At 37.6% G+C, this 72,089-nt stretch overlaps 3 protein-coding genes and 2 long non-coding RNA genes across 5 annotated transcripts; 1 reads left to right on the top strand and 4 right to left on the bottom strand.

Annotated features, from left to right (window-relative positions):
• Positions 1 to 38,481: 38,481 nt before the first annotated feature.
• On the top strand, positions 38,482 to 41,504 carry LOC145821727 (uncharacterized). Its single transcript, XM_082918285.1, has 4 exons — positions 38,482 to 38,715; positions 40,250 to 40,573; positions 40,727 to 41,242; positions 41,328 to 41,504. Exons 1-4 carry the CDS (start codon positions 38,482 to 38,484, stop codon positions 41,502 to 41,504), a joined length of 1,251 nt encoding a protein of 416 aa, XP_082774411.1.
• Positions 41,505 to 48,162: 6,658 nt separating this feature from the next.
• On the bottom strand, positions 48,163 to 50,999 carry LOC145821085 (uncharacterized). Its single transcript, XR_014363129.1, has 3 exons — positions 50,915 to 50,999; positions 50,743 to 50,826; positions 48,163 to 48,476 (listed from the first exon to the last, which is right to left on the bottom strand). It is a non-coding gene; the product is annotated as an uncharacterized LOC145821085 (long non-coding RNA).
• Positions 51,000 to 51,070: 71 nt separating this feature from the next.
• LOC145821084 (uncharacterized) lies at positions 51,071 to 51,576 on the bottom strand. Its single transcript, XR_014363128.1, has 3 exons — positions 51,551 to 51,576; positions 51,369 to 51,455; positions 51,071 to 51,268 (listed from the first exon to the last, which is right to left on the bottom strand). It is a non-coding gene; the product is annotated as an uncharacterized LOC145821084 (long non-coding RNA).
• Positions 51,577 to 51,590: 14 nt separating this feature from the next.
• Positions 51,591 to 52,827, bottom strand: LOC145821726 (uncharacterized). The gene is made up of 4 exons (XM_082918284.1): positions 52,625 to 52,827; positions 52,346 to 52,375; positions 52,007 to 52,247; positions 51,591 to 51,926 (listed from the first exon to the last, which is right to left on the bottom strand). The coding sequence occupies exons 1-4, from the start codon at positions 52,825 to 52,827 to the stop codon at positions 51,708 to 51,710; spliced, it is 693 nt and encodes a 230-aa protein (XP_082774410.1). The 3' UTR covers positions 51,591 to 51,707.
• Positions 52,344 to 53,859, bottom strand: LOC145821083 (uncharacterized). The gene is made up of 3 exons (XM_082917676.1): positions 53,766 to 53,859; positions 52,473 to 53,685; positions 52,344 to 52,375 (listed from the first exon to the last, which is right to left on the bottom strand). Exons 1-2 carry the CDS (start codon positions 53,835 to 53,837, stop codon positions 53,035 to 53,037), a joined length of 723 nt encoding a protein of 240 aa, XP_082773802.1. The 5' UTR covers positions 53,838 to 53,859; the 3' UTR covers positions 52,344 to 52,375; positions 52,473 to 53,034.
• Positions 53,860 to 72,089: the final 18,230 nt, after the last annotated feature.

Raw genomic sequence — 72,089 nt, 5'->3', positions numbered from 1 at the left:
AGCTCAAAAACTAAGGTACGAGAGGGGAAGGTCATTGTAGACACCCCATTTTTGACCGTCCTAAAGACTTGGACGTCATCGTTTGAGTGCTCGATGATTGCACGTGTTCGCACTCGTTTGGAGTCCCCGAGGTTTTCTGCTGCGCACCTTGCCTCTAAGTCTCTGAACTCTCTTGGTTTTGTGCTTGTATTAAGCCAACTCTTGGTCCCCCCCCCCCTTTTGCCTAGAGGGAGAAACAGTGGTGTAGACCACTTTTATCCCTTGTAGACCACTTTTCTTCCCTGCCAGCCACTTTTGGTGGTCGATCAGTTGGGGTTGGTGGTCGACAGCATGCCACCACCTTCTCCTCTCTTGGGAGACCCCTTTTTTGCTCTGTCGACCAGGTGTTTTCCCTGTTGACCAACTGAGGTGGTCGGTCGACTAGGTGGGGTGGTCGGTCGACCACTTTGAGTGCTCAGCGGCCATTTGTCACTTTCTGCAGATATTTTTGGTGTCAGCTGTGCCAGCTATTAGACACAGAATGCATCCTCCCTACACTGTAGGGAGGGATTCAAGCAAGCTTTAGCTTTCATTTCTATATAAGGGGAGGTGTCTCCCCCTTGAGAGGGGTTCAGAATTTTGAAGAGCAAAAACTCTCCCTCTCTCTCTAGAATTCTCTCTCTATATATATATATATTTGTACCTTAAAGTGTTGTTTCTTCATACTTTTGCACACAAACACCTACTCAAACACCTTCATCTTGTTGCTAAGGTACTTGGGAGCCTTATTTGAGTGGTTTTGACCTAATTTTGCCTCAGAAGTGGCTGGTTTTGAAGTTGTGCTTCAAGGGTGAGTAATAGCCTCTTTAAAGCTTTATTTTCTTTGCTTATTTAGCCACCTTTGCATGCTACTCTAGGCTTTGTTTTCAACTACAAAAACCTTTGTTTTAAAGTGTTTAAAAAGGTTGTTTGAGGCTTTGTTTGAGTTAGGGGTGGCTTACCCCCTTTGGTGGCTGGTTTTGCTTTGCTTTTTGCCACCTCTTAAGGCCTTTGGGATCATCTCTTTTTGGTCTTCTCACCACTGAAACTCAGAGGAATTTCAGTGGTGGAAAAGTGGTTTTGAGGTCCCAAATGGGTAGGGGTGGTCCCCCCTCCTCTTCTCTTGTTTGCATATGTTGATGGCCCATCAAAAGAGCATGTGTTTTCACTTCTTAGTGGCTTTGTTTGGGCTCTTTTTTGTGACTTTTCGGACCTTCCATAACTTTATTTTTGGCTGTCTTGGTCACCTCTTGCAAGCTTCTTGTACTTGTAGTGTAATCCTACGTGTAGCCTTGCAAAGTAGCATATCTTTGTGCCCTGAATTGGCTCCATTTCAGCATGTTTTTGGCCATTATTTGCCATGTCATAGCTCTGTTTTGGGTTGGTTTGGTTGCCTCTTGCATGCTCCTTGCACTTGTAGTGCAATTTTGTTCACTAGCCTATTGTATTTGGTGTTTTAACCTATTGATCTAGCATGTGTATGCTCTACTCCAGCACATTTTTGGCTATGTTTTAGCATGCTTTAGGTTTGATTTGAGTGGTTTTGGTCAAGCATGCTTGGCTTTGCATAGCTATAGTGTATTTGGCTTTGCTAGCCTTGCACTTTGAGACCTCTAGCATGTCATATCTGAGCTTTTTGCATGGCATAGCATCATTTGGCATGTTATTTCAGACCATATACTTCTTTCATACTCTCATATTTATCACTCTTTAATTGTGTTTGAGAGTTGAGCCTTATGCCTCGTTTATGAGCCAATGCATGAACATCATTTTCTTACTTTTCATGCTATCTTCTCGGTTCATTTTAGCCACTGTTTTGACATATTATAACTCTGTCGTGGGCTGGTTTGGTTGTTTGTGCATAGTATCACATACATCTAGTGTTGTGTCCTTCGCTAGTCTCGGTGTTGTTGACTCTTAGCATGCATTGCATGAGTTGTTAGCATGTTTTAGCATCATTTGTCATGCCATTTCAGTGTTGAAATGTATACCATTGCATGCCATCTTTCATTTGTTGTATCACTTTGAAAGAAGTCTTAAGCTCGTTGTTGGTTTGAGCACGAAATTGAGGCATTCATGCCCAATGGCATGATGCTTCTTTCATGCTCAAGAAGCTTGTGGCTTGGTCTTTCTTTCCAAATTAGAGGACTTCTCACTTTTGCATTTAACCGGTTAAAGGACTTATCGGTAATCTAAAATGAGTAAACAAAATGAATCAAAGTAAAACATGCCAAGATAACATGTTTGTGTTGCATTGCATGTGTTTGGATCGGACGTTAATCCAAACACGAGAAATGAGAGACGTTTCATACTTGAAGTTATGAAACATGCCTCATTTCTTCATCCCCGTCCCCCTTGATTGTGCATGATAGGGTGGAGGCCTTTCAAGTCTTATGTGTGCATTCATTGAGTTTTGCGCAAGCTTGATCCTTTGGCCACCATGCATTGAAAATGCTTGGTTGTTGGCTTGAGAGTCAAGTGCCATGCTCCTTTTGAGCTTGAGATATGATAAGGAGTGTGGAAGTGCATACATTTCCTTGCAAATACACTGTCTTGCCTCTGTCTGTGCTTTGTTGCAGCAACAGGAGGAATTTTAGCCCTCAAGGTGTTCTTGAGATCAGAAAGAAGCAATTTGGAAATCGCTGTAATTTTCAAAGATTCAAAAGAGTGCAAACAGAGGCGTCTTGAGGCAAGGCGGTGGATTTCTGGGAGGACGCAACCGAGCATGCATATCTCCCTCGCCCGCGAGGCCATTTATCGCTTTTGTTAGCTAGTTGTAGTTAATTACCTGTGCTATAATTAATTTAGCTTAGTGCTTTGTAATATTCTAATTAGCTTAGATTAGCTAGTTATTCAATTTGGTTTGTAATAATTAATTAGCTAGAATAGTTAGTTAATTAGTTGGTTTGTAATAGTTAGCTTAACTAGCGTAGCTAGTTAGCTTTCATTTTATTCGGACCCTCCGTCGAGAGGGAAAATGTTGTAATAAGTGTGCGTGTGTGTGTGAATGTTTTCCAACCCTGCGTCTTTCTCCCTTTTACTTATCCGCTTTTGACGGTTAGTTTTAGGGCATGTTTCAATTAGCATACCTTATGCTTTGCATGTTTGCATCATTCATTTGTCTTGCATGCATCGGGCTCGGCACATCATTCAAACTGCATCGTATATCAATACTTACTTCAATACGTGTTTCAAAGCATGTTATCGATTGTTGCATTCATATGCCATCTTAGATAGCCCAGCCTACTTAGTTGCATTTTGCATGTGTTGCATTAGGCATTGTTAACATAGCTAGGATCATGCATTGATTATTAACTAGCTTCTGTTTTGGGTCAGAGTACACTGTGAGTGTTTATGCTTTAGCATCATTGCATGTGTGTAAGTAATTGCCATGATAGCATGCGTGCCATGAGGCTATGTACTTAAGTGATTAACTACATGAATGCCTGTGGATGAAGGCTTCATTGCTTGAATTGGAATAATTCATCAAAATGTGTGTTTTAAGCCCACTTGGAGTGGCAAAATCATGTTTTAAGCCCACTTGAGGGTGACAAATCTGCATTTTAGCCTACTTGAGGGTAGCAACTTCAAACCATTTTCGACAAACAAACATGAGATGTTTTGTTCCAAATTGAGTGATTGAGTCTATACTTGTGTGATATGCGCATCACATAGAAAGCTAGCTAGTAACCGGAAAAAGAACACGTGTTTATAAAAACAACATATCATGTTAGTAGAGGCCGATCTTTGATCGGGCGAGCGGGGGTGCTCATTTCAGGACCTTCCCCTCTCGTACCCGAGTTCCCGAGCCGAGGCAACTTTGGTGATGACGGGCACGTGGCCTTAGGCACGAGTCAGGGTTTCCTAAATTTCCCAAAATAAAATATTTAGGTGGCGACTCTGAAATCTGGCAAAGCAGTCTGTGTTTGGTGCTTTTTGATTAAAATCGATTTTCCAAAACGATTTTATGGATTTGGACTTTTTGGTGATTTATTAGTCTTACATTGCACTTTGTGAGATTAGATTCAAAACCGTGATAGGAGTCCAAACTGTAGTAGCTAGAACCCAATTCGCGCCCTCGCACGCGGAGCGAGTTCGGGTGGTCTACAGTCATGAATTAAGCAACCCACTCGCCCGATCAAAGATTGGCCTCTACTAATCATGATATGATTCTTATTTACATTATATGATATTGTTCTATTTATTAGACTAACATTTACTATGTGATGCACACAAGTATAGACTACTTTGCAAAAGTTGGAACACTTTGATTTCATGTGTGTTTTGAAAAGTGCTTCAAATACGTACCACTTAAAAAAGTGATCTCATATGCACATTACTCAAATTATCCCAATTTAAGCAATTAACCTTCATCCACTAGCATTCAAACAGATATATCACTTAAACACTTAACCTCATGGTAAATATGCTAGATATGGCCACAATTACACGCATGCGATATGCTAAAGCAGTAAAGCTTACCCCAATTCCCGAGGTCAGTCAAAAGAAACAAACTAGTTAGAAAAATGCATGATCCTAACTAAAAAAATGCATGATCCTAAATAATGCAACACATGCAATATACAATTAATAGGCTCAGCTACTAATATGGCATGGGAATTGATTTGATAGCATGCGGTTTGAGCTCGTTTTCAAAGAAGTATTTAAATAACAATGTGAGTTAGAATGATGCGCCGAGCTTAATGCAAGCAAGACAATGGATGCTTTATACATGGGAAATGCTAAAAGAAATATGATGTTCTAAGCTACCCATTATAAGCAATTAAATAAAAGGGAGAAATAAAGGGGGTTGGAAGACATACACGTTATTACACATTAGCCCTCGCACAACAGGGTTTGAATAAACTAGACCAAATGAAATAAATTAACTACATTAGCTAATTGTTACAAATTGAAATTAACTAATTAATTACACTAACTAAGTAGTTACAAATTGGAATTCACTAGTTATTACACGTGGGATCAACTAATTTAATTAACAAATTAAAAACTAATTGAACTCAAGCGGGGTAGTGAACTGTGCATGCCAACGCGAACATCTTCCCGAAAACACTTATGTTTTGCTGCTAGGACTGTGCTGCTTGAAGAAAAAGTTCCTGTTTTGCCTCTGCTTCTACTCTACCTCGCAAGAAAACAACACTGCCTAATGACACAAAAGTGGCCGGCCGGGCAAACGTAATGGACGGCTGGTTGCAAATAGTTGCCGACCGGCCACTAATGTAAATATGGCCCTACTGCAACAAAAAATGAACATAGCAGAAACAATATGTTCCCAGGGGATATTCATCATCTCTGCCTCTCCCTATTATGAAATTGCTCAAAGGAGGGGTAGAATCGATTCACAAATCATCAACAATTGCAAAGTTGTTACATGTTGATCTATTGCTCGATTGGACAAAAGCTCAATTAGGGAAACCAAATGACCAACAAAACCTCCTCCCTATCATGAGATGGATCAAAGGATGCGATTGACATTTGACTCTCAAACCATTATTATCACTAATAAGTATGAAATGGCCTAAGACTCAATGGGCTCAACTAACGTCCGGTTGAACCCCAAACCATATTATTATCTTATTCCATTTTAGCACCTATTTTATTACTCCATTTTAATTGTCTTTCCATTCAGTTGTAAATTCAATCCAATAATGAAGATTGAGTCCACTAGTGGAGAGAAGTATCAAACAAAGGGTTGTTTTGGGCCTAAGAGAGATGTCATGCCATTGGTAATGAACCTCCATGGAGATTAAACCATTAGGCACAATGATCTCTATCTCAAGCTTAAACAATCAATTGGTTGAAACAATTCTCAAGAAAAAAAAAAAGAACCAAGAAATGAAAGAGGTGCAGAGGTGATTAAAGATGATCACAAGTATGGAAAGTGCTAAATAAATGCTATCAACTCAAATAGGTTGGCGTCTAGTGCCTAAAACACCAAACCTATGAGGACCATTACACTACAAGCATACTATGCAAAGCATAAAGGAAACTAACACCTAAAACCAGTCCTAAATTAGTTCACAATAGTGCTGGAATCAAGGTAAAAACAGCTAAAAAAAGTAAGCTAAAAAAAGAAGAAGCAATTAAGCTAGTAAACAAGAACAAAGAGGGGAGGCCACATCCCTTCACCCCCCTCCCCCCATCCCAAAAAAAAAAAAAAAAAAAATTGGGACTTCAAAATATGATTTTTAGCCTCTAAAAAACTCTAAAATTCAGTGGTAAAAAGTTCAAAAAAAGTTGATGAAAGGAAGGGAAACACAAGGGCAAAAGCCTAGGAAGCAAGCTTCAAAGAAGGGTGGTCCACCCCTCTACCTTTAATGGCTTTAAACCACAAGTTTCAGCCTGAAAAAATATGTGAAAAATAGCCCAAAAACAACAATAAATATAGTAGATAAATAAGGGAAACAAAGCTAGGAATTATACCTCTTGAAGAGGAGTATCCCTTTTGAATTATAAACCACCAATTCACACCCTCAAGAGCTAAGATGCAAGCTTAAACACCTCAGCAAAGAACCCTCCAAATTTTGTTTAGAGAGTGTAGGTCAAGAGTAGGTAAGGTGAGAGAGAGAGAGAGAGAGAGAGAGAGAGAGAGAGAGAAATGTAGGGAGATAAATATTTTTCAAACTTTTGCTCCACAAAATTTTTCTAACCCTATATCATAAGAGAGGGTCATCCATATATAGAAATATATGAAAGACTCTGGAAAATATCCAAACAAATACAGCTGATATAGTGCATGCATCTGTGGAGACAGCTAGCCAAAAAATATCTGGTTTGCATAAGTGGATGGCAGGCCACTAATAGGGCCAACCCTACACCATTAGTGGCCAGCCAGCCACTAGTGGACCTACAGGTCTTGGATGGTTAGGCTTGAAAAGCTACTGTTTTGGACTAACAAAAAAAGGGGTACAAACTTGGCATGTTTCTGAGGCTCAAAGCTAAGGCTTCCTGTTGAAGAATTCGAGCATTTGACAAGCACATCCAAATTTATCATCGGGTGATCACTCGGTGGCACCTAAGTCATAAGGGTAGTAAAAAATGGGGTGTCTACAATAGGCTAGAGGGAAAATGAAACTTGTTTGATTCATTACTTTGTAACAAGATAGAATTAAAAAATTGGATAGGAATTAGAGCCTAATTCATCTTAATTTATTTAAGTTTAGTTTAATTGAGATCATTTTATGATGAGGTTTAATGTAATTTAAGTAAAATTATTAGAGTTTAATTAGCTTAATTAGGAATTAATGTAAGCCCTAGACGAACTAATTAGGGAACTAAATAACATTAGAGGTACCCTCTTCAACACTTGAATAGGATGATGATAAGTGTAATATAGTCGGTCTTTTTGGAACTCTCCTAGTATACACGTAGAGAGAGAGGGAGATTCAAGAGAGAGAGAGAGTGAGAGTTCATCTAGAACACAAGAGGAAGAAGAAAAGTGAAGGAGAAGTAGGAATTCAACTCAATTCTTTAACTCTAGGTAAGAGTTCTTCTCTTGTATCTCACCAATTTGAAGAATCATATTTATACTTATGGAATTCAACATCATTTAAAAAGAATATAAACTTGATTGTAGAATTTGTGGTTAGAAATGGAAATTAATCCATGCACGATATAATTCTTGAACAATCATGATCATACATTCAATTTCTTACATATATTTTCCAATTTGAAGAGAAACTCCATGGGAGTTGACTTTTAGGGACAAAATAATTTGGTCTCAAAATGGTTTATTTTTTGAGACAAAAAATTTGGTCCCAAAATGATAATAATTCATCACTAATGTCCAATTTTCGTTACTAAAAATATAATAACGAGACTTTTCGCAACAAAAATATTTGGCCCCTAAAAAATAATTGTCCCTAAATTTTGGTCTCTAAAACCTTAATTTTTTGTAGTGCTCGTCCATCTCTATTTGTCATCCTTATTCTTTCTCTCTATAAAAATCTCGCTGATGATGATGGTGATGATAAATGGGTCCAACTGCCGTCGATGCGACCATTGAAAACGACTCTACTAAGAACATCGCCGCCATGTATATTGTCCAACTGGCATCAATCTTGCTGGTTGTGTGTTCACTACAAGAAAGAACAGATTCGGCGACTAATTTTGCTGACTAAACTAAATTTAGTCGCCAAAGGTACACACATTAGCTACTAAAAATTTGTTTGTCGTCAATGGTAGACACATTAGCTACCAAACAATATTTGGTAGCCAAAGGTACATGCATTAGCTACTAAACCTTTTTGGTCGATAAAAGTCAAAAAATGACCATTGTTGATGTTGTTAGTATGGAGAATGTAGAGAGTTGGACAGCGTTAACGGTGATTTGTGGTCTTTGGGTTCAAATATAGTGAAGATCAAGAAGATTGTGGAGAGAGAAAGAGAGAGAGAGAGAGAGAGAGAGAAGGAAATTTGAAGGAGAGTTATTTTTTTCTATATAATATATGCTTTATTTTACAATATCAGTTGGGAAAGAAAAAGAACGCTAATTTGTCGTTTCAATTCAAAACTTTTTTAGCAATCTTCGAATTCCATCGAAGAAAGTTGAGCAATCGAATGTATAGAATTAAAAGTGGTTAAAGCATCAAAGTCATCATTAACTATGGTTGCCAAGAGCCTTTGCAGAGTTTGTTCCATAGAATTTGCACAAAATGCGTCAAGGACTTGTTTCCATTAAAGGCTGAGCTCTGCCCAATTAAACAGCTACAAGAAAAAACTAACTCTAATCAAACAGATAAAAAAAGTGAGCAAATATTTCAACAGATAGAGGAAAAAAATTGAACAGATACGGGCAAAATACACATTTCAACAGATAGGTTCGAAAAAATCATACAGATTAAAAAAAATTCAACAGATAAGTTGAAGGATAAACTTGGAAACAAAATATTCTCCAAAATAACTAGATGTACTAGGGCTGAGCACGGTCTGGATTGGGGTAAAACTAGGACAAATCCGTTATCTACAGTTCTTGAAAAATTGGAACCAATCTAATCCGTTTAAATTGTAGAACCAATCCGAACCAATCCATTTCAATACAGATTGGATCAGTTTAGAACCACAGATTCACATAATTGAATAACAAAAAAAATATAGAGCAATTTAATTTTATAAAAACATGAACATAGTATCATATTAGTTTCACAATAGTAACATGTATTTCCATAATAGTAACATATTGTTCTAGAATTTAAACAATCATAAAAAAAATTGGTTCCATCATAAGTATTTAGACCATTACAAATTAAAACTAAAAACCAACCAACAAAAACAATAAAAAAAGATATTATGTTGGTTTAGGTTTGGGTTTAAGTTTTACATGGAATAAGACAAGATACTATGCGGGAGCGCTTATAATATAAATATAGGCTATTTGTATATGGTCGGGATTAATTCCAATCCGAAACCATGAGATTCAATCTAGAACCGATTTGTGGACTACGAATTTTTAATTTTTCAACCTAGAACCAAACCCTGGATTCAAAAAACTAATCCAAACCTATCAGATTGGATTGGATCGGATCGGATTACGGATTTCACGAATTCCTTACTCAGCCCTAAGATGTACTTACCACAATATTTTACAAAGAGCGTACTTCTCACAAAAAAAAAATAAAAAAATAAAAAACTCATAAGATCTAACGCCTTACACCCTCTTTAAAATAGACTTTTCAACAATTTTCCTTAATTAAAAAATAATGAGGCCCACATCTCTCTCTCTTTCTCTCTAAAATTATGTCTCTCATGGAAATAGAAATGTTGGTCATTGAAATTGTAACCATGGAGAAAATATCTGAAGAATAATTTGAGAGAGTGAATTTTGAGATATTTTCTAATTGTTCTTACCGAAAAAGAATGAAAAAGATATAAAAAGTCTTAAAGAAGAATTAAAAGAGAGAAAGATGAGAGAGTGAGAAGAATTTCAATCAATTTGTATTCCACTATATTTTTTTGGGGATCCAACACACAATATCAATAATGTCATGACCCGAACCCACCCCTATGGGTTAAGGACATAACCAGCCAGTAATCACGAGAATACCTACGGCCTCAAACCAAATCAGATATATTTTAACAGAGTTAAGGGGCCAAACGGAAGCAATTTCAAAACTTTTGTCCATAAAGTTGTGCTTACACGGCACATCATAACAATCCATACATATACATGTTAATAACTCACATCAAAATATGTAATGACACAAAGTTCTGTACATACAGGATCATTCAAGTCTAAGTCAGCCAATCAAAACTATATACAACCGTGATCCAAAGTTCTCGCCTACATGACAAAATATAACAAAATAGCAAAAGGGCGAAAACAAGTCTCGTGCGTGAGACGTAAGGGCTGACTCTTCAAAACCTTGACTGTTTCTCACAAACTTCACTGAGGCTGGGTTTGGACCTCCCTTGGCTCACCTACAGACACATGAATGAGCGTGAGCGAACGCCTAGTGAATAATATCAACAAAGAAGATACACGAATGGTATTTAGAACGACATGAATTAGGCGGCCTTGGGCCCAGTTCATATTTCTATCTAGTATATATATATATAAATATAGGTCAAGTGACTACGGTTCCAAACACATCGAGCAGCCTTGGGCCCAATTCATTCATATCCGACGGCCTTTGGCCTAATTGTTCCTGTCCGACGGCCTTTGACCCATTCATTCATGTCAGACGGCCTTTGGCCCATTCATTCATGTCATACGGCCTTTGGCCTATTCATTCATGTCATACGGCCTTTGGCCCATTCATTCATGTCATACGGCCTCTGGCCCATTCATTAGACATAGTAAACATTTGTCCACAATTCAAACTGACAAACTTATAAGACTTATAAGGAAATAAACAATTGGACAAATAACATACTTCGAAATATCTTTATTAACATATTACTCACAGTGTTCTGCCGATGGATTCACCCTTGAGCTCGACCCTACACATTACATAACACATATGGGTCACAAACGATTTAATCCGTTCTTAATTCATACATCCCTCTTAGGCTTCTTTCTTATTCTTTTAATTCATTCATAATGCTCAATGCATGCCTAAGAGTACATAGAAGTGAAAGAGAACGAAAAATGAAACACAGAACACCTTTACAAATTTTCTGAAATAGGGGTCCCAGCTCGAGTGTGGACTTTCCCGCTCGAGCGGACCCATTAGGTCTGCAAAAGTCCTGGTTGCCTCATTTGTACGCTCGAGCATGAATTCGGACGCTCTAGCTGAAAGCCATTCTAGCTAGCTCCCCGCTCGAGCGTGAATTTCCCCGCTCGAGCGGACATCAATGACTGCAAAAATATTCTGGGAGCTCGCATTTCACGCTCGAGCGGTGGTTCACCCGCTCGAGCGAACTTCATGAATTCTGGGTTTTCCAGAACTGTTCTTGAGGCTTAAATTCAACATTCAAAGGCTTTAAAGCTCAAATTAAGGTACCAAAAATAGGGAAACACATTATACATCATGAGTATACAACAATATAAGGCCAATTGCTCAATATCATAATCCAATTCTCAAATAAATCCTCATTTCTTTTGTATGATTAAATCCATGCATTCAAACTTCATCCAAAATTCATATCTCTACCAATTCAACATGCATGTTAGTCTTTGACCCGAATTCCATTTCAAATAGCACTAATGATGCTCACAACCATGAAAATCAACAAAACTATGCTTGCATGTATGCTTCAATGTTCATATTCCCATATTCAACTTAATACATGCTTGATTATGCCAAATCATGGTAATTCTATACATGCATGTGCATATTAACTTCAAATTCATCAATTATAACACAATTCTTATTCTTAATCATCATTCAACTTTGAATTCACAAAGTTACAAACTAAAATCCATGAATTTACTCACCTAGGAGCTTCCAACACCCCAATTCTAGCCAATTCTTGAGTTAATCTTCAAGATTTCCAAGCTTCTTGCTCAAATCTCCAATTGTTTCCCCTCTCTCCCTCTCTAGCCGACCCACTCTCTCTTTCCTTAGAGCAATCTCAACCAAATTGAATAAAAAGAGAGGAATTGAGTGTATAATGGCCCATTTATAGCCCCACTTAATCAAATTCCATTAACACTAATTAATTGAGCACTATTAAATTAATTTAATCTAATTAATCTGATCCGAATCAATTTTCAATTAAATTTCACCGTAGGCTCTAAAAATTAAGCTAATCACAATGGCGTAGTCAATTTCGGTTTCTGCGGCCGATAGGGCCTTCAATTTTCAGTTTATAACAGTAAGTTGAACAGATATTCCTACGGTGAATAAGTAGAAATTCAAAACCACATATTTCATATAAATGGCACTCAAAATCATATCAAACACATAATCACAATCACAATTAAGATTAATTAGCATAATACAGTCCAAGGTTATCACAGTCTTCCCCCCTTTAGGAAGTTTGGTCCTCCAAACTTATTTTACCTTCGTCAGGAAATAAATGTGGATAGCGTAGTTGCATTTCATCCTCTTTTTCCCATGTGGCATCCGTTCCAAAGTGTTCTTTCCATTCCACTTTCACCATTGGGATGGACTTACTTCTCAACTGTTTCACTTGCCGTTCAGTGATTCGTTCCGGCTATTCGGCGTACTCCATATTTTCATCAAGAGCTACCCGGTGATAATCAATCACATGAAACGGATCTCGAAGATTACCCCTCAACATTGATACATGAAACACGTTATGGATTTGTTCGAATCCCGGTGGCAAAGCGACTCGATAAACAACTGGACCAAGCCTTTCCAAGATTTGAAATGGCCCAATGTAACGAGGCGACAACTTACCCTTCTTTCCAAACCTGACTTGGCCTTTCATCGGAGTCACACGGATAAATACATGGTCACCAACCTCATACTCAAGAGGCCTTCTTCGAACATCTGCATAATTCTTTTGTCGGTCCTGAGCTGTTTTGAGCCTTTGCTGAATAGTTAGAATTTTCTCGAAAATGTCTTGCACAATTTCAGGCCCAAGCAAAGCTCTGTCCCCGACATCTGTCCAACAAATTGGTGATCTACACCTTCTACCATACAAAGCCTCGAATGGTGCCATGCCGATGCTGGAGTGGAAGCTGTTGTTGTATGCAAACTCTGTCAGTGGAAAATAATCTTCCCAACTCCCCTGAAAATCCAAGGCACACATCCTTAGCATATCCTCCAAAGCCTGTATTGTCCATTCTGATTGTCCGTCTATCTATGGGTGGAATGCGGTACTAAACCTCAATTTCGTCCCCATAGCCCTTTGCAAACTTTTCCACAATCTAGACACAAATTTTGAATCTTTATCCGAGACAATAGATACCGGAACTCTGTGTAAATGAACAATCTCATCAACATATATAGTAGCCAGTCTATAAGCATCAAATGTAGTTCTAACTGGTAGAAAATGTGCAGATTTAGTCAGTCTATCAACTACAACCCAAATAGAATCCATACCTCGAGGAGTTCGGGGTAGACCAACAACAAAGTCCATAGTCACATGTTCCCACTTCCATTCAGGAATTGGGAGGGGTTGAAGTAGACCGCCTGGTTTCTGATATTTAGCTTTAACTTGCTGACATTAAAGACATTTGGACACGTACTCCGCAATTTCTTTCTTCATTTTAGGCCACCAATAGCTTTGTTTCAAATCCCGATACATTTTGTTATTACCCGGATGCATAGCAAATATCGACTTGTGAGCTTCATCTAGAACTCTTTTCTTCAGTTTCGGAATATCTGGGACACACATTCGGTTCCGAAATCTCAACACTTCGCCTTCAATGCTGAATTCTACTTTCGGACTTGTCTCAAATTCATCAATCACTTTCTTGAAGAATTCATCATCTTTTTGTTTCTGTTTAATCTCATCAATGATCGCCGGTTCGACTGAAATAGCAGCTATCAATCCGTCTTGTTCACACAATACCATTTCAATTTCAAAATTCTCAAAATCTTACAAGATTTCTTTCTGTTCAGTAAGCAAACAGGCCATACTCCCCATTGATTTTCTGCTCAAGGCATCAGCAACTGTATTGGCTTTCCCGGGGTGGTACTGGATTTCAAAATCATAGTCTTGTATCAGTTCATGCCATCTCCTATGTCTCATGTTCAACTCCTTCTGCGTAAAGAAGTATTTCAGACTTTTGTGATCTGTGTAGACTTCACACTTTGCCCCATACAAATAATGCCGCCAGATTTTCAAAGCAAAAACAACAGTGGCCAATTCTAAATCATGTGTTGGATAGTTCTTCTCATGTGGCCTCAACTGCCGGGAGGCATAGGCAATTACCCTTCTATTCTGCATTAATACACAACACAAACCTTTATAAGATGCATCACTGAAAATCACAAAATTTTCCGTACCTGATGGTAGTGTCAAAACTGGTGCAGTGGCCAATCTTGTTTTCAGTTCATAAAAGGAAGTTTCCCTTTCGTCATCCCATTCAAACGGTTACCCCTTACGTGCCAATTGGGTAAGAGGTACAGCTATTTTTGAAAAATCTTTCACAAACCTCCTGTAGTACCAACTAAGCTCATGAAACTATGGACCTGTGTTACATTTGTCGGTGTAGGCCAATTCACAATCGCCTCTATTTTCTGTGGGTCCACTAATATTCCTTCCTTGTTGATCACATGCCCTAAAAAGATCACTTCATCCAACCAAAATTCACATTTCTTTAGTTTAGCAAATAACTTCTTTTCTCTAAGTAGCTGTAACACAGTCCTCAAATGTTGTTCATGTTCAAGTCTATTCTTGGAGTATATCAAAATGTCATCAATAAAAACCACAAAAAACTCATCAAGGTAGGTTTTAAAAATTTGGTTCATTAAGTCCACAAACGCTGCCGGAGCATTAGTTACCCCAAATGGCATAACAAGAAATTCATAATGGCCATACCTTGTTCGAAACGCGGTTTTCTCAACATCTTCTGCTTTCACTTTCAACTGATGATACCCGGATCTCAAATCAATTTTGGAAAATACTTGTGATCCCTACAACTGATCAAACAAGTCATCAATACGAGGTAGGGGATATTTATTCTTTATTGTTACCTTGTTCAATTCTCGGTAGTCGATACACAAACGCAAGGTTCCATCTTTCTTTTTCACAAACAACACTGGTGCACCCCATGGTGAAGTGCTAGGTCGGATAAACCCTTTGTCAAGCAGGTCTTGCAGCTGTTCTTTCAGTTCTTTCATTTCAGTAGCAGCCATTTTGCGCGGCATAATTTCAATCGCAAACTCTATCTCCCTATCCACCATTTCCCCTGGTAATTCATTTGGAAACACATCTGGAAATTCTCTAACAATAGGGATACCGTTCAATTCAACGTTCACAGATTGTTCAGATAGCACACAACACAAATAACCCTGGCACCCTTTCCTAATCAATTTACATGCTTTCATTGCAGATATCAAATAAGGTGGAGGCACTACCCCGTTACCCACAAACACAATTTCTTCATGTTTCGGTGGTTTAAACACAACCCGTTTTGTTACACAATCAATGGTGGCACAATATTTAGTTAACCAATCCATGCCCAGAATTATATCAAAGTGCCTAAAGTTCAAGGGCAACAAATCCACATACAAAATAGCATTCCTAATTCGCATGTCACAAAAACGATATACTGATTCACACAATACAGATTCCCCGGATGGAGCAGATACACATAGTAGATATGGCAATAATTCTAGAGGTCTACTCAATCTATATGCAAATGCACATGTTATGAAAGAGTGTGTTGATCTGGAGTCAATTAACACAAAAGCATCCTGATTACATATAGAAATAGTACCTGAGACAACTGCGTTAGCATTCTGTGTATCGCCCAGAACAAGTGCGAAAACTCTTCCTTGCTTCACGGTATCTCCGGTGGTAGTAGATCTCATAGTATTTCCCGACTTCGGGATTGATGCAGTTGAGCTAGCGGCTAGCTTTCCACTGTTTTGATTACAATCTCTAGCCATATGCCCTTGTTTACCACATTTAAAATAGGCCCCTAACACACGGTAACAAATCCCATGATGCCTTTTACTACAAATATTGCACATAGGAGATGTATCTCGGAAAGAATTCGAAGTACTTAAGGAGCCCGTATTTTGCTTCTTCGAAAAGAAGCCTTGCCTTTTACTACCTTTCCAGTCTGTTATTGATTTAGCATGTCTAGCTATGTTAGCTTCTGATATTATGGCCCGGTCTAGCACCCAAATATAGGTTTCCAGCTTCAAGACATTCACCCTTTCTAAAATGTCGCTTCGAAGCCCACCTTCAAAATACCTCACTTTCTTATAATCAGTATCAATCACATGTGGTGCAAACCTGGCCAATTCAGTGAATTTGGCCTCATACTCAACCACTGTCATGCTGTCTTGTTTAAGTTCCATGAACTCCGATACCTTCCTGTCACAGACACATTGGGGGAAGTACTTATCATAGAAAATTTCTAGGAATTTCGCCCAGTTAACATTTTTATGATTCTCACGCATTAACATCCACCATCTTCTTGCTTCATCTTCTAACACAAAGGTGGCTATGAGTACTTTCTGTGTCTCTGAACAAGGAAACACTTCAAATAGCTTTTCGATGCCGAGGACCCATGCTTCAGCCTTTAACGGGTCTAATCTCCCATGGAACTGTGGTGGCTTCATTTTCTTAAACTCTTTAGTGAGAGCTATTATCCAGTCATCATTCTGATTATCTGGTAGAGGTGGCACTAGAGGAGGAGGCGGAGGGTGTGGTTGTTGCCACTGTTGTTGCCACTGCTGTTGTTGCCTCATTGTCTCTGCCATTTCCTGAATCAATCTTTCCATTCTATCCTCCTCAATGTCTCTGTCATTTCCTGAATCAATCTTTCCATTCTATCAGCTTCAATGTCTCTGCCATTTCCTAAATTAATCTTTCCATTCTATCCATTCTGGCAATAGAAGACTCCTCTATCTCATCACCTCTTGTTCTCACCATCTGATTAGACTTGCATTATACTTTATACAAAAGATTCACAGGCACGCATATACTAAAGAGCATACATATTCACATAATTTGTAATGCAAGCAATTCACAAACATATAGCGTACAAGCATTTATCTCAAAGCATTTAAGCACATTCTTGATGTTTTCCGATTCATACTTATCACATGAATGCATCCTAGGTCTTATCTAGACGCTTATTGCTCTTTTGGACAAGTGTGTGAATTATTAACTCATGCTCTAATACCACTATGTCATGACCCGAACCTGCCCCCATAGGTTAAGAACATAACTGGCCAGTAATCACGAGATTATCTACGACCTTAAACCAAATCAGATATATTTTAACAGAGTTAAGGGGCCAAATGGAAGCAATTTCAAAACTTTTGTCCATAGAGCTATGCTTACATGGCACATCATAACAATCCATACATACACATGTTAATAACTCATATCAAAATATGTAATGACACAAAGTTCTGTACATACAGGATCATTCAAGTCTAAGTCAGCCAATCAAAACTATATACAACCGTGATACAAAGTTCTCGCCTACATGACAAAATATAACAAAATAGCAAAAGGGCGAAAACAAGTCTCGTGTGTGAGACGTAAGGGCTGACTCTTCAAAACCTTGACTGTTTCTCACAAACTTCACTGAGGCAGGGTTTGGACCTCCCTTGGCTCACCTACAGACACATGAATGAGCTTAAGCGAAAGCCCAGTGAATAATATCAACAAAGAAGATACACAAACGGTATTTAGAACGACATGAATCAGACGGCCTTGGGCCCAGTTCATATTTCTATCTAGTATATATATATATATATAAAATATAGGTCAAGTGACTACGGTTCCAAACACATCGAGCGGCCTCAAGCCCAATTCATTCATATCCGACGGCCTTTGGCCCAATCATTCCTGTCCGACGGCCTTTGGCCCATTCATTCATGTCAGACAGCCTTTGGCCCATTCATTCATGTCATACGGCCTTTGGCCCATTCATTCATGTCACACGGCCTTTTGCCCATTCATTCATGTCATGCGGCCTTTGGCCCATTCATTCATGTCACACGGCCTTTGGCCCATTCATTCATGTCATATGGCCTCTGGCCCATTCATTCTTTCATTCATGTCAGGCGGCCTCTGGCCCATTCATTAGGCATAGCAAACATTTTCCACAATTTAAATTGACAAACTTATAAGACTTATAAGGAAATAAACAATTAGACAAATAACATACTTCAAAATATCTTTATTAAGATATTACTCACAGTGTTCTGCCGGTGGATTCACCCTTGAGCTCGACCCTACACATTACATAACACATATGGGTCATAAACGATTCAATCCGTTCTTAATTCATACATCCCTCTTAGGCTTCTTTCTTATTCTTTTAGTTCATTCATAATGCTCAATGCATGCCTAAGAGTACATAGAAGTGAAAGAGAACGGAAAATGAAACACAAAACACCTTTACAAATTTCCTGAAACAGGGGTCCCCGCTCGAGCGTGGACTTTCCTGCTCGAGCGGATTCATTAGGTCTGCAAAAGTCCTGGTTGCCTCATTTTTACACTCGAGTGTGAATTCGGACGCTCGAACTAAAAGCCATTCTATATAGCTGCCCACTCGAGCGTGAATTTCCCCGCTCGAGCAGACATCAATGATTGCAAAAATATTCTGGGAACTCATATTTCACGCTCGAGCGGCGGCTCCCCCGCTCGAGCGGACTTCATGAATTCTGGGTTTTCCAGAACTGTTCTTGAGGCTCAAATTCAACATCCAAAGGCTTTAAAGCTCGAATTAAGGTACCAAAAATAGGGAAACACATTATACATCATGAGTATACAACAATATGAGGCCAATTGCTCAAAATTATAATCTAATTCTCAAATAAATCCTCATTTATTTTGTATGATAAAATCCATGCATTCAAACTTCATCCAAAATTCATATCTCTACCAATTCAACATGCATGTTAGTCTTTGACCCTAATTCCATTTCAAATAGCACTAATGATGCTTACAACCATGAAAATCAACAAAACTATGCTTGCATGTATGCTTCAATGTTCATATTTCCATATTCAACTTAATACATGCTTGATTATGCCAAATCATGGTAATTCTATATTGTAGACACCCCATTTTTGACCGTCCTCAAGACTTAGACGTCACCGTTTGAACACCTGGTAATCATCCATGTTTGTGTTCGTTTGGAGTTCCCGGAGGTCTCGGCTACGCGTCTTGCCTCAAGATCTCCGAACTCGACTGTTTAGTGTCTAGTTTTGCACCAAACACTTGTGTTTTGCTTTGGAGGGGCAGGGAATGCCTTGTGAGGCATCCCCACACATCACCGGCCATGGCCAGAGGCCACCGGCTGGTGTTTTGTTGCCATCGGCAATGTATATTGCCGGTCGGCACTCTTTGTTGCCGGTCGGCAGTCCATTTTGTCAAAATGGCAATTTTGAGCAGTCAACTGCTATTCATCTGCTTTTGTAGATATTTTAATACAGCTGTCTTGCATTTGGCTCCCCTCCATACACGTGTATGGAGGGATCTCTCTCTTTAGAAGCTTGTCTTGTAAGCTTTACAAGACAAAAAAGTTCTATAAGAGGAGCCCTCCTCTCTTGGCTCAAGGGTTAGACATTTTAGACAGCCATTTTAGGGTTTGAGTTCTAGGTTTAGGGTTTCATACATATCCTATCTCTATATCTCTCTCTTGTGTGTGTATAAGTGTGTTTGTGTCTTACTTTTGCACACAAACACATAGTATTACACCTTTTCTTGGTTCTTGAAGGGCCAGAGGTTTGTTCTTGAAGCTTTGGAGCTGTTTTGAACTCAAGGAAGGGGCTGGCCCACCATTTGTGAAGAAGGTCAATAAGGGTAACAATCTTACCCCTTTTTACCCCATTCTTGCATACTATTTTTGCCTATCTTAGAACTGTTTTTGAACTTAGTGTATAATATAAAAAAGTTCTATTTTTGGGCCCTCTAAACAGTTTGTTTAGAGTGTTTTGTTGTTTGAGGTTGTTTGACCCCTCTTAAGCCTTGTAAGGCTCCATTTTGTGCCATTTTGAGTGAGCTCCGAGACCTTGGTGTTTGGGCCTCCTCACCACTGAAATCTTGAGGGATTTTAGAGGTGAGGATGGTGCCTTGAGGTCCCAAGAAGGAGAGGGCCACCCCCTCTCCTTGTTGCCCTTGAAAAGGACCATTTTTGTCTCTTTAATGAGCACCTAGCTAAGCCTCATGTTGATCATGCCTTGGCTGTTATTTATGCTTATTTTGCCATGAAATAACGTTGTTGTATGTTGGTTTTGGTACATCATGCATGCTTAGCATACCTACCTTGTAATGCCATGTTTAGGCCTTAACATGCCTTAGGTTGTAAACCACTGCTCTAGCATGTTTTAGGCCTAGCTTTGTGAAGCTTTTGTGCTTATTTTGCCATGTTTGAGGTCTGTCCATAGTTGTTTTGGCCGGCCATGACATGCATTATATACCCCCTTTGCATTTTTGGTTTGTTGGCCTTAAGTGTGTGAATGTGTAGCATGCATTACTTGCTTTATTTCAGTGGTTTGGCATCATTTGTAGCATCATTTCAGTCCCTTTGACATGCTTGTATGCTTGCCTTGGACACCTCTTTAATGCTTTGAAAGCTTGTGTTGTATGCTCCATGTTTTGGTCATTGTGCATGCTTTTAAATTCAAGCCATTTAGAAGCCATCTAAGTGGTCTTTTGGGCTTTGTTTTATGCGCTAAAACTCTGTTTTTGGCCATTTAAGTCTTGCCATGTGTGGTCATATCAAGTGTAGGTCAATACTCCATTAGCTTGCCTTGAATGCTTGGGCCATTTGTTACATGTTTAGCCTATCTTGTTTGCTTGGTTTGGCACCATGTTCTTGCATGATTTTCAGAGCTTAATGCATGCCCCATGTCCGTGATTATTCCCTTTTAAGTGTGCTTAAAAGATACCCTTTGATGCTTAAGTGTTTAGGCCTTAATGTGTGCATGTGTGTATGTGTGTTTGGTCCCATCTTCTTAAGCTTTGGCCACTGTTTTGGACCTAACTTCGAGCTGTCCAATTAGTGTAAGTCCATCCCTTGCATGCCATTCAAGTGCTATTACATTATCTCATGCTTGCATGCTTTGGTTTCATTGTTGCATGCTTGAAATCATTTGCATTTGGCATGCATTCCCTTGGTCGAATTACTAGCATATTACATGATTAGATTACATCTTGCATGCTCTAAGTAATTTGCATAGTTGTGGCATGCTTGTTTGCCTTGTTGCTTAGGTTGTGTACCTAATGTGCATCTCATGTTTGCATGCTCCCTTTTATACCATGTTGCATGTTAGTTAACATGCTTAGGTTGCATTGAACATGCATGCCTTGTCCCTTGATTTAGTGATAGGGATTGGGCCCTTATGTGTTTGCATGCATTACATTTGAAATCAAAGTGCACACTTGATTCTTTGGGCCATCACGCATTGAAATGTGCGATTGATGGTCCGAGAACCAAGGATCATGGCCCTTTGAGTCATAAACATGATAAGGGGTGTGATTGGTGCATACATTGCTTGAATTGCATTGCCATGTTCTGCCTTGCCCTCTGTTGCTGTCAATTGCAGATTCTGTAGGAACTTTCTGCCGACCGGCAGTGTTTAGTGCCGATCGGCAATCCTTACTGGGCCGATATCTTCACCAACAGCCGATAATCACATACCACTGCCAGTGGCTATTTTACTCAGCCGATGGTGTCTCCCAATGTCCAGAGAAGCAATTTTGAGACTTTGGCAGTCTTCAAAGAGACAGAGCAGCATTAACAGAGGCAGCCTATGCATGGCAGTGCACTTCCGAGCAAGACCCGAGCACGCGCGCATCGGACCCTCTTCCCGAGCCCCTTTTTATTGCTTTCCTTATGCTTAGTTAATTTGTTAATTAATTAGGTAATTTGTAATAATTAATTAGCTAGGATAGTTAATTCATTATTCGAATTGTATTATTCTTTTGGTCCCTTCGAGCGAGGGCGAATTTGTAATAAGTGTGGGTGAGTGTGTGCATGTCTTCCAACCCCCAGTTCTTTCTCCCTTTTACTTACCCGCTTTGATGGTTAGTAATAGGACATGTTTAAATTAGCATACCTTATGCTATGCATGCGTGCATTCATACATTTGTCTTGCATGCACCAGGCTCGGTACATCATGCTAACTGCACTCGTATTTCAATTCCAAGTTGAGTATTTGTTAGTTGCGGCATTTCACATGCCATGTTTAGGATAGCCAAGCCTGTTTAGATTGCATCTTTGCATGCGTTGCATTAGCCATTTCAAATATGAACTAGGATCATGCATGTGATTACTAACTGGTTTCTGTTTTGGCTTGGAGTACTAGGTGAGCTTTTATGCTTTAGCATGCCGCATGCGTGTGAGTGTTGCCATAATTGCATGATTACCATGAGTCTAGCTGCTTATGTGATATAACTGCTTGAATGCCTGTGGATGAATGTCGAATTGCTTAAATTGGGATAATTCTTTAAAACTGCGAGTTTTAAGCCCACTCGATAGTGGCAAAACCATTTTTCCTAAAAGTCCACTTGAGGGTGGCAAAACCTGCATTTTAGCCTGCTTGCGAGTAGCAAACCATTTTCAAAACAAACATGTTATGTTTTGTTCCTATTTAGGTGATTTGGTCTATACTTGTTTGCTGTGCGCATAACATAGTAATTCTAGGCTAATAACCGGAATAAGAACACATAACGTTTTCAAAATCGGAAATCATGGTTAGTAGAGGCCGATCTTCGGATCGGGCGAGAGGGGGTGCTCATAGCTGACCTTCCCCAATCGTACCCAAGTTCCCGAGCCGAGGCAACTTTGGTGATGACGGACACGTAGCCTTTGGCACCGAGTTAGGGTTTCCTAAATTCCCCCATAAAAAATATTTAGGTACCGACTCTGTATCTGGCAAAGCAGTCCATGTTTGGCACTTCTTTTCAAAAATCTGTTTCTCAAAACGATTTGCCGGATTTGGACTCTTTGGTTCAGATTAAGAACCGTGATACACAAATTGAGTCCGAACTGTAGCGAGGGCCCCACGCGGGCGCGTCTACATATACATGCATGTGCATATTAACTTCAAATTCATCAATTATAACACAATTCTTGTTCTTAATCATCATTCAACTTTGAATTCACAAAGTTACAAACTAAATCCATGAATTTACTCACCTAGGAGCTTCCAACACTAAAATTCTAGCCAATTCTTGAGTTAATCTTCAAGATTTCCAAGCTTCTTGCTCAAATCTCCAATTGTTTCCCCTCTCTCCTTCTCTAGTCAACCCACTCTCTCTTTCCTTAGAGTCATCTCAGCCAAATTGAATGAAAAGAGAGGAATTGAGTGTATAATGGCCCTTTTATAGCCCCACTTAATCAAATTCCATTAACACTAATTAATTGAGCACTATTAAATTAATTTAATCTAATTAATCTAATCTGAATTAATCTAATTAATCTTAATGTAGAAAAAAACTTATTAGCACTCTCTAGAGATACATGTACTCGCCGTAAACAACCTTTGGACTCCCGTATTGAACACATAGTAGTAACTCGACACTTCTCATTCTTCACATACACAAACTCAAACCCAATCTCAATGGCATATTTACATAATGCAGTTCGGAAATCCTTTGCACCTCCAATAAATCTTTGACCTACATGAGTAATTCCATTCACCCATCCAGAAGATAACAAAGTCCTTTCTTCATGTTGACAAAACATAGGGAGTAAATCCATTTCATCATCAGTAACGTTGGATCGACTAGCCTCACCCAATTCTCTAACTCCATGTTTTTCATTTGAAATATCCATTTTAGTAATAGTCACATAAACCCAGTCGACACCATGGGGATAAACAACCGACAACATATTATGAAAATCAGAATCATCATCAATCATGCATTGCGAATGTCTAGGTAAACAGTACGATAACAGTATGCAACCACTACTGTTAAACTTCTTCCATTTACAACTTAAGAAATCAGTTAAATCCTTGAACATGCAGTTTGACACAACCTTGAACACAATGATACAATCACCATACTTGCATAATAACATAAGAGGTGGAATCATTTTTCAAATCTGCAATCAATTGATAGTAAAAATTTACGGTTAATCAAAACAAAATTTTACTATCACAAGAAGTCCAAAAACAAATAACAGAAATACACAATACCAAAGTAAAATTTTATTGTCATTGTATCAAAAAATAAAAAAATAAAAACAGAATAGATGATACCAGAGTATATTTTTACTTTCATTTTATCAAACAAAAACAGAGTACATACTAGAGTAAAATTTTACTCTCATTTTATCAAACAAATACATAACACATACCAAAGTAAAATTTTACCCTCATTCTATCAAACAAAAACATAGCACATAGTACCAAAGTAAAATTTTACTCATTTTGTCAAACAAAATCATATTATACACAATAAAAATAAATTAAAAAAAATTAATCAACAAATCAACATACCTGATTGAACTCGAACAATAATCAAATACGTGATTGAAGCAAACCTCTAAAACTTGATCAACACTCCCAAATCTTGATGAAACTCTCAAAATCTTATACATATTTGCACAGATTTGAAACGTAATCTCTCGTTTAATTGAGAGTGTTGATCGTCGACGGCGAGATCGTGTATTGTTGACCAAGAGCGAGATCTTTAAATTTCGAGATCATCTTCATGGATTTCACAGATCATTTTCACAGATTTCACAGATCGTTCTCACTTATTCAAATATACAAGATCCATGTATGCAATATGGTCCCAAAAAAAAAAAGACAAATTATAGAATGCCTTTATTGAGCCACGCGTCTCCTACTCAAAGGCTTTTTAAAGGAAAATTCATTAAGTTGTCCTTTACCCTAAAAAAAAGCCCAAAAATGTGGGTTTCACAAAAAATCCCATAATTTGATGATCCCTACTCACAACATTCAAATTTTTGAAGGTCTAAGTGGAATTGAGGCATATTCAAATTTGACATATCCAAAAATAAGCATTTCTTGAGCCACCCCCCCCCCCAAAAAAAAAAAAAAAAAAAAGCACACTTGATCACCAAAATATCAAATTTATTATTTATTATTTTTTTACTTTAATCCTTTTTTTTTTTTTTTACATGTCAAAAAGTGGGTTCCATTAAATAAACAAATCAAAAATATATATATATATGCATATATGTATATATATTTGAAGACTAATAAACTGCATGTCAAATTTGAAAGGAAGAAAATATGTCAAATGTCAAATGGAATCTGGACAATTTTTATGAGAGCATTTTTTTTTTTTGTTTGATCGGCAAAAAAGACTTTATTGATGGAAAAAATTTACATCAGTAAAGAGGAACTTGGAGCTATAACAAGCTCCAACCTCCTAATTGGTGAGAAACCAACGCGCAAAGCAAAGGCAAAAACCAGAAAAATTAAATCAGACAGATCAGTCAGCCCTTCCAGGCACCAAACAGATACCAGCAAAACAGAACCTTTCATGCCAGTAATGGACCATTCCTCACAGCAGTAATGCACCAGCAATGAACCTTGCATGACAATAACTTCCATCAACCTCACTGAACCTTTCATGCCAGTTAAATTACATCCACTCCAGCTACTGGTGCAGGCCACTGAGCAAGGCAGACCAGCAGATCAACCATCGAGTGACCGCAGAAATGAGACAAAACACCCAACCCATACTGCAGAAAACCAGTAGTAGATAGCAGCTGCCAAGACTATGTGACCTCAAACACAAGCAGTATGCCTCAACAACCCCATCACAGTAAGCACGGCCAGACCAGACCAGCAGTACACATCACAGGTCAGCTACCATTCCTGAGGCAGAATAAAACCTGTTGTAGATTTATGAGAGCATTTAACATCTTTAAATCTGATCGTATCATTTGTCATCTAATGTTTGAAATTTGGAGATGCTATAAGAACGCACATTAACAAATATATATACTAACTTCACCAAAATATGAAAGTCCGTGCAGAATAAGAGATACCCATGCGTGGCATTAATTAAACACTCTAATCCGCTAAATAAATTATGGCCCGTAAAGTGACACCCAACAAATACACTAACCAAAAACAAATGTCAAACAAACGTCATAAAAATGAAACCTTTTATACATCATTGTGAGCTAATACCATGCACAAAAGAATTACAATGAAGTCTTAACACAACCCTAGTTTCACCAGTACAATCACCTAATACAACTAACTAGAGTCCATGGAGACCATAACAAAAATACAAGAAGAAAAAAATGTCATTTAACACTCCAAAAGATACGCCAAAATGGATGTCAAGAGCTGACTCAATGTAATTCTTGACACTGACACAAGTATTGACACACTGTTGTGTTTCTTGACACTGCTTGACACTCGTCTCGATAAATTGTCATCAAAATGGATACAAATATACCTCGACACCCGATCATTCATACCGCATGTAAGCTAAGTCATTGAGATATAACAATTTGATTCAACAAGGAGCTAGTGATGAAATTTTATGGCCCTACAAACTTAATGGCTCTTAGAGTACATTATGTGCGTTGGAGATAGAGAAATTCTACTTGAGTATACAATATTCTTAACCAACCACTTTGCTATCAAATTGTGGAACAATTTTTCCATTCTAGAAAATCATTATCCTGATCATCTCCTTCAATTTTATGAACAACATGACAATGAAGCGTCCATACATCCTGCTGCATTTATAACTTCTTCAAGTCTAAAATCTCAAAAATCATTTGATTATGAAAATTTTAAGTCAGAATTAAAACATAAGTTAAAGAAAAAATATTCCTCTATTTTCAAGAAAGATTTAGATCATGAACATAAAAATGCACTTAAAATGAAGATAACACAATTCGTTAAGACTGAACAAGTTTCCTTAGATGAAGAAGATGACTTGTTGAACCCACTCTCTCAATGTTTATCCAAACACGAGATACCTATGTTCACTAGTCCTCCAGACTCACCACCAAAAATTGTTGGGACATTTTTAATAAAAATAAAATAATATATTGTTTTAATAAATTCAATAAATTGTGAATTAGAAAAGGTTTTATATCTCATTATTTCTTTGTTTAATATAATGTTAAATGGTTGTTTATTATTATCATTGAGTTTTTGTTATATAGATTACTAAGAGTGCTATGTAAATATATGGTTTTTATGAGTTGGAAGATGCTTAAGACACAAGAAGAGATTGAAAAGATGATTTGCGAGATGAAATGTTTTATAAGAGTTCCATATATTTTATATTGTATTTTGGATAACTCTAATTCGTGACATGGTTCAAATCTTCTAGTGGTCGTGAACACTATATGAGTGAGGCTATGAGTAACATGGGTTTTATTTTGAAACTACTTCATTCTGGTTGTACCTTCACGATAGGAGGAAAAGCAATTATAGAACAATGACAACATAACTCCTAAAGTCTCACAACTATGTTTTCTTACTCTTGATTTTGGTTATATATATAATTATTTGTTTATCGTTATTGTTATTATTTAATTGTGCTAAATATTCGGTTAATTTTTTGTTAGACTAACAATCTAAAATTGTTTTTCTTCTAAATTATTTGTTGATCTAGCAAAGTGAATACACATCTCTCAATCCATTGTATGTCATTTCACGTTTCCATGTTATTGAGTTATTTTCTATTCTTAACACTCACATGCTTATTATTTTATTAGACTAATCTTTGTATGTAATTTGTTATTTGTTAGTACGATTTTTTTGAGGAAATTTCAATGATCTAAAGCTCCCAAACTTAAAATAAGTTTTCTGAGAAATAGTTTTGTCCGTTTAATTTTCATATTGGATGTTGTTAATTGGTTTTGAGGGTTTTCAGGTTTTGACATTCGTAACTGGAAAATAAATCATTGAAAATAAAATGTATATGATTAGGTTCTATTTACTTAGACTATTGCAATATATATGTTAGTTCTGTTTGGTAAGTTAAGGTCTTGCATGTCACTATTTACATATTTGGTTTATAAAATTTAGGTTAATTGTTTTGTTTCCTTTTTTTTTTTTATCAGTAAAGAAGAAACTTGTACAACCCAAGTTATTTATAGAATTATTTTTGGGTAGAGTAATAATTAAAATAAATTGTATGGGTAATTTAGTAATCTTAAGAAGTAGGTTTTTAACCCTTAAAAAAAAAGAAAAGAAAAGAAGGAAAAAGGGTTTTATATTATTTTGTTATCACAATTGCGCAGAGGATTCGAGGGAATCGGCGGTAGGAATTGAGGGGAGCATTCTTGATGCTCGTTGATTAAGGTACCTTTCTACACCATTGTTTATTATATGTAAATAGATCAATAGGCAGACTAACGGTGATGGAAAAGAAAACCTGTGGGGACGCCTAATGGATGTATGGTTCAACGTGTATAGTGTTTTGTGTAGGTTGATGATAAAAGTGCAATCTATTGTGTGGGTGTAGTTTTGACAATAGAGTTTGGTACATTAGATAAGGTGTGTTTGACTATTAATTTGGAGAATTGATTTGGTATTTCTTGAGCTTTTCATACATACAGTGAGTTTTGTGGATGTGCAAAAGACACAAAAATATTAATTTATTTGAGATTCTAATTATTAGGTTTGTGTGATTAAAGTGGTGGAGCTGAGTGTTTGGAGTTGGTGTTGGATTATTGTTTTTTAAGCGTTTGAGGTAAGTAACCATCTATCACTGTTGGTTCATTTTTATTCCTATTGAATCGTTTAAAATTATAAATATTTATTTATAGCCTTCATGTTCTCTTAAAATAAAATATGGGTCAAGTATAAAACAACATCAAATATTATTATGAAAATTATTTGAATATTTTGTGAAATTATTCTGAAAATTGTACCAAATGTTTATTCTGAAAATATCGAATATTTTATTTAAAGTTGTGTATTGTTTGAATTTTGAACATCACTCTAGCCTAACTATGATTTGGACCCTAGCCAATGGGGGTTATTTATTGGCACAGAAACTAGTTTCTTTTGGGGCTTTACCACCGGCCTATGTGTGGTTTTGGGCCTTGTCACGGGCTAAGTAACCGTAGTCACCAAGACTTGGATTTTGTAAATCAAATCATTGAATCATTTGAGTATCGAACTATCGATTTGAATAACGAATTTACTTTGAATTATCTTGTTGGCTTTTCAATTAAAATGTATTGTACATTGTTTATTTTTAACTATGAAACCCTCTTACAAATAATTGTTCATTTATTGAATTGTAGCAAAAATTATATTTATTGGTTATCGACTATTTATTTTTTTGTATACTTGATCCAGCTAGCAGTGATGGTTAATTATTTACTAGGATGTCTAGCTTACCCTTATTTTATTTTATTTTTTCAGATTCTAAGGAGTAGAGCTGCGTGGGTTTTTACTTGTGGGAGTGCCAAGAGTAGGACTATGATTTAAGTACTTGGATTATTTTTTTGTTAGTGGATTATATTAGTGGACTTGGTGGACAATTTCATATGATAAGAATTATCTATTTTTATGGATTTTAGCATTATGATAAATAAGGATTTAATTTGAGTATTTTACATTGTTGGTTATGTGTTGGACTCTTAGCCTTGCATGCTCACTTAAATGAGTGTGCGGCGTTGTCACGGAGCTTGGGGCGTGACAATTTTGTGGCATCAAAGCCAGGTTGTAATTTTAAAGGCTGGTATAGAATAGTGGTGAGATTGGGTTGATGTAGGATCGGGAACGCTTATAATTTGGTATAATGTTAATTTTATTTACATGTTATAGGGACTTGAGAATAGAATAAGATGAGGTTTTATTATTGATGCATATAGGTTGCAATAGAACATGAGGAGACATTGCCAAATATGGTTAGGAATACACGTCAGGGTCAAACGAATCGACGGACTGGTAATCACAATCAGTGAGGAAATGTGACTAATAATGATAATGGTTCTCAAGCAGTTAGAGGAAATCAGGGGCAAGAGTTAGGACAACAAGAACAAGTTGCAATCCCCAATCCAGTTGGAATGGTTCAAGTGCTTTAGACTTTGGCCGGGGTGGTGCAACAACAAACCACTATAGGGAATAACTTGACTAGACTTATGGTGCAACAACAACGGATACAGCCAGATGTTGGGCCACAACCGAGGCCACGTTGTAATATTACTGAGTTTAAGAAGATAGCCTTGGCATTTGATGGAGCCACAGACCCTTTGAAGGCTGAAAAATGGTTGACAGAAATGGAAAACTTGTTTCCCGTTTTTTAGTGTACGGATGATCAGAAGGTGACCTATGCTACGTTTATGCTACAAGGGATAGCTAATGATTGGTGGCAGATGGAGAAGCACATACACGAGCATGATGCCAACCCCGATACAAGGGAAAGGTTTAAGAATGCATTCAATGAGAAATACTTCCCTAGGAATGTTCGCCTACAAAAAACAGAGGGAATTTTCGAAGTTGGAGCAAGGGAATAAGACGGTTGCAAAATATGAAGCCGAGTTTACGAAGTTGTCTAAATTTGCATCAGCATTTGAAACAAGCGAGGATAGCAAAGCACGAAAGTTCAAAGGTGGGCTAAGAGTGAACATTATGCAACAGGTAGTTCCTTTCGAGTTACCTACTTTTGGAGCAGTGTTGAATAAGGCATTGTTGGTTAAGAGTGGCCTTACTAGAGCCCAAGAAGAGAAAGAAGAGAATTATAAGAAGAGGCGTAGTTCTTCTAACTTTCAAACTAACAACAGTTCGAAGGGCAATGCTAAGAGACAAAACACTTCTTCGGTTGGGAGTTGGGGAAGTCGAACTGTAGTTGGTAGTGTTGACAAGCAGAACGATCGGGTACAGTGCACTATATATAATGGATTCCATCGGGATAGTGAGTGTCGTTGGAATACTAGGGCTTGTTTCTCTTGCGGGCAACAGGAGCACAGAAAAGCTGATTGCCCTAACCAAAAGGGGCGTGAGACTGAACAGAAAGCATGGACAAATAAAGGAACTTCAACAGACAAAGTGTGTTCAGGAAATCAAGAGAAAAATGGAGGTCATAAGCCAAAGACTCAGGGTCGAGTGTACACACTCACACAACAAGATCTTCAGACTTATAACACGGTGGTGTCAAGTACTATTTTAGTGTCTTCTGTTTATGCACATGTGTTATTTGTTTCTGGAGCTGCAAATTCATTTGCGTCTGTGGGATTTGTTAAGAAACATGGATGGAAATGTGTCTCTAGAGAGATTGACTTATGTGTTGAAACCCTAATAGAAGGTGTTATGGTTGCTGACTTCATTTGAAAATCCCATGTGGTTAGTATAGATGGCAGGAGATTGTTTGTAGACTTGATTGTTTTAGATATGCGGGACTTTGACATAATTCTTGAAATGGATTGGTTGGCAACCAATTATGCTTCTGTTGATTGCCGAGGCAAAAGGGTAGTATTTTAGATTCCTAATCAACCAGAATTTTTTTTTGTGGGTAGTGGAGTTAGCATTCCTCCTTTGGTAATCTCAACTTTGCAAGCTAGACGATTGTTGAGGAATGGTTGCGAGGGTTATTTAGCATCTGTGACATATACCTATGAAACTAAATTGAAGTTAGAGGATATTCTAGTTGTAAAGGAATTTCCCGATGTTTTTCCTGAAGACTTACCGGGGTTGCCACCAGATAGAGAGATTGAGTTTGCCATCGAATTGATACCCGGCACCGGTCCTATCTCTAAGGCTCCGTATCGGATGGCCCCAACAGAGTTGAAGGAACAATTAGAAGAGTTGCTAGATAAGGGCTTTATTAGGCCTAGTGTTTCTCCTTGGGGTGCGCCCGTTTTCTTTGTGAAAAAGAAGGATGGTAGTTTTCACCTTTGCATTGATTATCGAGAGTTGAACAAGGTGACAATTCAAAATAAATATCCTTTGCCTAGCATAAATGACCTATTTGATCAATTGCAAGGAGCACAAGTCATTTCTAAGATTGACCTTCATTTTGGTTATCATCAGTTGAAGGTTAAGGTGAAAGATATACCTAAGACAGCCTTCCGAACTAGGTATGGGCATTATGAATTTTTAGTGGTACCGCTTGGGTTGACCAATGCGCCTGCAGCTTTTATGGATTTAATGAACAGAGTATTTAAACCTTCTTAGACCAGTTTGTGGTAATTTTTATTGATGACATTCTTGTGTACTCGAAGAGTAAAGAGCAGCACGAAGAACATCTGAGAATAGTGTTGCAGATATTAATGGAGAAAAAATTATTTGTTAAATTAAAGAAGTGTGAATTTGGCTGGAGAGTGTATCATTTTTGGGTCATGTGATATCTAAAGATGGGGTGTCTGTTGACCCTAAGAAAGTGGAGGCGGTGGTAGAGTGGAATAGGCCTACTAATGTCACAGAAATTCATAGCTTCTTGAGTTTAGCAGGATATTATAGAAGGTTTGTTGAGGGATTTTCCCGAATTTCTATGCTTTTGACTCATTTAACACAAAAAGGGGTTAAATTTGAGTGGTCTGATGATTGTGAGAAGAGTTTCCAGGATCTAAAGAGTCGATTAGTGTGTGCTCCAGTACTTATAGTTACATCCGGAGATAAAGGTTTTACCATCTATAGCGATGCATCAAAGATGGGCTTGGGTTGTGTCCTGATGCAGAATGATAAGGTAGTGGCATATGCGTCTAGGCAGTTGAAGCCATATGAGCAGAATTATCCTACCCATGATTTGGAGTTGGCTGCCATGGTGTTTGCATTGAAAATCTGGAGGCACTACCTGTATGGGGTGACATGTGAGATATTCACTGATCATAAAAGTTTGAAGTATATTTTCACTCAAAAAGAATTGAATATGAGGCAAAGGCGATGGTTGGAGCTATTAAAGGACTATGATTTGACTATCAATTATCATCCAGGAAAAGCCAATGCAGTGGCGGATGCCTTGAGTAGAAGGACCCAGAGTAATTTGGCTACCTTGATCACTGACCAAAAGAATATCTTGGAGGACTTGCGAAGGCTGAATATTGAGATTAGATGGCACAACCATGGAGTGCAGTTGGTAAACCTTAGAGTTTAACCGACATTGATTGATAGAATTAAATATGCTCAGGGAAGAGATCCTCAGTTGCAAAAACTTAAGGCTAAAATGGAAATAGGGCTACATATGGAATTTTGTATGCATAAAAATGGAACCTTGAGATTTGGAGAGAGGTTGTGTGTGCCTAATGATTTGGAGCTCAAGAGAGAAATCCTGAGAGAAGCTCACAGTTCAGGATATACTGTACATCCAGGGAGCACTAAAATGTATAAAGACTTGAAGAGGAACTTTTGGTGGAATAATATGAAGAGGGAAGTTGCTCAGTATGTCGCTCAATGTTTGGAAGTTAACAAGTGAAAGTTGAACATCAGAGACCTACAGGTAAGTTACAACCTCTTCCTATTCCCGAGTGGAAGTGGGAACATATTACCATGGATTTTGTGACAGGGTTGCCTAGGACCCAAGGTGGTAACAATGCTATTTGGGTTATCGTTGATAGATTGACCAAATCTGCTCACTTTCTAGCTTTTAAGGTAGGGTTCTCCTTAGAGAGGTTTGCAAAATTGTATATCAAGGAGATTGTGAAGTTGCATGGTATTCCGGTGACCATAGTGTCTAATAGAGATAGCAAATTTGTATCTATGTTTTGGAGGAGTTTGCATACAATTTTGGGTACTAGTTTGAATTTTAGCACAGCCTTTCATCCTCAAACTGATAGACAGTCAGAGAGAACTATTCAGATTCTTGAAGACATGTTGAGGGCTTGTGTTATTAATCTCGGAGGTTCTTTGGATGGGCATTTGGCCTTAGTGGAATTCTCTTATAATAAAAATTATCATGCAAGCATTCAAATGGCCCATATGAGGCTTTATATGGACGGAAGTGTAGATCACCTATTTGTTGGGATGATGTAGGCGAAAGGAAATTGTTAGGGTCTGAGATTGTGCAACAAACAGTGGACGAGATCAATCTTATTAGAGAGCAACTTCGCATTGCATAGAGTAGACAGAAAAGTTATGTAGATAATAGGAGACGCGATTTGGTGTTTGGGGTTGGAGACCATGTGTTCCTTAAGGTGTCTCCTATGAAAAGAGTAATGAGGTTTGGTGTTCGTGGTAAATTAAGTCCTAGATTTGTTATAGACCATTTGAGGTTTTAGATCGAATTAGAGAGGTAGCTTACAGACTTGCCCTACCACCTTCACTAGTTAGAGTTCATAATGTCTTCCATGTTTCGATGTTGAGAAAGTATATACCGAATCCCAAGCATGTGATTGATCATGCACCGTTGCAGTTTAAGAAGGATTTCCTATGGGGAACACCTTGTAAGAGTTGTTGATAAGAAGGAGCAGGTTTTGAGGCATCGAGTCATCCATTACGTTAAGGTTCAATGGAGAAAACACTCGGAAAGATAAGCTCCTTAGGAACTCGAGGTTGAAATAAGACAAAAGTATCCACAACTTTTTGAGACTCCAAGTATGTCAAATTTCAAGGACAAAATTTCTTTTAAGGAGGGGAGAATGTAAAACCCAAGATATTTACAGAATTATTTTTTGATAGAGTAATAATTAAAATAAATTGTATGGGTAATTTAGTAATCTTAAGAAGTAGGTTTTTAACCCTTTAAAAAAAAAAAGGAAAAAGGGTTTTATATTATTTTGTTATCACAATTGCGCAAAGGATTCGAGGGAAGCGGCGGTAGGAATTGAGGGGAGCATTCTTGATGCTCATTGATTAAGGTACCTTTCTACACCATTGTTTATTATATGTAAATAGATCAATAGGCAGACTAAAGGTGATGGAAAAGAAAACCTGTGGGGATGCCTAATGGATGTATGGTTCAACGTGTATAGTGTTTTGTGTAGGTTGATGATAAAAGTGCAATCTATTATGTGGGTGTAGTTTTGAAAATAGAGTTTGGTATATTAGATAAGGTGTGTTTGACTATTAATTTGGAGAATTGATTTGGTATTTCTTGAGCTTTTCATACATACAGTGGGTTTTGTGGATGTGGGAAAGACACAAAAATATTAATTTATTTGAGGTTCTAATTATTAGATTTGTGTGATTAAAGTGGTGGAGCTGAGTGTTTGGAGTTAGTGTTGGATTATTGTTTTTTAAGCATTTGAGGTAAGTAACACTCTATCACTGTTGGTTCATTTTTATTCCTACTGAATCGTTTAAAATTATAAATATTTATTTACAGCCTTCATGTTCTCTTAAAATAAAATATGGGTCAAGTATAAAACAATATTGAATATTATTATGAAAATTATTTGAATATTTTGTGAAACTATTCTGAAAATTGTACCAAATGTTTATTCTGAAAATATCGAATATTTTATTTAAAGTTGTGTGTTGTTTGAATTTTGAACATCACTCTAGTCTTACTATGATTTGGACCCTAGCCAATGGGGGTTGTTTATTGGCACAGAAACTAGTTTCTTTTGGGGCTTTACCACCGGCCTATGTGTGGTTCTGGGCCTTGTCACGGACTAAGTGACCGTAGTCACCAAGACTTGGGTTTTGTGAATCAAATCATTCAACCATCTGAGTATCGAACCATCGATTTGAACAACGAATTTACTTTAAATTATCTTGTTGGCTTTTCAATTAAAATGTATTGTACATTGTTTATTTTTAGCCATGAAACCATCGTACAAATAATTGTTCATTTATTGAATTGTAGAAAAAATTATATTTATTGGTTATCGACTATTTTTTTTTTTTTTTTTTTTTTTTTGTATACTTGATCCAGCTAGCAGTGATGTTTAGTTGTTTACTAGGCTGTCTAGCTTACCCTCATTTTATTTTATTTTTCCAGATTCTAAGGAGTAGAGCTGAGCGGGGTTTTTATTTGTGGGAGTGCCGAGAGTAGGACTACGATTTTAAGTACTTGGATTATTATTTTGTTAGTGGATTATATTAGTGGACTTGGTCAACAATTTCATATGATAAGAATTATCTATTTTTATGGATTTTAGCATTATGATAAATAAGGATTTAATTTGAATATTTTACATTGTTAGTTTTGTGTTGGACTCTTAGCCTTGCATGCTCACTTAAATGAGTGTGCGGCGTTGTCGCGGAACTTGGGGCGTGACAAAAATTTATTGATGTAAGGATCAAGTACAAGGTACAAAACATGATACACTAATAGAGAAAAGGGAAATGCAAGAGTTGGTGAGAAACCAACAAAAGAAAAACAAACAGACCAACAAAGCTGAGCAGACCAATCACTAGCAGACCAACATCACAACAGCAGCAAGCATAACTTTCAACTGAGTGTATCATATCAGCAGACCAAAACAGAACCAAAACCAGCAAAAGACTGAACCAAAACGCTGCATTGTTGGTCTGCAGACCAAACAAAGCAGACAGCTAGTATACTGCAGCTAGCATAAGACTCAAAAACCAGCTGGATGATCAAACTGTGCCTCCGATCTGTTTCCACTTAAAGACTAGATCATCCACTGTGTAGGGGAAATCCTTGACTGATGCTTTGAGCCAAAGGGCAGTTCTAATTTTAATGAGTTCAAGCAAACCAAAAAAGTTGGGTAGAGCCTTGGAAAATACACAATCATTCCTATGCTTCCAAAGAAACCAAAGAACAACTAAGGGGATGGCTCTCCAAATTTATTTGTCATACTTCTGAAAATTCCCACCCATCCACCAATGAAGCAGACCAGCTACTGAATTTAGAATGCATCATTGAAACCCCCATTCTTGAATCACTGCAGACTAAATAAACCAAGAGAAAGGGCAATGAAGCAAGACATGAATAGCAGATTCAGATTCAGAATTACAGAATGGACAGAGAGTCGAAGTACTGCTATCAAGTATGCCAATCTTATGCAAGAATTCTGAAGATTTCACTCTGTTTTTCCAGGCCAGCCAGCAAAAAAAGGAGACTTTGAGGGGGCAATACAGTGCTCCCAAACATGCTTGCAGATTCTTAGATTAGGGCCAAGAAGGGAGGTACTATGAGAATATAGACCAGACACAAAGAACTGAGTATGGCCTGCAGCATCATTAGACTATATCAGGCAGTCTACACTTTCATTACACAAAGGAGGAGCTGAGGATAAGACCATAATCAGACTAGCTTCTTCAGCCAATTCCCAACCATACAACTATCTTCTATGAGGAAAGTTCCAAACACTTGAGCTGGTTTTCCTTGCAAAGAATTGGTGGAGAGAGCCTTCTTTATCAGTTGAGAGATTAAAAAGAATTATCTATTATTCACACAAGGCAATAAAATTGTTCATCTTTGCAGTGAAATTTTTAGACAAATATGATGTTCATCTTCTATTTCTATTTAATTTCATATATACATATATGTTATATATCCTTGCATATGATAGATTTAAAATATTGAGTAGTTATCACAAGTGTGCGGTCTAAGGTACATTAGAAAACTAAGGTTTAAAAAATATAATCCCTTTTATTTTGGAGATTAGGTAACAAGGCCTTTATGTATTAGGTATTTGAGACTAGTGTATTTATCCTGATTTCCATTTCGTTCAATCTTTATTTTAATACTAATTGCATAAATAATAAATATACTATTAATTTAATTGGTTGATAGGGCTAATTAATTCTCTTCAGAACAGTTATTTTCCCATCATAAAGAACGTTACATTTTGCATTTATGTTTATTACTATGAGATTGAATAATGTTATATCGCTTGATTGTGTGCCATCTCAATTAATTTAGAGACAAACTTAACTGCCTAAATTCTTATATTGGATGGTTTCATACATAAATTATACTTCCTTAGACTTTTACTTCCATTGAAATATTTATTTAGAGCTGGCACACTCACATGCAAGTTACTTTCTATATATTCTTAAAAGTATGTTAATAGATGTGTGGTGGTTTTGTCATTTTGGATTGTGATGATCAGTATTGTTTTTGTTATATTGGTGGTCTGACTGTAGAATGAGGAAGATGAAAAAGAAGTTATGGAGTGTAATCTCATTTGCTATTTTCTGGTCCATTTGGAAACAGAGGAATGATTGTGTGTTTAATGGGGTGCAGCCTAATTTTGAAGTTTTATGTGAAACCATTAAGGTACGAATTGCCTTGTGGGTTAAGTCCTCAGTATCTTCTCTAGCTTATTCTGTCAATGATCTGGTACATAATCTGCAACAGGTTAGAAGGTGCCTGGGTTAGTAGGAGAAACAGCAGCAACTTTTACCTATCATTGCCTTGGTTTATAATCTGCTTTATCCTGGTGTGCAGCAGCAGCAGTAGTTTTGGTCTAGCCCTGGTTCTTGGTTTTGCTTCCTTTGGTTCATAATCTGTTGTATGAAGTAGTGTATCAGAAATGGAGGTTGAATGCTATGGATTGAGTCCGGTGTCCTGCAATAGATGCTCTGTTTAGTTGTTTTGTTTGGCACCACCAGTTGGCTCTCAGTTTGAATGTTTGGTTGTTTGCTGCTTGGAAGTGTTTGTTGGGTGGAGTTCATGGCAGCAGGGTTACTAGCCACTGGTTTCTTGTGTGATGCTGCAAAGGGCTTAGGCTTTCTGCAGAGGGTCATTGGTCACTGGTTTGTTGCTGATGCAGAATTTTTTGCTACTGCTGCTGATGTGTTCTTGTTTTTCTGTTTTTCTTTGGGTGCTTTTAATTGGTTTCTCATCAATCATGGGTCAAGTGTTAGCATATGACTGTGCTTCCTTTGCGATGCTAACCTAGTTGGGATTGTTGAGGTTAGCTATGATGCTTTTTGCATTTCCCTTCTTTGTTGATGTAAATTTTGCATGTATTGTGCCTCTTTTCATCAATAAAGCTTTCATTTTTTTGCTGATAAAAAAAAATTGTCTTTGTTATATATAATAAAAAGAATTTTTTTTTTAAAAAAAAAAAGAAAAGAAAAGGATTGGAATGTGGTGATAAGTTATTTATAAGTAAAATTAAGTTGTGTGACACTTTTTTAAAGAGGAGGCATATTTGAAATATTTTTCAATTTTTATACAAGTGTGAGTAAGACAATATCTCTTGGGAAAATGATTATTTGTGTATTAGCTTTATAAAGATTTATAATGCAAGGGTGAATGAAGTTTTTGTATAGTTACAAATTATTATTTTGTGAAAGGGAGAACAAAGGTTATTTGGTGGTTTTTCTAAAAAGATTATTCGTGGTTTTTTTTTCTAAAAAGAGGGAATAAGGAGTTTGAGAAGACGGAAAATATTTTATTTAAAACTCCTATTGTAGGCAAAGGAAATGGAAGAGAAATATCGGTGGTTCATAGTATATGAAAGGACTACTGGTTATAATGTGTAGTTCTTAATAGTAGGCTATTAATTACAAAAAATTTATGATTCCTAATAGTATGGCTATTGGCTACTTGGAACAAATATATTTGACAGATTCAATATGTTGTCTCGGTTCGAAAAATATAAGGACCACATTTGCTTAGTGGGTCTATGTTGCCTTGATGAAAAATTGAATATATTTGCATGATGAGTCCGATTAAATGTTTTTACAAAGCGAGTCTCTAAAAGAATTGTGGCGCGCAATGAATAAAAAACTTTATTATGAGATACTCCATGTGATGGAGAAATATACTTTATATGATATTGAAGCTTGAGAAGTTCAGAATATTTATAATTTGTGAAGTCAAATTTGAGGTAAATTCGAATGATTTAACTTGAGGAGTTATTGCCTTTGGTTTAGCGATGCTAGTCCATATTTATATGGGAAAAGTTAGAGATCATAAAAAAAATTTCATGAAAGTGATCATAAAAAATTTATGATCCTTAGATTACCTTAATTAATGTGTGGTGCTTTATTCTAAGTGTAATCCAAGGTCACAAAGCTTTCATGATTACTTTCATGAAAAGTTTTTCATGATACCTAACATTGCTGTATTTATATATCTCAAGGGAGATGGACTAAGCCCTAAGAAAGTCACTAAGGGAGTAACCCAACCTTTGTGATTGGCAATCCCGTGAAAGAACAGGGCTGAGAGTGCATATGCAAAACTTAAAAGACAATTGGGTTCATGTCAAGTCTCATTTCAGGTATCATTTGAGAAAATACATAGTCTGCTTGAGTTGCAACACATTGATATCAAGGCTTCATTTGAGAAAAGTCTAACTATTGTGCAATATCAATTTAAACCTTCTCAATTCAGGGAGGTATGAGGTAATGTGTCTATCTCTGCATTGGAGTATTTTCTTGTCGAGAGTAAGAGAGCCAATTCCATTGGTATTGATGTTGAAGCTTGTGGATGCGTCCTTCGCCACACTCATGGTTTACCTTGCGCCCATGAGATTGCTGACTACATCAGACAAGATCGTCCTATACCACTTGCTACCATACACTCACAGTGGAGGCAACTTCATATCTCCATATGCAAGAAAGAAGAGGACACGGAGGTGACTTGTCATGCAAAAGTAGAGTTGTTTGTGAACAAGTTTAATGAAAGTGATAGAACTATGCGGTTGGAGCTTTTGAAGAAGTTGAAAGATATTGTATATCCGGGAAGCACTTTTCTTGTTGAGCCGGAGGTGAAGCCCAAAACACGTCCTCAGGATCATAAGAAGATCAATGTTTCTACCCGTCGTGACCCGTGTGCATTTGAGTTAGTGCAATTTGGACATGATTCCTTCTCACCTAGGGACACTTAAATCACTACATTAGCTTCTACTCTGCAAACCAAGAAGAAGCGACCTGTTAAGGGAAAGGAGAAGGTGAATCTGAAAGGGAAGGCATACATTACTAGAACAGTGAAACCTGGTGCATATGTTGATGCTTTCCCTGCTGGGTTGAAACCATACATTAAGTTTGTCAAGAATGTAGCTACAGATGGGAATTGTGGTTTCAGGGCTATAGCTGCTTCAATTGGTCATACAGAAGATGATTGGGCTCAGGTTAGGCATGACCTATTGGGTGGGTTGCACATACACAAAGAGGAATACATTACACTTTATGGGTCCTATGAAAGGTTTAAAGAATTGACAAGCATATTGTCATACTTTGAAGACAGTCCTGGATACTTACATTGGATGACTATGCCAGACATGGGGCATCTTGTTGCATCGTGCTACAATCTTGTGTTATACAACTTGTCTTTACAACAATGTCTCACCTTTTTACCTCTTAGAACAGTGTCAGTACCTCAATATGATAGACGTGAGATTGCCATTGGGTTTGTCAACGGAAATCATTTCGTCCAGGTATAACAGAAACTTATCAATTGGGTTTGTGCATGTACAAGAAGTTATGAGGTATGACCACTAAGTCAATTGATATTTGGTGCAGGTTTTGTTGCAGTCAGGCCATCCAGTTCCTCCTATTGCCACTAATTGGAGAAAATACCGTCACCCTTGCGCTGTCGACTGTGATGATGCATATGTGCGTCGCATTCAACATTTCAAGGACATTATTCATGATAATGTAGCTACTCGAGAGACTTTTGATGTTGTTGATGTCGCATGACACATGTATGCATTTGACAATGTTAGAATTATGGAAGAAATTAATGGATGTGTTTTTGATGTTGATGTGTTATGTTTTGCAATGTGGATTGAATGTTATCGACCATTGTTACCATTCCATTGTAATAAGAAAATATCATTTAGAAAATCAACGACCGTTGTTACCATTCCATTATAATAATAAAATGTCATTACAATGTCATTACAATACCATTGTTGCCATTCCATTCTAATAAGAAAATATTAACCACTGTTATCATTACAACAATGTCATCTTACAAAAAACACCAAAAAAATTTCATCAACTAACAAAATAACATGTCACGAATCAGCTGTATGCCTATGCCTAGGCCTACGACTGTATGTCAATGTCGAGCTAGGTCCAGCAGAACTAGGTCCAGCTTCGTCAATGTGCTGACCTTCAAGGACATGCGTCATACTCTCGATAGCCTGGTAAAGTCGATAAGGATGTCGAATCCCTTCCTGATAACCAGCGTCAATAATAGGATGTGAAATCTGCAGTGCATGTGCAATACGCTGCATTTGAAAAGAATATCACATTTTAGGGAACATATCAGAAAAAAAAAAAAAAAGTAAGCTACATATGCATAAGAGAGGATAATAGATTACATCCGCATGTTCGCTAAAATCCTGATGGTCATGGACACGTGGTTCATCAGTGTGCTTGACATATAGGTGCGTGATATTCTTATACCAATCCATGTAACCTTGTACACATTGCCAAGGCTGACGAACTGGTGTGCTCCTCTGTTGCTCAGATAACACGTAGTTATCCCAAGCTTCCCAGATCCTATCCAAGTATCTGTACATGACTGTATATCGTGCAGGTATGTTGCCTCACACACCACGACTGGGAGCTAGCGGTGCATCTGGAATGGTTTGAACCCTGCCAAACTGCCTCAAAACTCTATCTGGATGATAGGGTTCAACAACGTCTAAGCACTTTAAGCATCCATGGTAGAACGTAACCGGGTTACATGGATGCCGGTCTCTGCAGCTGTGGTATGGATCCCAAATAACCTGTAAACGTAAAGTGTTTTGGAATTAAAGTACATAAAGGGTAAGATAAATGGAATTGTTAAAATTATCACAGGATGAGTAAACTTACATCAGTAGCTACCAGACTGTCAAGCTCGGCTTGAAAAGATTTCAAATGCTCAATGGAGGAACTCGCCTCTCTCCTAGATGCCCAATGGTACACGTGTGGCATGTCTTCATTGTAGCCCCTGTTCTGATGAGGTCGGAATGCTCGGAAGTGCTCATAAAGCCACGCCTCCAAAAGAGTCATATAACCACCCATCTTCTTAACCCCAGATCGGCTAGCATACCCCAACTGTCTATGTAAAAATGCTAATGCAGCAGCACCCCATGCGTAAGTTTGTATGGATCCCAAATCCATCAATAAGCCAAGGTAAACAACGGGAACCCTGCCGCCACTCTTGTCACTGAAGAGTGTACATCCCAACAGAAACAACAAATAAGCTCTAGCAGCGCACTGTATAGCCTCTTCGGGGTCTGAATTTGTGACACCAGCAAACTGACTTCGCAACCATTCAAGCCTAACTGAATTGCCACCAGCAGAAGAAACCTCTTCATGAGCTGCACGTTCAGTAATCCCCAAGCCATAAACAAGTAATGTAACTCCATGATGATCTGTCACATCTGGTATGCTGACTGATTTGCCTACAATGGGAAGGCCAAGAATAGTGCCAACATCATCCAGGGTCAAGGTCATCTCAGCAACTGTCATGTGAAATGTGTTCGTCTCAGGTTGCCATCTCTCAACAAAACTGGAGATTAGAAGCTTGTTGACGAACCGATAAGTGCAACGAGCTAACTGTGACAGTCCAGATGCTCAATAATGGCTTTGAATCTGGTGTTGTTCTCTACTAACCACCATGGCCATGCAAGGATCTTGGAAGAGTGATTATGACACTTTAGGGGCCCTTGTTCCTACAACACAAATGATATCTCATTACAAACTACCATACAACACATGCACAAAAAAAAAAAAAAAACTCATATACAAATTAATTTCACTTTTATTGAGGAATGTTTACCTCCCCGTGCCAAATAACTGCAGCCACATGACTATTGAAACTCCGTAGTATTGACGGATCAGTCAGTCCACCTGGAAAAGCATGAGTAAGGTACTCTTCCTGGATAGGAGGAGAATCAGGTACGGAGGTATCCTCCACAGCAATGTCAGGCATATCATAACCTTCAACTCGTCTTTGGCTTCGGTCCCGACTTTGACTGGCACTGGGAATATCATATTCTACCGAAACTAGATCACGACCTCGACCACGACCTTGGCCTCGTCCTCGCCCACGCCCTCGTCCCCGTTCATGGTCTACATCCAATTCACGACGTCGTCTATTTGAAGCAGTAGGTGGGACACGTTGTTGATATTCAGAATCCATATTATCTGCAAAAAATAATAAGTGTGTGTAATGAGTGTGTATGTGTAAATAAAGAGAGTGTGTGTAAATAAGGAGAGTGTGTGTAAAATTAATGAGAGTGTGTGTAAAATTATAATACGTGTGTGTAAATTATAATAAGTGTTTTAAATTATAGTATGTGTTTTAATTAAGAAGGGGCAAAAAAAAAAAACCTGTTCGGAAGTTCGAAACCGAAAATACATATTCTGTTCGGAAGTTGAAATCCAAAAGAAAAACATAATTTCGGAGGTTGACTGTTGTCCAAATTCAATTTTTTCGGAAGTTGACTATCGAAACAATGTAACATTTTCGGAAATCTACTGATGAACATATTGAATTTTTTCGGATTCCTACGTCCGAACACATTGCTATATTTCGGTTAACCAGTTCCGAACGACGGTTCCAAATCAAAAACTCTACATTCCAAGTGAAAAACTCTACATTATAGATGAAGATGAGGATTAAATAGGAATGATGATTCAAAAGTAAACTCACCTAATGAGAATTGAAAATCTAATGGAATGTTTCAACGGGATGCACACCTAGGTTGCACACGGTAATGAGATGGAATGCTTCAATGAAAATCTAAAGATGTGCTTCAGTTTGAATAGATGCTTCAGCTTCTATGTGATGGAATGCTTCAAGGTTGAAGATGTGCTTCAAACTCAATAGGTGTGTGTATTTGGGGTCGGGTGTGTGTGTGTGTATGAGGGTACATTTGGAACTCACCGTGTGTGTAGTAAGGAAATTAATTAGGAATTAATTTTTTGGGCGTGTGTAGTGAGAAGGATGTGCAAAGAGGAGATTAGGTGTGTGTATATAGAAGCTCCCTTATCTCTCCATTTGTGTTCCACCCCTCCCCATAGACAATAGTCCAATATATTTGGGATTAATAATCAGGTGCAAAAATTTTAAACCAAACAATAGACTATTAGTCTAGATGAACTAATAATCCAATCTCATCCCTCAATCCCTCAAAACAAACACTACCAAATGTTACTATTTCTTTCAATTGGGTAGTGTCCGAGGGCTTATACCATAGATAATTGGTACAACTATCTCCTACAACCTTAACCAATAATACTGGCTAGAAGCCTATAAACCCGGCCGTGCCCGTAAAATCAATAATGTCAACACAAAATTCGAAAATCAACTAAGTATAATAAACACACCTGGTTACTGCATACTTAGTTAAAGCTAATTTTTAGAAGTTGAACATATTTTGAAAAAACTCGAACCTATTTGAAACTTATCCAACCAATAATAATAATAATAATAATAATAATAATAATAATAATAGAAGTTAAAAAATAAAACTCTAATCCAAAAAATCCCATTTTTCAGCACTCGAATTCTTTGTTTAGATCCTACATAGGACCCAATTATCCAATTAGAACGCAGAACACACCAATCAACAAAGCATAATAATAATAAAAAATGAGAATCTATTAATTTTAATCAAGAAATTGCCGTGAACAATCTTCATATTTTGGGTTTCCATTTTTCTTGGGAGGTTGGTTGAACTAATTCAATTTTCTTATTTATTTATGTATTTGTTTGATTTCTCTTGTCCAAACGATATCGTTTTGGTGAGCGAGCCATCTCAACCCTTGATTTCATTAGTGGAATAAGCGTTGTTCCCTCACCAATCCATTCCACCAGATCACTCCACAGAATCACGGTTGAGGATACGAACACGCCGTGAACCCCTTTGTTTATGGTTATCCAATGACGATGCAACACGTGTTTAATTTCATTGAGCTTTTACTTCAGCTAACTGTTTGATCTTAAGAAAAAACTGGGCGAAAATGGGATCCGGTGATGTTATCTTCATTATTACTCCTGTTGAAGCCATCGATACATGGCCTGAAAAATTGATGAGTGTTTTTTCGGCATCAACTGACGCCGGCAATGATGACAGTGAAGTAGAGAGCTTCAGGGTTCAAAGTAAGAGGTCCGCTATGAGTGTGTGTGGTGTAGGACAATCTTCACTGTATTTAAAAAGATTAAATTTTATTGTGTACAAAACAACTACTAAAATATTAAGAAATAAAGAAAATGAGAGAATTTGTTTGATTACAAAAATCAAACTTGAAATAAAAAATAAATAAATAAAAATAAATTTTATTTTTTTACAAAAATAAAATTAAAATCTGATTTAAATAAATAAAACAGAATAATAAATTAAACAACTTACTTGATTAATTTCTTTAAATAATTATCAAATCAAGTCCAGTGTTTGACACTGTGTCCTTAAGACAGATTCGTCCTCTCCACGATGCTTTCAGAATTTGGACGTCTATCTCTTAGGATAAAATGATCTACTACAAACAATAGCAGCACTACAAATTGTTTACATAACGAACACACTAAGTGTTTATACTCTCTCTGACAAGAAAATAATGCAGCAAAATGACGAGGATGTTTGCAGAATTATGAAGGACGAAAATTTGAGTTGCAAAATCCAAATAAGGACTGTCTTATTTTCAGTAAATAATTACATCTAAATTTTCAGTAATCTAATATTCAGTTTTACAATTCAAATCTAAATTTTCAGTAATCAAATGAGGGCTGTCCTAAAATTCGAAACTACAACTTTGGCAAAATCCAAAGTGTTATATTTCATTTTATCAAAATAACCTTCTACATTAATAAGCTATGTTTTTTCATAAGGATAACTTTGATAATTTAAAAATATTTTATTAAACCGAATTATTTTCTCACCAAATCCTACAACTTTTGGTGTGAAACAAAACATAAGTTTGGTGAGAATACTTTTCTCATCATCTCTCTTTATTTATCATAATTTCTTACTTACTTAACCATCCAAATCAGTAAATGGCTTTTTTATTCTCACAATTTCTTTTTCTTTTCTCACCAAACCCTTTCTCATCCAAATGGAGTGTAATATATGAAAGCATAACCATTTAAACTATGCTCAAGCTCCTTCCATGCCCAAAATTAATGAAAAGTCATATAAATAAACAAATTTTGTAGTTGATTTTCTTACTATTAATCTCAAAAAATAGAGTTCCACTTGTATTTATCATTGAATTATTAAATGTTTTCATTTATATTAAAAAAAAAAATGTCTTCGTGTATATATGCGTGTATTTGGGCCACCCTAAATTATTGGAATCAAAACATGCTAGTACAAAAGAATGGATTTATGCTATGTAATAATTGAAATGAAATCAAATATTCCTAGAATAGAGAATACAGAATAGAGATAGAATAAAAGGATAACATAGGAAGGATATAATTAGTGGCAGCTGACTCAATAATCTCTCAATCCACCGTATTTGGGTCGTGTGCACTACTTTGGATAGCTTAAAATACACAAAAGATTCCTTTTAATTATTTTATAATGCCATGTCATCGAATGATCAACCTCTATTAGGGGAAAAGGTTATGAGATCTGCCACATAGCATCAAATAAATTTCATTCAAATTCTACCCTTATATGGATCTATATAATACTGGCGAGTCCAACATGTATTATGGGAAACGGAGTTATTGCTGTGCCCAAAGGCACAACCGTCTAGTTATGAGGGTTATTGAGAGTTTATCTCGGGCATATATTAATGATTTAAATAATTATATTATAAGATTCGCACTACCATAACAACAGTTAAATATCACAATAAAAAAATTTACAAATATCCATTACAAAAAATTCGTTTTTTTGCGACGGTAAAATACCATCGCCAATACCAAAGAAGCCGTCTCAAATGTTTTTTTGCGACGGTAAATTGCCTTTAGCGACGGTAGTAGGGGGGTCGCAAAAGACGGGGTAGCTAAAGGTCTTTAGCGACGGTAAACGCCGTCGCAAAAACATTGGCGACGGCAAAGATGCCTTTTAGCGACGGCAAAATGCTGTCGCAGTAAAGATGTAAAAAACTGAAGTTTTTGAGACGGCAGTAAAATACCGTCGCTAATATGGTTATTTACGACGGGAAAATACCGTCGCAAAAGGGTTTATTGAGACGGTAAAAAATACCGTCGCTAAAAATGGTTATTTGCGACGGGTTTATTACCGTCGTTAATACTATTATTTGCGACAGAAAAGTAAGCCGTCTCTTAAAATATTATTTGCGACGGTGATAGTACCGTCGCTAAAGGCCTTTGTTCATATGGCCAATATCATTGGCGACGGCTATGCTACCGTCGCAAAAACCTGTTTCTAACAAAAAATGCAATTTTAAAATTATTAAAAATATGCAAATTACCTGTATTAAATAAAAATAACTAAAAAAAATCGATAACTATATAATAATATAAAAATTCCTGTATATAAATAAAATTTCATCCTTAATTAAAGTACTCTTCCATTCATAACAACACATCATCAAAATTATCCAACCACATAATTTTACAAAATACATACATAATGTTGTTCACAAATCTAAATAATGTAAATCAAAAATAAAAGTTTTCTTCATAAACAAAAGTCCGTCGCAATCTTCACACAGCTGCATTCCACAAGAAGCAAACTGCTACTCAGGAAATATCTGAAAATAAAAAATAAAAATAATTAGTGACAATATAATTATGTATTAATATTTTAATTAAAAAAACATAAAAAATTATTTATTATATAATTACAAAGATAGTTAAGTAAATAATTTTAGCTAGATAGAAATCCGACCCTAACTCCCAAACCAGAAACCCGATTCAAGTCTCATCTTCTCCCACAACTCTCTCGTGCCTAGGCGATCATGTGAGCTAAGTTTCGTGCTAAACCGACCCCTTTTGGTGATTTTGGAGCGTCAACATCTCGAATTTAAGTTTCTTAAGGAACTAGTTTGCCTAAACCGAAATATGGCTCTAACTCCCAAATCGGGAAACCGATTGGAGTCCCGTCTTCTCCCACAAGTCTCTCGTGCCTAGGCGGTCGTGTGTGCCAAGTTTCGTGGTAATACGACCCCATTTAGTGATTTTCGAGCATCAACACCTCGAATTTAAGTTTCTTAAAGAACTAGTTTGCCTAAACCGAAATATGGCTCTAACTCCCAAACCGGGAAACCGATTGGAGTCCCGTCTTCTCCCACAAGTCTCTCGTGCCTAGGCGGTTGTGTGTGCCAAGTTTCGTGCTAATCCGACCCCATTTGGTAATTTTGGGGTGTCAACACCTCGAATTTAAGTTTCTTAAAGAACTAGTTTGCCTAAACCGAAATATGGCTCTAACTCCCAAACCGGGAAACCGATTGGAGTCCCGTCTTCTTCCACAAGTCTCTCGTGCCTAGGCGGTCGTGTGTGCCAAGTTTCGTGCCAATCCGACCCCATTTGGTGATTTTGGGGTGTCAACACCTCGAATTTAAATTTCTTAAAGAACTAGTTTGCCTAAACCGAAATATGGCTCTAACTCCCAAACCGGGAAACCAATTGGAGTCCCGTCCTCTCCCACAAGTCTCTCGTGCCTAGGCGGTCGTGTGTGCCAAGTTTCGTGCCAATCCGACCCCATTTGGTAATTTTGGGGTGTCAACACCTCGAATTTAAGTTTCTTAAAGAACTAGTTTGCCTAAACCGAAATATGGCTCTAACTCCCAAACCGAGAAACCGATTTGAGTCCCGTCTTCTCCCACAAGTCTCTCGTGCCTAGTGGGTCGTGTGTGCCAAGTTTCGTGCCAATCCGATCCCATTTGGTGATTTTGGGGTGTCAACACCTCGAATTTAAGTTTCTTAAAGAACTAGTTTGCCTAAACCGAAATATGGCTCTAACTCCCAAACCGAGAAACCGATTTGAGTCTCGTCTTCTCCCACAAGTCTCTCGTGCCTAGGGGGTCGTGTGTGCCAAGTTTCGTGCCAATCCGATCCCATTTGGTGATTTTGGGGTGCCAACACCTCGAATTTAAGTTTCTTAAGGAACTAGTTTGCCTAAACCGAAATATGACTGTAACTCCCAAACCGGGAAACCGATTGGAGTCCCGTCTTTTCCCACAAGTCTCTCGTGCCTAGGCGGTCGTGTGTGCCAAGTTCCGTGCCAGTCCGACCCCGTTTGGTGATTTTGGAACGTTAACACTTCGAATTCAAGTTTCTTAAGAAATTAGTTTGCCTAGAGTGAAATCCGTCTCTAATTCCTAATCCGGGAACCCGATTGGAGTCCCGTCTTCACCCACAAGTCTCTCGTGCCTAGGCGGTCGTGTGTGCCAAGTTTCGTGCCAATCCGACCCCATTTGGTGATTTTGGAGTGTCAACAGCTCGAATTTAAGTTTCTTAAGGAACTAATTTGCCTAAACCGAAATATGGCTCTAACTCCCAAACCGGGAACCCGATTCGAGTCCCGTCTTCTCCCACAAGTCTCTCGTGCCTAGGCGATCGTGTGTGCCAAGTTTCGTGCCAATCCGACCCCATTTGGTGATTTTGGGGTGTCAACACCTCGAATTTAAATTTCTTAAAGAACTAGTTTGCCTAAACCGAAATATGGCTCTAACTCCCAAACCGGGAAACCAATTGGAGTCCCGTCTTCTCCCACAAGTCTCTCGTGCCTAGGCGGTCGTGTGTGCCAAGTTCCGTGCCAGTCCGACCCCTTTTGGTGATTTTGGGATGTTAACACCTCGAATTCTAGTTTCTTAAAGAACTAGTTTGCCTAGAGTGAAATTCGTCTCTAACTCCCAAACCGGAAACCCGATTGGAGTTCCGTCTTCTCCCTCAAGTCTCTCATGCCTAGGCGGTCGTGTGTGCCAAGTTCCGTGCTAAACCGACCCCTTTTGGTGATTTTGGGACGTTAACACTTCGAATTCATTTTAGCTTAGAATGTAAAGTTACATTTTATACCTGATCTTCTGGTGGTGGTGTATATGGATTCTCGTCTTCTGCAGATTCCCTAAATGCCCGGTGGCCACTCGATGCATCAGGAGCCTATGATAGTCAACGCATAATGTGTTAATCTTTTATACATAATGTTGTGTGACAATTTAACTATCAAACAATTTAATTTATATCGAACCTGTCTGTTAGGATCCACACTTGCCCCCTGTGACACAAACGCCATCATCTCAGCTCTCAGCTGCTGTAAATGTGTAGAGAACTCTACTCTCATCTCCTCCCTCAGCTCCTCCCTCAACTCATCCCTTAGCTCCGCACGAACTTGCTGGGTGATCTGAACAATAGTCGATGGCTGGGGTGCTGACTGTGATGGCCCTGCACCATCTTTATACACTGCTCTCCGAGGCACAGTTCTCCCGTATGTGCGACAATATCCATGATTGTCATGACCTATCAACTCATGGAAAATGGCATTCCTAGCCTCCAAAGTCCGACAATCCTCAGGTAGCATAGAGAGTTGGCCATTAAACTCATCCTGTATTGAATAAGAGATACAAGTATATGCCAAATTAAGATAGTTAACACAAAAAATAAAAAATAAACTTTACATACAATCAAAGGTCTTTGGAAACTACCAAGGTCAGGATAACCTCTGGGTCATCTGCTCTACGTGTCATAAGCCAAACATTCATCTTATCAGTAGACTCCCCCTTATTGGTCATCTACATTTTTTTAGAAATATGAAAATTAGAATCCAAATAATTTCTAAATATACAATGTTTATTTATATACAAAAATAAAACAGTAAAATATCAACCTCATGCCGTATCTGAGCGAAAGTAGTATGCCCTGTGGTATGAGCTATGCCGTGAGCTCGCCGATTTTTAGCGTTCCTAGTTGCAATTTTCTATAATAGGTTCAACAAATGTAAGTATATAAATATGATTTGTATGTTTACATATCATACATATAACTTATTTGTATACCTCAGCATCGGAAGTACGCCAATACTCCACAAGTTCTTCCCACTGGCTTGGCACAATGTGCAAAGGAACATCATCCTTCAGATTAGGATCTTCACTTCTTGGCTTGAAATACTTACACTTAATCTTATTCTTGTGATCCTTCCATATGCTGTTACAGTTTTTCATGCAGATTGGCTTGTACTCCTCTGGACATATATTCAAATTGTCCTATAAAACACAATTTCAAGGTTTAAATAATAATAACACAATTTTGGAATTTAAATTTTTGGACAAAAATATACTTTTACCTTCACATCCTTCCAGATAGCATCAAGAATATCATCAGGCACAGTGTTCCAGTCAAGAAAAGTAAGAGGAACAATGTTACCATTTCGCACAATAATGCCAAGTTGAGTAGTTAACTTAGACACGTTATCTCCTATTGGACAGTAATTTTCATCAAATTGTATGTCCAATTTGGCACCGGTACCCCACTCCCTAATGCCCTTGGCACATCCTCTACCACGCCTACTTGAGGTTGATGAAGAACTAACATGACGTGTGAGATACAATAAGAATAAACAATATGCAATGATAATAAACAAATGCAAATTTAAATAATGTCAATACAAATCAATTTCTTATACCTGAGTGAGGCTGTGAAGAAGTCGAAGGATCTGAAAAATACAATGAAAATAAACAAGTTATATGTAATGAGAACAAATAAATATATATTTAAATAATTTTCATACAAATCAAAGCAAATTTATATACCTGCGGATGGCTCATAAGCCGATGACTCTAGTCGGGATGATAGCTGCTGCGGTGCCACTGATGGTGGACGCACCGATGGTAAGCCTAGAGGCTGAGTAGCTGATAGCTGGTGTGGTGCCACTGATGGGGGTCGATGCGGTGGCACTAATGGCCCCTCTGATGGTGCTCGCTGTGATAGCTGAGTAGATGATAGCTGCTGTGGTGCCACTAATGGTGGTCGATGAGGTGGCACTAATGGTGCTCGCTGTGATGCCTCCTCTAATGGTGGCACTAATGGCCCTTCTGATGGTGGTCGATGTGATGCCTTCTCTGATGGTGGTGCCGCTGATGTCCTCTTATGTACCACGTCGGACATCATGCGCCGGGGATGATCAGGTTTCCTCTTCCTTCCCATAATAATCTGCAAGCAATATAACATTAATTAGAAACATAGATAATGGTTTGTCATCAACTATAATATGACATTAATTGAACTAATACAATTACAAAGACAAAGTAAATTAAGAAACTGATGATTAACTACAACCTTGGCCTTAACTGAATTACTGATGTTGATTAAATATCAACCTATTTGAACATCAACTGTTTCCCCTTCTGCGGCTTCCCTCACCCAACCAACTTCTTCATCACGAAGCATTATATTTTCTTCCAATTGTTGGCTCATATATGGCTCAATTTGTGGATCAGTCGAACTCATATCAAATAAACCTCTTTGAGACATCTTCACCGCCACTTGCCAGTCTGGTTGTAACGGGTCTGCAACATACCAAACTTGCTCTGCTTGGGATGCCAAGATGAAAGGTTCATTACTAATTCTATCATCTCGATACAACAAATGATTGAAGTTGACTAACGTGAAATTGAAGACATCTTGTATCTTCCCGTGAATGTTGTCAATCCAATCACACTTAAACAACACATGCTTCTTCTCATTGGAATATCGAATCTCAACAATATCTGTCAATTGTCCATAATAGTACACAGACCCCACACGAGGATTCTTGTCTTTCCGACTAGCATAACTTATAGTATCTGCCTTCAAAGCCACACCACAATTTTGTGTGGCTCGACGGTCATCCATGGCCTTTACTCGATACCGAAACCCATTCATTATATACCCGTTGAACCTCCTTGCCAGGTTATGAGGACCATTTGCCAATACAGTAATCTCTTCAGAAAATGTGACATCACTAGTCCTTCGCAAAGTTTGAACCTATTTTAAATAATAAAAATTGTAAAATTTAAAATATAGTTCGACTTAGGTAAATAGAATATGTAGATTTAAATACATACATGTTCCTTGAACCAAATGTGAAAAGTTTCAAAATGTTCACGCCGAAGCTGATGATCGTCAACACGAGGCATTTTGACCTTAAGTTCTTCAAGGTGTTTGCTGTGTAAATTGAATTTTTATATAAAAACAAAATTTGGTTCAAAATTCAATGGAATATAATAAAATATTGAGTGACTAACATAACTTACTTTATGAATGGTTGAACCGCGACTGTATTGAATAAGACATACCGATGAGTTTGTACCCAAGAAGTGTTATCAAGATAAAAGCTTGTGATTTCACCAACAGCACGACCTAGATTATCATCACCACTGTAGTTTCTCGTGGGTCGATTAGATTTAGTTTCCACATCATTGAGATATTGTGCACAAAAATTCATGCATTCTTCCATAAGATATCCTTTAGCAATTGAACCTTCTGGACGAGCTCTATTACGCACATATTGCTTCAAAGTAAGAAGATACCTCTCAATTGGATACATCCATCGAAATTGAATCGCTCCACCCAATAATGCTTCGTCAACTAGATGTATAGGCAAGTGCTCCATTATATCAAAAAAAGCAGGAGGAAATATTTTCTCTAGATGACAAAGTGTTACGGCGATACGATCTTGAATATATTGCAAATCTGTTGCACGATTGACTTTGGAACACAATTGTCTAAAGAAATTGCTCAATTCAATCAAAGGTTCAATTACATTCTTCGGTAACGATCTTCGAATGGCCAATGGAATTAGTTGTTGCATCAAAATATGACTATCGTGGCTCTTAAGACCCCCAATACTTCTATCATGTAAGCGTACACGACGCGATATATTGGATGAATACTCGTCGGGAACTCTAACTTCCTTCAATACTTTCAAGAACAAATCTTTCTCATCCTTGGTCATCGTGAATTGTGCCGGTGGTAAATAAGCTTTATTCGACCCTCTTAATTGCAAATATAGGGGTTTTCTAATATTCATTTCTTGTAAATCACGCCGAGCATTAACACCATCCTTCGATTTTCCTGCAACCCCTAATATTGTCCCCTAATATTTTCCTGTAACCCGGATACAATTCACTTTGTGCATCTTGAAGAAGTTCGAAATAGTTTGCAGTCTCTGCATTTGGACCGAGCTGGGGTTCAGATGCATGGGGATTAGTGCTCTGTGCTTCATTACCGTCAACACTTGTACCGACATGTGGATTTCCCACAGCCCCTTGTATCATTCCAACTACATCGTCGCCAATGTCTAAATTAGCCACTGTTTCATTCGCTCGATTAGCATGCAGAGATACGTAAGATTCCCCATGATTAATCCAATGTTTGTACTTTTTAAAAAAACCATTCAAAATCAGATGGTTCCGTACACCCTCTCGCACAAGATGGTATCGATTCTCATATTTTCTACACGGACAACTAATCATCGAACCTTCAACCCTATTGGTGTAGGCAAACACAAGGAATTGATCAATCCCATTAATGTATTCCCTCGACATCCTATTTGGCAAATCAATCCAACTCTTATCCATCATCGTACTTCCCTTATATGTGTTTCCCACTATTAATTTGCTTCAGGCAAACTTACTGGGAGATATACATCTCACAAACAAAACAAATATGCCCTAGAAAAAAATATAATTACAACAAATGTAAGTCATAATGAGATGTAAGGGTAAAAATATAATTACAAGACATAATATCACATATTAATTATCCTAAGGGAAGAGGGGATTGGTAGCTAAACAATTAATAGCTTTAACTTAGGCACCAACCAAGAATAACCGTCCAAACAAACGCACAGATATAACCGTAAATTCAGAAAATTGATTCAATTTTCTAAAACCAAATAACTCAATTTTTTGAAAAATTGATTCAATACAGAAAATTGATTCAATTTCTAAAACCAAATAAGGTGATGGGAAATGGAGTTTAGTATTTCATAATTTGCATACCACGCTAAATGGGAAATGGAGTTTAGTATTTCATGATTTGCATACCACGCTAAATGGGAAATGGAGTTTAGTATTTCATAATTTACCTTATTTGGTGCCTTTTTTCTTATCGGAATGTGAAATAAACTTTGACTAACTCAGTTGATATAAACTTCAAATGATATGCACATCGGTCCCAAGATGTACCAAAATGTCAAACATTTGAGTCATTTAATGAAACAGTTTAAAGATGCATCCACCAAGTTGAAGAACAAAATTCAATTAACAAAATAAGTTATTTTTCCACAGGTCAAAAACATTATGCACACATTCCCTTAATAAAAGGTAATGTTGCAAGTACATTACCTTAAGGAAAGGTAATGTTACAGTGGACTATCAGTATCCTACAAAAAGCCAAAAATGACCAACAACATCAAATAGGAGAAGAATGAGAAATTTTGTTGCAAGTCCAGATAAGAGGAGAAAGAAAGCTTGAACTTCAGGGCCTGTCTCTCCATTAGATTGTAGGGTTAGAGATAATGGGCCCCAACAGAGAGAAAAGTCGGGATCACCAGTGTTCTGCCCCGCCAAGCCCGCGGTAGAGCAGCCGGCAAGTTCTTGGTAGGCCAGTCAAATACTTAAAAATAGAATATAATCATAATTTTAAAAATACGTTGCAATCCTTACATAACGTCATTATGATTGTTACGACACTTAAAAGTTGTATGGACAATTTAAGTGGTGTTTTAGTATTGTTACAACCATTATACTTCTGTTTTTAATAGATTTGTATATGTAACTGCTTTTTTAAATTTTTATTTTTTAAGGTGCTAAAATCACAGAATAGGCACTTAAAATTTATGTGAAAATTTACATATTTTAAGTGTCCAATCTTCAAATTCTATTACATTTGAGTTGCTGTCAAAGTTAGATATGCCTAGTGTTTTTTAATCTTCTATAATTCATTAATTTTGTTATTTTGATCAACAAACTTCCATTACTTTCTCACTTAATTTCTTGATTATTAACTTTTATTCTAAGGTCCTACAACATTCTTGACATCCACCAAGTTGAAGAACAAAATCCTTGAAATAGATGATCTAGCTATATCCACCAAGTTGAAGAACAAAATCCTTGAACAAAATTCTTGACATGGGCCTTTGAATTATAACCAAAATCCTTGAAATCAATAAAAAGCATCTTCACAGAGAGGGGGTAAATCCAAACCACCTTGGCCACATCAGGCACTCGCCACCACAAGGACAATGCTACAAGGGAATACAAAAATAGATGATCTAGCTATATCATTATATATCTTCACATAGCAACTTTTACTTCTCCTATTTTCCTTATGCTTTTTTTTTTATTGGGGAGCAATAGTAAATGTGAAAATAGTAAAAACTTAGAATTGGGTACTACTAATTTTAATTTCTTGCTAGGCAGTAGTGATGATATTTGAAGTTAGAAACCACACCAATTTGTCGATGGTGGATGGAATATTTGTGGTCATTTTCTACATACAACTCACTGTTTACTAAGCCCAAAACCATCATAAGAAGGAAAAGTTATGGAACAAACCACACATAAATAAATAAATAAAAATTGAGTCCAGTTGTGTTGGATGTCCTAATATAGCAAAGATGAGTTATTGTACCCACAAAAGCAAATTATAATGAACAAAGTCAGAAACTATGTCCAGCTGTGCACTATCTACCCAGTTATCTTCTTTTTCTATTTTTAATAAGACATCGTAATAACTCCTTACTTAGCTTCATGTACTTCAAGCAAAATACAATGAGTAATTATGATGAAATCCCAGTTAAATCATACCCATAAGGAATTTAGATGAAGCAAAGTGAAAAATAAAAGGCACACATGAAGAAAATATGCAAAGATGTTACTGGAATAAAAACACTAGTGGTTCAAAAAACAAAGAACAATAACTGTGCACATATAGTGATTAGTTTACAACACCTTGCTTTAGGGCAAACGGCTGCTGGAGATAATCAAAAGCTTCAGGAATTAGTTCTACATTCTCCAATAATACTTTTTCTGCATGAGAAAATCATCAAAAAAATTTCAATGCACATGCCATCTAAATGTAAAAAGAAACATCTTTGTACATATCAACGTAGGGATGATAACAGCAGACAAACTATTATATAAATAGATTTTAGACAGGTTGAAGAACAAAATTCAATTAACAAGTTGAAGAACAAAATTCATTTAAATAAGTTATTCTAAGGTCCTACAACATTCTTGACATTCACCAAGTTGAAGAACAAAATTCAATTAACAGAATAAGCAACAAACAATGTCTTAGATGCATCACCTTCTATAAATTCAAAATTCAACTCCATTTCCCAACTCAAAATTCAAAATTTCGTTGAAGAATGATTTTCGACCGAGGACAAAAACACAACACAACGAGGAATCATTTTCGAAAGGAAGAAGACGAACCTAGAATGGCCGTTCACAGTCGCTCACAGCCGCTGGTCAGTCGTCGTTCACCGTCGCGGCTGCTCGTCACTCCGGCGAAGGCTGTCGTTCAATGATTTTGATTTGAGGATTCCGGGGATCAGTCGATTGGGAGTTGGGGGATTTTAGGGATTTCGGTTTCAGGGATTTTGATTTGAGGAATTTGGGGATTTTAGGGACTTCAACCGCGAATGGGATAGAAATAGCGGGATAAGCGAAATATTCATTTATTTGCGACGGTATATTTTAACCGTCGCAAATGATCATGATTAATGAATGAAACGACGTCGTTTTGTCCTTCGTTTTTGGCGATGGGCTTCTGCCGTCACAAATGGTCCACCATTTGCGACGGTAACTTCTTACCGTCGCTAAATAACACGTTTGCGACGGTATACCGTGCGTCGCCAATGTTTTTGGAATTTTCTTTTTACAATCTTTAGCGACGGAATCATCCCCGTCGTAAAAAGCCAATTTTTTATCGACGGCAAACACACCCCGTCTCAAAAAACTTCTTTGGCGACAGCAAACACACCCCGTCGCAAAAAACCATTTTTTGCGACGGCAGTCACCCCGTCGCAAAAACCTCCGTGTTATTTGCCTGATTTTCTTGTAGTGATCTCAATTTTCATAAAAACGTGATAAAAAAAAAATAGGGCAAAATTTGCTTGGCCATTTGCATTTTACTCCCCTATCATTTGGAAAAAGCCACTTATCTCCCTTGTGATTTTGAACTAAACTGCAACAGTTGCTCTATTAACAGTTTGTGTTGAAAAGTTGAAATTGCCCTTCTTTAAATATGTAGGTTTTTCTTGTAAAGTTCTCACTACATCACAACTCCATGAACCCTTCTCTTCATTATTCTCTCTCTAATCTTTGCACCAAATTAGGGAGGCCAACAAATAATTGACGCAGTCGTGATTGTCGACTATTGCTACTGATTTTCTGTCGTCGATGACTGTCGGCATCCCATCTATAGTCGCCTTCTTCTCATTTGCAACAGCAATTGTCGCAATTGCGCAGCTCTATTATTTACGACCAATGCAACCCAACCCGGGCCCCTTTGTCAAATCGATGTAACCTAAGATCACAGTTAAAAATCTTGACATTTAAGCATTATTGTAGTAGTGTCATTGAATATATCATTCATGCAAAAAAACTAAGCTAATCAGATATTTGTATCTCATAATCAAGTCTTATTGTTTTTAAAAAATTATCAAAACCATGTTAAGTGCTTAATTTTTAAAAAACAAATGTGGTTTTTTATGGAGTTATATATGTCTAATTAATCTAATTTTTTAATGAATAATTTATTTGACGAATTATACAATATAAACGATTCAAATTATCGAAATAAGTCTAAAACAAGTCTCCATCAAGCATCACAACAGCATTCCTCTATCCGGTATTATGTTTGTTTGGGTTGATTTGCATATAGGACTAGTCTTGAGTTTTCTCAGGGGTTCTAGGTGCACTCCTGACATGGAACTCTGCATTCCTATAAATCACTTTAAAAAATTAAAATTTATTTCAAAACTATAAAATTTAGCTTTGTTGCTTTATATTTTAACCATTTGCAATAATAATAATATTCTGCAATTATAATACAAAAGAAAAAAGATAAAAAAAAAAAAAGAAAAAAAAGAAAGAAAGAAAGAATCAGTTATACTATAGTATTATTTAAACATTATTGTTCTTGTATTTCTACCTGCAAAATTGAATCAAGAACTCTTACTTGAGATTGAATTAATTCTTCTTCTTTTTTCTTTTTATTCATATATAAATATATACTTTGGAAGTCTGATTAAACAAACAATTCAATCCACAATCTAACAAGTAAAAATCAATTCAAATTCTAGGGAATTCAATTTTTAAGTAAAGTTAACAAGCAATTGAAACAGAACTTGAAATAATATAAAATTTAAAAATTATAGAGAACCTAGAAAAAAAGTTCAATCTTATAGTGGTAACTTTTGGTTGGGGAGAAGTTTGGTAAATGAAATCAACTAATTTGATCTTTACTAATAAAAAGATTTTTGTTTTTTGATTTGGTATTAAGCATTAGACTTTTGGATTATTTTGTTTTTTGCCAGATCCTTACTAATAATACTTTAGAACAATAAGGATAAATAATTTTCTAGTAGTAGTTTAGGTCCTTCAACAAATATGGTTAACCATTTTGGACAAAAATACCTCCTATAGTTAGTTACCTTTTACATTGTTTAAGTGATTTTAAAAGTTTAAAATTTAGTAACTTTTAATTTGCATCTCTATTTTTTTATAAAATATATATTTTTATAATCTTAATGGCAATATATTTCAAATAAGATCTATGAATAATGTGACAGTCTCAAGAAATAATTCATGAAATTTTACCATGTTTGTTGTTGTGTAATAGTGAAATTTCCTTGACTTCGTATAGAGTGAAATTTCACTCAGAGACTGAAAAAAACACATTGACAAAAAATTTTGTGTCAACACAAAGAAAAACACAGAAACATAGAGAAATAACACATAAACAGAGAAAACACAATGACACAAAAAAAAAAATTATGTGTTTCAACATAGAGAAACACAAGGACATAAAATTTTGTGTTTCAACACACAAAAGCAGAGAGAAATTTTGTATTTTAACACAAAGACACAAAAAATAATAAGAAGAGAGAGAGAGAGAGAGAGAGAGAGAGAGAGAGAGAGAGAGAGAGAGAGGAAGAGAGAGGAAAGAAGATATAAGAGAAAAGAGATTTAAAATTCCTAAATTAAATTTGTCCACAGATCGACGATAATGAAACAAATTGATTGAAGATAAAGTAAAACATACTATATCTATGCAGAGATCAGAGGGAAAGGCTTTTGGTGGGGTGAATGGCGATGGTTAGGTATCGGTGGTAAATAAAGCCATCTTCTTGCCTTTTCTATTTTTTCTAAGTTGCCTTTTAAAGATCTAGAAAGATGGATTATACTTTGAATCAACCCTATGTTTGGAATTAAGAAATATATTCCTATGGCTTTGGAGAAATTCTTAAATATCACTTTTTGTAAACCCCCAGAATAATTACAATAAACTGAGAGTAATGATTAATGAAACAACATCATAATCCGAGAATAAAGTCCTTCCATTCATATACCTCAAGTGTGCAAAGGAGTAACACATGCATTTATACATTCGTAAGCTCTAACCCTAAATCTATAACATGTGTTATAAACAAAAGATATAAAATAAGAGTTAACCATATATAATAATGCCCTATTAGCCACATCTTTCCAAGATGGTGTTTAGTTACAACAAAACTGAGTTTAAACTCAATACAAATGAAGCCCTAGGCTTGTATAAAATAAATACAATAATAACAAAAATAAAAACTCTTGGCTCCAAGTCCTCCCAAGCTATTGCCTTGGTAGAGGCATATCATCTGCACCTGAAAATGGTTTTCCACAAAGAATGAGCCAAAACCCAGTAAAGACACTTTAACACAGTGTATGAATCTTAACAGAGTTATAAGGTGAATGCATATGCAATACTCATACCAAAAATATTTTATATCACTTTCCAAAAACCATGTAATGCCAGGTTATATCACAATGCATGAAATCACTTTCTTTACAATAGAAAACAAGGTGGTAGATACAACATTGGGAATGTCTAGGATGTGTCTGCAAGTAGGCTACAAGCACTACCAATTGCCATTTTTACTGGGTACTAACCGAAAGGCTTAACACCTGTCTGTGCAGGTTTTTGGATTTTCACCAAAGACACACAAGCCAACATAATACCACAATTACACTCCTACCTAGATTCACCAAAGTATTTACCTATTTTTCTCAAAACGATAATCATTTTCAATGTGTTAAATATGTTACAATGCTCAATGCAATGGATGAGAAATTAGTTTCAATTCACCTAATTCTCATGCAATTTCTACAGCAATTATAGCTATCCTTCACTGATAGTCCCAAACAGATATCTCTAAACAGATAATTAATTTTCAATACATATATATTTTCCAACATTTCCAATTAGGGAGGTGTTTGGGAAGGATTTTTTTTTTTCACTAAAAGAAAAATTGGTTACAAAATCAAAAAAAAAAAAAAAAAAAAAAACTAACAAACAAACAAACAAACAAATCCAAACAAAATATCACATCAAATCCCATAATCATTTCACTTTCTCGCACAAACATCACATCCAACCATAAAAAAACCCAACTATCTTCCCAAACACAAAATTTTTTTCTCCAATAATATCCAACAACTAAAAAAACCTAAAAAAAGTCCACTTCTCAAACACCCACTAGGAGTGATAATTCATATACAACTCTGCCACCATCGTCATCATTGTTCTAATTCCTAAAACCAACTTCAAATCCATTTCCTCTTTACAAGAATCAAATGTTCACAATTAAGGGCAAAACCCTATTTCTTTAAAAATCAATTCCCAAAGATAAAATCCACCATTTGTCACAACCCAACCATTTTTACAAAGCCACAATCATATACAAGAACCCATTTTGAAAACTCCTTTTCTAAATTTTTAAACCAAAACCCTAGCTTTTTGTTTAAAAATCCCCAAATTGCAACATAGCTTAGAAAATCAAATAACTAAGTTAAAAATCATCCTAAAGTGAGGAGAAATCCCTACCACAAAGACAAAGACCAAGAAGAACAAGAGTTGAAACTTGATGAAGCCAAAAACGAACTTTGTTCCGATCAAAATGAAAACTGTAGGTAAGCTCTACCTTTTTCTTCAAAGGACAAGGGTTGAGAAACCACTAGATCAAGGTGTATTTGAGGGTAGAAGATGATTTCTAAGGGGAGAGAGAGAGAGAGAGAGAGAAAGAGAGTATAGATTTAGGTTTTGGAGGTGTTTAAAGAGAGAGATATGAAAAAGTGACTAAAAAAGGTGACTTTACGGACTGATATATGTGCAAACCGCTCGAGCGCAAGAATGGTCGCTCCAGCGACCAGACACAAAAAGAGAGACCGCTTAAGCAAATAAAGTATCACTCGAGCGAAGAACACCACCCTCATGGTACTTTTGTAGGCCTGTAAAAATATTGAGAGTTTTAAAAGACTGCTCAGGAGCAAGAAGGACCACTCAAGCCAAGACCACTTGAGTGCAAGAAACACCGCTCGAGCGAAGAATTCCATACTCTCAGTAGTTTTGCAGTCCTGCAAAAGTACTGGAAGTTCTCAAGGTTCGCTCGAGCGCAAGAAAGTTTGCTCGAGCAAACAAGCCAAAATCTGGGCAGCGCAGTTTTAAAAAGACTAACTCTCAACCCGTTTCAAACATGACCAAGACACTCCAATACCCAAACTCAACAAGGAATAAGATGAAAGAAGACATGAACAATCATCAGGACAAGAAAGCCTGGATCCAAAGCAAGGAACGGGTCGAGTTTAAACTTGAATCGCTATAACCTCATCCCTTAAAGAATTTCAGCCCCAAAATTTTAAAATCAACACAATAACCACTACATTTAAATTAATTACAACAACTCATAACCATGACCCGTCCACCAGTCATTCATTCTCAAAACAATGATAAACAAGTTTTCAATATTGAATATACAATTCATTTTGCCCAAAACATATACAATGTTCACATATAATCAACGCAGCAAGATTTTCATTACACGTTTCAAACATTAACCAAAAGATCCGAATACTTCTCACGGAATTCCACCTCACGTTCCCAAGTCGACTCATCTATCCCGTGGTGTCTCCACAACACCTTTACCAATGGAATTGTCTTGCCTCGCAAGACTTGGTCCCGTGTATCTAGGACTCTAACCAGGCATCTTTATCTACCTCCAACTCAGTCCAATCCAACACTTGTGATGGATTCGGCTCATACTTCTAAAGCTTATAGATATGGAATATGTCATGGACTTAGAAAGCTGTGGCGGCAAGGCCAAATGATAAATTACCTCCTCAATAAGCTCTAGGATCTCAAAAGGCCTAATTAATCTAGGAAACAACTTTTCGCTCTTCCCAAACCTCATCAAACCCCGTCTAGGTAATATTTTCAAGAAGACGTGATCTCCTACCTCAAATGATAACGACCTCCTTCTACGGTCAGCATAGCTCTTCTGACGACTCTGAGTCGAAACCAACCTCTTACGGATAAGTGCAACATTCTCCATCATTTCTCAGACTAACTCAAGACCTATTATAGGTGCATCACCCACTTCAGCCAACACACAAGAGATCTACATGGTTGGCCATACAAGGCCTTAAGCGGTGCCATGCCAATACTTGCTTGGAAGCTACTGTTGTAGACAAACTCCATTAAAGGCAAATGCCTCTCTCACGACCCCTTTGTCACGACCCAAACCTACCCCTATAGGTTTAGTATCGTAAGCAACCAGTAATCCTAGGATTACCGAAGGCCTCTGAAACAGATTAACATAACAAGGGGGCAAGCGGGAGCAAATATCAAACATACAATGTCCATAGCGCTGTGTAAACTTATATGGGACAGTAAATTTTAAATTTATTTTTACATATAACAGAACGTGAGTCCTACATACAAAAAGGAGCATAAATTTATCCTAACAAAAGAAAAGAACATAAAACTTGAAAACTTGAAAACTTGTTCATAAACACAAGCTACAGAACTTGGCCACAAAAAGACTTTTGGAACCTCCTCGGGAGGCACACAAGTTGGTTGACACCAACCGATCTAGACTAGAAGTCTTGAGCCTTGTCATGCGCTTGATCACCTACATACATAAATAATACAGTGAGCTGGAGCCTAGTGAATAACAACAGAGTAAAAGTTTTATGAATGATGTCCATATTAGATTTAGAAATCAGAGTTCAATTTAAAAATAAATTCATAGTCATAGTAGATTCTCACAGATAATCATACGTAGTACATCCATTAGCATTAATAAATCTGATGACTCATAAATACATGAGACATACAGATGACCCATGTTCACATGGGACATTCATAAGGATCCATATACAAATGGCTCATGAGACGTACAGATGACCCATAATTATATGGGATGTTTATAGAGCAGATACAAAGGATGCCACGAATACATTTCAAAAATGTGGACAATCATTCATGATTCACATAATAGCATTTCAGAAAATAGATCAAATCATATTGTTCAAAAAATACTTAAAGTCAAACTTAACTTTACGGAGTTGCTACTCACAACTAGCTCCAAAAGCATAACAGAAAAATCAGATGGATCAGACGGTCTATGGTGTGTGACCTACACAAACACATAATAGACACACATTGAAACACACGGTCAAAAAATACGTGACTTATTTCGTTTCTATCTTGGTGTGTTTCTAATTCTTATCCTCATTATTGTGTCTTAATTAAGGCTTAGGAATGCCTAGGATGCAATGAGGATGTTAAAATGTACTTTGAAAACACCTGCAAAATTCCAAAAAATAGGGTAGTTTGCTCGAGTTCAACTTTGGTTGCTCGAGCGGACCCCTTGGTCTGCAAAACTTCTAAGAGCTCTCATTTTATGCTGGAGTGAAGATCTTGGTTGCTCGGGCCAAGTCTGAAAACAAAGGGTGGTCGCTCGATTGTAGATTATGTCGCTCGAGCCAAGGCTCATGTTTGCAAAAGTACTGGGAGCTTGCATTCTTCGCTTGAGTTAAGCTTTCACTACTCAAGCGAAAAGTGCGAACTCTGGAATTTTGAGATTTGTGTTTTAGGTTCAAAACTCAATTCCACAACACCAAAACTTGTTCCTTTGGACCAAAATTTGAAAGAACACTTGGAAACTTAAGTAGAAACATGAATTGAAGATCAATTCTCAAAATCAAAGCCCAAAATCATGACATTTCTTCAAAATCTTGCTCCAAACTTTGTGTTTAACACATGCATGTGATGATTTGAGCTCTCAACTACCAAAATATAACTAATTGAGATAAAATGGCATGAAACATGATAAATTTCCCAAACCAAAGCTAAGAGAACTACATGCATGTGATGATTTGAGCTCTCAACTTCCAAAATATAACTAATCTAGATAAAATGGCATGAAACATGATGAATTTCCCAAACCAAAGCTAAGACAACTACATGCATGTGAGTATTCTTGGAAAACAACTTCAAAACTTGATGAAATATGCATGCATGTAAGGATTAATCTATAATTCTACATTGTTAGTTCAATTCTTGTGTTACTCTACTTAGTCTCTTGAATTCACATTCTAATTAACTCAATTTCTTAGATCAAAGGTTGAACTCTTACCTAAGCTTTGAGTTTAAGTGTAGAAGCTTAATTCTCCCAAATTCTCTCTTTTCCTTCACAATTCCTCTTCTCCAAGTCTTGAATACAATCTCTCTCTCTCTCTCTCTCTCTCTCTCTCTCTCTCTCTCACACACACACACACACACACACACACACACACAGAGTTTTGTATTCAAAAGATGATGAAGAATGAATTTCTACTTAGTTTATGTCACTTATATATGGTATGATTAACCTAAGCTAATTAGGCTAGGTTAGACTTAGTTAATTATAGTCAATTTAATTATTTTATTCTAATTATTTGGATCTGAATCAGAATTTAATTATACTAATCATAAAATTCTAAAAATTCTAAGTAACACATAAACCTAAGCAATTCCGTGTTCGAACGCCGATAAGGCCTTCAATTCACATATTGAAATAGAAATTTACACAGATATTCTTACGTCAAACATATATAAGCACAATTGACACAAAACACATGCAATTAACTCAGAATTTTTTCTTAACTACTCATTTGGCATTCTTAATCACGGTTTATTGATTAAACATAGGTCAGGGTTGTTACAATCTTCCCTCCTTAAAGAGTTTGGTCTTCCAAACTCAAATTACCTTCATTACGGAAGAACGTCGGGTCCAATGGGAACAAATCAGGACATCTGTTCATGATGTCTTCTTCGGTTTCCCACGTTGTATACGTCCCTCTATGACTTTTCCAGTCTACCTTCACCAATGGGATTTCTTTGTTTCTCAATTTTTTGATTCAGCGATTAAAAATCTATATTGGCCATTCTTTATAAATAAAATCATCTTTTAGAAGTACATGGGCTGGTTCAATGACATGAAGTGGATTTGGAAAATAGTCCCGAAGCATAGAAATGTGGAAAACATTGTGTATATTTTTCATAACTGGAGGTAAGGCCACTTGATACATCACTGGATTGATTTTCTCGATGATCTCATACGGTCCAATGTACAAGGGTGCCAACTTTCCTTTAACTCCAAACCGTGTCTAACCTTTCATCGGGATCACTTTGATGAACACATGATCACCGACTTCATATTCCCGGTCTCTTCTTCAGACATTCGCATAACTCTTTTGACGACTCTGCATAGTTTTCAGCTGTTGTTGTATCAGTTTCACTTTCTCAATCATCTCTTAAACCAATTCTGGTTCCAATAATGATCTATCCCTTATTTCAGCCCAAAAAACTGGAGATTGGCACTTCCTTCATAAGGAGCCATTCCAATGCTTGAGTGGTAGCTATTGTTACACACAAATTTGGCCAAAGGCAAATAGGCCTCCCAATTATCCTAAAAATCTAACACACACATTCTCAGCATATCCTTCAAAGTTTATATCTGTAGACACCCCATTTTTGACCGTCCTCAAGACTTGGACGTCACCGCTTGAACACCTAGTGATCATCCTTGTTTGTGTTTGTCTTGAGTTCCCGGAGGTCTCGGTTACGCGCCTTGCCTCAGGACCTCTCGACTTGACTGTTTTGTGTTTGGTTTTGCACCAAACACTTGTGTTTTGCCTTGGAGGGGTAGGGAATGGCTTGTGAGCCATCCCCACACATCACCGGCCATGGCTTGATGCCACCGGCTGTGTTTTTTTGCCACCGGCCAAATGTTTGGCCGACCGGTACTATATATGGTCGACCGGCCATCTATTTTGGCCAAATTGCATACACTTTTCTTCCTTCCATACACGTGTATGGAGGGATCTCCCTCTTGTTAGCTTGCCTTGGAAGCTTTACAAGATTGAATCCTCTATAAGAGGAGGTCTTTTCTCCCTCTTTTAGGTTAGACAACTTTTTTTCAGAGCTTTGAGTTCTAGGGTTAGGGTTTGCATATATCCTATCTCTATATCTCTCTCTTTGTGCTTTTGTGTGTGTTTTAGGCTTACTATTGCACACAAACACCTAGTCTTACACCTTTTCTTGGTTGCTGAGGGGCCAGAGGCCTTTTCTTGAAGTTTTAGACTGGTTTGGAGCCAAAGAAGTAGCTGGAGTGCTGTTCTTGATAGAGGTCTTCAAGGGTAAGGACTTTACCTTTAAATACCCCATTTTTGCATAGCTTTTTTACCTATCTTGCAACTGTTTTTAGGCTTTGTATATAATACATAAAAGTTATGTTTTTGAGTCCTTTAAATAGTTGGTCAAGGGTGTTTTGAGCCTTGAGATTGTTTGACCCCTCTTAGGGCTTATTTGACCCCTTTTTTGTGCTATTTTGGTGAGCTCCGGGACCATTGTGTTTGGGCCTCCTCACCACTGAAATCTTGACGGATTTCAGTGGTGTGGATGGTGCCTTGAGGTCCTAAGAAGGAGAGGGCCACCCCCTCTCCTTGTTGTCCTTGAAAAGGGTTATTTTTGCCTCTTGAGGGAGCATCTAGTTTAAGTGTGTGTTGGCCATGCCTTAATTGATTTTTGTGCTTATTATGTCATGCTATTACACTGTTTTTACTTGGCTTAGGTACACTATGCTTGCTTAGCATACATGCCTTGTAATGCGGCCTTAACTTGCTTTAGGTTTTTGATCCTTGTTTTAGCATGATTTTGGCCAAGCTTTGTGAAGCTTTTGTGTTTGTTTTAGCATGCTTAAGTTCTATCCTTGGTTGTTTTGGTCGGCCATAGCATGCTTAGTATAGCCACCTTGCATTTTGGCTTGTTAGCCTTAGGTGTGTGAGTGTGTAGCATGCATTACTTGCACTATTTCAGTGGTTTGGAACCACTTACCATACTATTTCAGTCCTTATAACATGCTCACATATTTGCATTTGATACTGCTTTGTTGCTTTAAAAGGTTGTTGCCTCATGCTCCATGAATGTGCTCCTTTGTATGCTTGCATGTTCAAGCCACTTAGATGCCATCTAGGTGTTCCCTTAGCATTGTCTAAGTCTACCTCAAACCTGTTTTAAGTCCTCTTGACCTTGTAAGGCTTGGTTGACTTAGCCATGGTTTAAGTCTCCCTGGCTTGCCTTAAGTACTTGGACCAATTGCATGCCATGTTTGTCTTGTTTAAATTGGTTTGGCACCATTATTAACTTGATTTCCAGAATTTACATTGCATGCTAATTGTTCATGTTTAAGCTCATCGACAGTGCACCTCTCGGTGCCCCTCATGTGGGTAGGAGGCGGACCCGGAACTATCTGTTCTGGCAAGCCTAGGGTTTGGCATAGGAAATGCTCACCCAGCTACCAAGCCTGACAGACCGAGCCCTCCAGCAAAATCCTGAAACGTGCAGTCTCATCTGCACCAGCAAATCGATCTCGAATCATTGCAGGCAATGAAGCCCAATGCTGCCAAGTGATCTGTACATGACATGCAGTTTGTTATATACTGTTATTGAAAATACAGTGTAAAGCCAAGCCAAATAAAACTCTAAAGGTTGAACATACCTCTGCGGGGGTGATGGTGTCGAAGTAGCGGCAGAAAAAAGATAAACGTCTCCCGGGGCCTCCGCTCGCACCTCACGTCAAAACGGCGTGAGAATGAAACGACGAGAGGGGTCTCCACGTCTGGCACTGGGGCGAGTCTCAGAAAGTAGGCGTAGACCCACAACTGCAGAGCGACTACCAACAGGATTATTAGATAAAGCAGAATACAGAATAAAGCAGAAATTGCAAAATCGTGTATTGTGCAGTGTATTGTGCAGAGTGTACAGTGTGTGCAGTGTACAGTCAGTGTAAAGCAGGGTATATGTGCGCCGAGTGTGCAGTGTACATTCAGTGTGAAGCAGACAGCAGTGTGTGCAGTGTACAGAGTACAGAAAATGAAAGGCAAAAATGTAAAACAGAGAAAAGGTGTACCTCCCAAGCTCGCCAGTAATCCCCGAGTAACTGCCCGCTGCAACGGGAGGCTGAGCTCATGTATCCGTATAGGGTGGCTAGAGCAGCACCACCCCAGTCGAAGCGCAGAATCCGTGTGATGTCCACCAGTGCGCTCAACAAACAGAGGGGCACGGTGTTCGCCCGATCGGCGAAGATAGTCGTCCCCAGCAGAAACATGAGGAAGCCGCGTGCATATCGCTCCACCACCTCGTGGGTCATCGGAGCCTCTTTAACTAAGGCTGGCTGAACTCTGAACTAGACCTCAAGCCATGAATACCTGACGAAGCCAGGATGCGCGAGAGGCGACACCTCGCCAAGCAAGTAGATCTGAGCAGCCTCCCACTCATCCATGTCTGTGTGGAAAGGGATCGGATCACCCCCTACCCCGATACCGGTGAGCATCGAGAAATCATAGGGAGTCATCGTCATGTCTCCCGTGGTAGAGAAATGGAATGAGTCGGTGGTGTCCCACCACCTCTCCACCAGAGCAGCGAGGAGATGCCTGCTCCCAGTAAGCCGGGAGAGTCCCTTGCAGAATGCGCCAAAGCCGGCCTGATCCACGATGTGGCGAACTGCGTCAGGTAGCTCCATGTACCAATCCCTGGCGGCGACATTCCCATACCCGCGGACAGTATGGGAATCTCACTGTTCAAAAGCAAATAGTTACGAAGCAATATTCAATGTACGGTTTTGAAGAACAGTCAAAAATTGATGCAAATATAGCGTGTGTGCACGTTTTTAGATTCAAATAGCTATCAGGTGTCGGTGTACTCGAAGTGAATTACGGCATATGACGTGTCAGTGTTTCCAAGTGGTCCAGTATAGATACAGCGTGAGTACGCATTTTCAGGTTCAAGCAAATATCGGGTACCGGCGTGCTTATAGTGAACTACAACATGCGATGTGCCAGTGTGTTTGGGTGGTTCAGTGACAATGCAAGGTGTGTGCACGTGTTCAGATTCAAACAGACATCGAGTGCAAGTGTGTTCACAGTCAACTACAACATACAGTGTATCGATGTCTCCGGGTTAAGCAGTTAAAAGAACAAAATCAACTATGGCAGTTAAGTGTTCTACATTGCGGAAAACGAAACGGGGAAGAATGTACCTCGGAAGCGCCGTATGATAGGTGTGACTCCGGCTCGCGCAGAAGGAGCTCTGATGGCACGCCTCTCGCAAAACTCCGGAACTGACGAAGTCCGTCGAGAGGAAACACGTGAACCGCCGGCCTGTACGTCGCCGGGTCAAACGGGCGGACACTCAAAGGGAGGAGCTCGGCCTCCGGGTCCACCTTGTGATCCGGAGGAGTCTCGCCCCGTGGAATATCATCCCCCATGTCAAAGGTGGTGTGAAAATGACCGGGAAAGTGGAAACCGAATGAGAATGCGAAAGGTCAACTAAAAAGTCAACCCCGAGAGGGCAGAAAATGGCCGAAAAAGGCAGGAAATGAAAAAGGCACGAAAATCAAGAGAAACACAAGGGGAACAAACCCTAAAAGGTAGAAATAGCAAAAGAAACACTGAAACGAAGAAATGTTCGGTTCAAAATGTTCGAAACGTGAAGAACTTCGCGAATCGAATGATGAAACGAGCGCGAAACGCAAGAAAATGGAGGATCGAGGGGGAGAAAATACTCTAGAGAGAGAGGGGAAGAAATTTCGGCCAAGGAAAATGAAAGGAATAGGATTTAAAACCCTATTTTAAAAGACCCAAGGCGAAAGGACAAAACTGCCCCGATTCAGCAAGATTTGTCTGGTCGGCTACATTTTTGGTCGGTCGGCCAAACATTTGGCCGGTGAGATGTTTTGATGGCCGGTGACCTCCCCTAATGGCCGGTGAGCCTCCTACAACCTTGTTTGGGTCATA

This window comes from Camellia sinensis, chromosome 3 (genome assembly GCF_055761805.1).
Source record: "Camellia sinensis isolate YWXY chromosome 3, ASM5576180v1, whole genome shotgun sequence".
Lineage (NCBI taxonomy): Eukaryota > Viridiplantae > Streptophyta > Magnoliopsida > Ericales > Theaceae > Camellia > Camellia sinensis.
Note: the sequence above shows the minus strand (reverse complement) of the source record. Positions and strands in the feature narration are given on the sequence as shown.

Excerpts from the sequence above, each read along its gene's own strand:
- LOC145821727 (XM_082918285.1), top strand. The coding sequence starts at position 38,482 with ATGTTTGGTTGTTTGCTGCTTGGAAGTGTTTGTTGGGTGGAGTTCATG. Across the intron at positions 40,574-40,726 it reads CTTTTCTTGTTGAGCCGGAG|AAGAAGCGACCTGTTAAGGG; the intron begins GTGAAGCCCAAA and ends CTGCAAACCAAG. Across the intron at positions 41,243-41,327 it reads ACGGAAATCATTTCGTCCAG|GTTTTGTTGCAGTCAGGCCA; the intron begins GTATAACAGAAA and ends TATTTGGTGCAG.
- LOC145821726 (XM_082918284.1), bottom strand. The coding sequence starts at position 52,827 with ATGTCCGACGTGGTACATAAGAGGACATCAGCGGCACCACCATCAGAG. Across the intron at positions 52,376-52,624 it reads CAGCGAGCACCATCAGAGGG|ATCCTTCGACTTCTTCACAG; the intron begins GCCATTAGTGCC and ends TGTATTTTTCAG. Across the intron at positions 51,927-52,006 it reads CTATCTGGAAGGATGTGAAG|GACAATTTGAATATATGTCC; the intron begins GTAAAAGTATAT and ends TGTGTTTTATAG.
- LOC145821083 (XM_082917676.1), bottom strand. The coding sequence starts at position 53,837 with ATGCCTCGTGTTGACGATCATCAGCTTCGGCGTGAACATTTTGAAACT. Across the intron at positions 53,686-53,765 it reads ACATTTGGTTCAAGGAACAT|GTTCAAACTTTGCGAAGGAC; the intron begins GTATGTATTTAA and ends TATTTAAAATAG.